This window comes from Pristis pectinata, chromosome 8, assembly GCF_009764475.1.
Source record: "Pristis pectinata isolate sPriPec2 chromosome 8, sPriPec2.1.pri, whole genome shotgun sequence".
In the NCBI taxonomy this organism is placed as follows: Eukaryota; Metazoa; Chordata; class Chondrichthyes; order Rhinopristiformes; family Pristidae; genus Pristis; species Pristis pectinata.
In genome coordinates this window covers 27,535,724-27,590,989 of record NC_067412.1, presented here as the reverse complement: position 1 = coordinate 27,590,989, position 55,266 = coordinate 27,535,724, and the positions used below count along the sequence as shown (strand labels likewise).

General features: G+C 39.9%; 1 protein-coding gene across 1 annotated transcript; it reads right to left on the bottom strand.

Annotated features, from left to right (window-relative positions):
* Nucleotides 1–1,549: 1,549 nt before the first annotated feature.
* fbxl18 (F-box and leucine-rich repeat protein 18) lies at nt 1,550–39,878 on the bottom strand. Its single transcript, XM_052021644.1, has 4 exons — nt 39,379–39,878; nt 28,218–29,797; nt 21,123–21,341; nt 1,550–2,359 (listed from the first exon to the last, which is right to left on the bottom strand). Exons 1-4 carry the CDS (start codon nt 39,670–39,672, stop codon nt 2,203–2,205), a joined length of 2,250 nt encoding a protein of 749 aa, XP_051877604.1. The 5' UTR covers nt 39,673–39,878; the 3' UTR covers nt 1,550–2,202.
* Between the last annotated feature and the right edge of the window lie 15,388 nt (nt 39,879–55,266).

Sequence of the window (55,266 nt, the reverse complement as noted above, 5' to 3'; positions counted from 1 at the left end):
AAGGAAGCACTTCTATATACCGAGCAGGGAAGAAATTTTGAATTCTCTTAAGAAACTCGAGTATTCCTTTGGTAGCTACTGTTCGTTTTCCTCTCCCTCTTTTACATGGTTAAGGATTATACAAATCATTTATGTAGTTGCACGAGATCTAATACAATGGGATAGTCAGCTTAATGACATTTTCACATGCTTACAATCATGACTGAATATTGACAGAAGAGAGAAAAAAAAATAAGTGTTCATCTCTTTCCAGATATTGTTCAATTTGGGATCTGCACTGAACAGCTAATTGAAGGAATTAGTTTAAAACAATCAAGATAGAGAATGGGCAAAAGCAGAAATTGATGTAGTTGAAATGCTAGCACTGATGCAGGCAAGCCATGGGCCAAATGGCTTCCTTTTATAATGTAATTTATTCTATACATCAGAAAAATGATAGGACCATAAAATAAACAGTATGTAAAACATAAACTGTTTTGACTTACTATTCCATTCGAGGTGGTGTTGCTGTTGAAACCACAGATATTTAATGGCTCAGGAGCTCAACCAACAGGAGTTTAACGGTACTGCAACAGGTTAAAATTACCAGTTCCAAAATAACAATTGGTTTAATATTGTAGATGTAATAATGCCTGTGAAATTTCTTCCTACAAACATCCAAAAGATATTAAATCATGTCAAGATACAGCTCTAATCACCACCAAGTGATATTATCTGGATGGTTAAATCTCAGCACTCTGGGGTACAAATTAGGATTTCTGCCCTTTCCCCATCTACCCCTGCCCCATCCTCCCACCATCCCATCCATGAGCAAGGAAGCCAGTTGCAAATGTAGATACATGGTCCTGTCTCAGAATGGCTGCCTCAGCATGAACTGGTCCATATGGCATGGGATTTTCATCTCTGCCATCACAGGAGCCCTGAAAATTTCTTCATTAGTCAAGTAATTTCATTCCTGCACATCATACAACACATACCATGAAATACAGTCCCACTTTATCTCAAAGGGGTAGAATTTCAACTTTGGACAAGTCCCTGGAGCAGAGCCTAATAAGCAATTTATGGAGTGAACCTTACAGTGCTAGAAATAACATGGTCAATAAAATGCTAATCACCAGTGCTGACTGAAAGAAAAACGTTGCAATAAACTACATCAGTTCTGCACATGCATTCAAATAGAAAATGCACTTAGCACAGGAAAGTATGAACTATAGATTAATCCAATATGTTTAAGAATAAGCCATGTAATCACTTAAGGAGAATGGAATAAAATACTCAGGAGTTTGTTGAAAAGCAGGTGGGAAGAAGCTCATGTGGATGTGCCGGTTGGGTCAAATGGCTTGTTTCTGTGCTCTAAACTGACAGCAATGTGCACAAGTATATAACAAGCTATACTGTGGGACCTGAAAAGGGAATTGAAAGGATCATCACTTACAATATCGACAATGAAACAAAAAGTATTTCTTTTTTTAAAAAAAGATTGCCAAACAGAATGATAGGTTATTTAGCCAGAAGAAAACAGATAGAGAGACTTCAAAACACATCAGAACACACTTGAAGTGTATTTAATTTGGTTATTAAATCACAAAGAACACACAGCAACATTAAAGAGTGTGCAAAGAACTAAAATGATGCTCATATAAAGTATCTGAGCTGAAGAATTACTGAAGTTCATGCACTGTCTAGAAAAGCAATGGTTAATGGGAATACAGGGCAAAACTTGGTTTCATCCAGATTTTTTTTTATATACACACAGATCAGCCAAGACAGATCAGCCAAGAAAAGTAGAACTAAAGGATAAAATCTACTGAAACATTAGTTACCCTTAAAACAGAATGGAATGCTATTCTGGGAGAATTACAGCACAAGGGCATTGACAGCTGATGGATTATTACTTGTCCTTGGCTATGAGTTCTTAATCTTAATATTGTGAAGACTACAGCAGGCACAACAGAAAATTTACCACACAAAATCCATCACTATTGGTGCTGACCCAAATTTTGTAAAGTTTTGCAGAAAAACATGATAATGAAAAAAATAGAAAACATTTATGCAGCTTTACAAACTTTTGACACTTTTTTCACAAGACAGTAAACATTGTGTTTTTATTTTAAATGACACATCATCAACAAGCAGGGGAGATTCAAGAAGATAATCACACATGGGAATTACACAACACCAATGTATTCAATTCCTCTTCCTTCACCACCAGAGATGCAGAGGGTCTTCTGCAACACGACTTTTAAACAATGTTATTTCATCCAAATGCATCATTGGAACATCCCGGATGACATCAGCAAGTCCTTCATGTAGTAGTGGGAATATGGCCACGTTCAATGCAGGCCTGTCCATCTGAAAACTGGAGGGACACACAAGGTAACATGTTAGGGACAAAGTAAACTTTACCTCCTCTAAATATTTAATGGCATTGTTAAAGGAGATGAACCTTTAACAGCTCAGAACGAAATATCGGGAGGGTCTTCTGCACTCTGAAGGATAATGTCCTCTCCAGGGGGATCTGGAGAGGACATTATTACCCTTGGTACTGCCAGCCTATCCAGTCTCTCTTCAAATAAAATATCCCACCCCAGCCAATATCCTGGTGAATATCCTTTGTACCCTCTCCAAAATGGCATAATATTCCAGCTGCAGCCTAACCAATTATTTTTGAAGTTGCACCCAGGCCTCCCTGCTCATACACCCTGTACCCCAACTAATGAAGGTAAGCATCCCGTATGTCTTCTTTACCACCCTTCATACTTGTGCTGCCACCTTCAGGGATCTTTAGACTTGTGCACCAAGGTCCTTTTGTTCTTCAATACTCCCTAGGGCCCTACTGTGTATATACATATATATATAGTACCCCTACACAAACACATACAGTACATGTCTGATCCTTTTGCATCACCTCACACTGTTCAGGATTAAGTTCAATCTCCCACTGTCCTGCTCAATTTATTACCAATAAATATCATTTTGTAGCCTATGACCACCCTCACTAGCAACTGAAATTTTCATGTCATCTATGGACTTACTAATCATAGCTTCTGCACTCATATCTCAGTTGTTAATATACATCATGAACAGCCAGGGTCCCAGCACAGATCCTATGGTACACTGCTGGTCACAGGCTCACAATCACAATAGCAACCCTCCACCATCACTCGGTCTCCTTTAACCAAGCCAACTTTGGATCCTACTTTATTAAATGGTGCTATATGAAGCCAAATAGTTGTTTGTGCTAAAGTACAACATAGAATCAGTAACGTGTTCAGAGAAGGCTAGAAGACTTGTTCATCAACCTCAGAAGGTTCAAGTTAAAAGGATATTGGTCTTTCATGAATGTAAAGAGTAGGATGAAGTGAATTAATTATTGTGCTATTCTTTGATGCTGATTCCTAATTTCCCCTGACATGGAGGTGAGCAGGTTTGTTGAACTCATGTATTATTTGTCCAACTGAGGAGTTTGTTGGACCATTTTAGTGGACAATTTGGAGTCAATCATATTGCAGTGAGTCATATAGGCAAGGAGAGCATATTCTCTTCCCCCAAAAACTAATGATGCAGATGGATTTTTTTTGCGATACTTATGAAAAGGTAGCATTACCATCTTAAGATTAGATTTGGATTCAAAAACATTTGTGTTAGGCACATCATTTGGTCAAGGGCAAAGGCTTAAAATTAAGGTTACTTCAAGCAAAATTTAACAAGATATTACTCTTGATAGTTAAAATTGGGAGAGATTACTAACACTAGTACTAGAACAAAAATCGAAAACGGTCGTTTTATGGAAAGAAGGAATTTCTACACAATACAGAACCATTCAATCTAGATTCTAACTACAGGAGATATTACAGGTAGACTTGATGAACTACGTACCTTTGCTGGCAAAAACATTCCTGATTTTCTTTGTAGGTTACAGTTGAGAAAAATTTTCAGTCAAGATCAGAGTTTATTTCATGAAAAAGAACTGGACTTTATAACTCGGATCTGTTACATGTGGGTTTTGTTTTTAAGCCAGGCCACCAGAGTTCTACATTTTGTTTGGCAACAGATCTATATTTTTATACAGTAAGTATGAAAAATAGAGATGGAGATAGTAGAAACCATAAAACACCATTGACAGAGATGGAAGAAACCATAAAGCATCAAATAGTAATAGAACCCAATCACATGAGATATCAAAATTATTGTATACCTGTGGAGGTGCTCCATTCAAAAAAAAATTATAGAATATGTACAAAGTATGGCCATTCAATTCATCACAAGTGGGGCAGAGCATTAATTATTTGCATGCTATTTTGGAACAGAAATTCACATTTTTAAGACCAATTAAAGTAATTTTCCAATCTACTGTTAGTCTTCTGCTCTGTATTAAGGCTTGTGTTTCCTTCAGTGCTGTAAGGCAAAGTTATTTAATGTTTTTGGCATTTACTTGCAACACTGAAATTATCCATTGTTCCCACTTTGAAATCTATAGCAATACGAAGACATTCCTTTTTGCTTCAACTAATGCAGAGCTTGGAATCAATCAAGTATCGTTCACCTTCCGCTCAGACATTTGTCCATCTCCAACACCACAAGTAGGCCCACTTTGGTTTTTCATTTGATATATAAGGGTGTAACAAGACCAGGAATACTGTCCTTGTGCTGAGACGGTGTACAAGTAGTTCATAAGTGGCCATTTCCTTTTTGACTTCATCCAAAGAGCATCTTCAACAAGTCCTGACTGTTTCCTTGACTGCATATGACATGACAAGCCAACTATACTCATGTGCATTTTATAGATGGCAGTGGAGGGACACGTGATAGGAAGCACAAGCTGCAGCCATCCTCCCCAGCCCAACTGCAGCTCAGAGAATCTGGAGACCAATTGCAGGATCACTTTACCAGCTCAGATCAACAAATTAGATGGCTGGTCTGTCAGCATTTGAGTTCACCTTCTGAACTAATTAACATTTATTTAATCAAAGCAAGAAATGATGCAAATACGTTAGGCAGCATCTGTGGGGAGAGAAACAGAATTAACATTTCAGGTCAATGAACTTTCATCAGAATATGAACAAGCTAGAGATGTGACAAGCTTTCAGCAAAAAGAGGCATGGAAAGGTGGGGTGGCAAACGAAAACATACTGAAATCCTACCAGAGACAAGAGCAGAACTTCTTGAAGAAGGAGATTCATTAGATGGGAAAGTGGCAGTGAACCAAACACTCACAAATTAATGGGGTTGCCAGAACATAGAACATAACAGCACAGCACAGGCCCTTTGGCCCACAATGTTGTGCTGACATTTTACCCTGCTTTAAGATCTATCTAACCCTTCCCTCCCACATAGCCCTCCATTTCCTTATCATTCATCTATCTAAGAGTCTCTTAAATGTCCCTAATGTATCTGCCCCCACAACCTCTGCCGGCAGTGCGTTCCATGCACCCACCACTCTGTGTAAAAAAAACTTACCCCTGACATCCCCCTTATATCTTCCTCCAATCACCTTAAAATTATGTCCCCTCGTGTTAGCCATTGATGCCCTGGGAAAAAGTCTCTGACTACCCACTCAATCTGTGTCTCACATCATCTTGTACACCTCTATCAAGTCACCCCTCATTCTCCTTCTCTCCAAAGAGAAAAGCCCTAGCTCACTCAACCCATCCTCATAAGACAAATTCAAAAATATAAATCTTGGAATTAGCAGATCAAACAGCATCTGTGGAGAGGGAAATAAACTCAATTATACAGGTCCATGATCTACTGGACCTGCTAAGTATATGCAGCATTTTGTCTTGATTTCAGATTTGTAGCATCTTCAGTACTATGCAAGATATTTTCTTGATGTAATTAATGTAAGCAGAGATTTGCAGTTTTTGTTTTACTTTCCTCTAAGGGTCAACTATATCACGAGGTAACTTTGTATAGAAATGCAAAATCCTGGATACTTTCCTGAGGGCACACATGCATTTCCAGCAGGCAGGCTAGAGATCAACAAACTCACTTCTGTACTGAAAGTCAAAAAACCTGCAGATGCTGGAAATCGGGAATAAAATAGAAAATGCCATAAACTCACAGTAGGTTAGGTAGCACCAATGGAAAGAGAAACAGCTGATGCTTCAGGTTGAAGACCTTTCATCAGAAGTGTACAGTATGCTTCAGTGCAAGTCTGTGAAGTTCGTTAATATTTTTTAAAACCTACAAAGGTTATAGGATCTAGCCTTGATAACATGTAATGTTGATTTATTTTGCAGAGATCAGAACAACACAACATCAAGCAAGCATCTTACATTCACTTCCTCGACCTGCCGCAGCCACCAAAAAAATGTCAACCAAAATGTTCCATGCTGCCAATCTGTTTTTAAGCTTTCTTTCACATCATGCAAATTTTTCCAATAACAGAAGTAACCTGTACTTGTATTTTATTACATATTTTAAATGCATCATCTATTCAATAGACAGCAAGTAGTTACTGCAACAACAAAAATTCAAAATCTTCAAGTCAATAGTATCCTCCAGCTACCATACAATGATTTGTTTAACACTTTCATGGCTGTTATCTGAACTCTTGCTTTACTAAGCCTCAAGGATATTATATTTAAGATCAGAGTCACGGTTTAATTTTGGGACTCTAAACACTACCACCAGAAAGCAAAAAGAAACACTGATTAACTGTGAGACATCAAAGTGTTAAGGAAAACCAAAAAGGACATCAATCTGAAGAAACTGATTGATAAAAATTTGAGTATTTATATAATAGGGTTAAAAGAAAGTGCTACATGCTTTAAAGCTTTTGTGATAAAGTGCTTTGACGTTCAAAGCTTTACTGAAAGCAGTACTCTCCACGAAAGTGCCAAACTCCACCAACCCCCAAGTTTGACCTTGCTCCTCCACATCGAAAAGTGTGGAATGTATAGTTCCCACCTGTGCAAATTGTGAGGTTTATTACCATAGTGGAGAATAACATTTATATTAAGTTAAATGGTGAGATATTAAGGCAACTGTAATTAAGTTTTTTTTCTAGTTATTTCATATGTGAATGTTAAAGTCTTTGATAACAACTGCATGTTGCCATTCAAAAGATTTTAGAATTTATTCAAAAGCCTCAAGGTTTTCTCAGAACCATATCAACTGAAGTTTTTAAGTTCAGATATTTCCTGTATAACGGAGTAAAATCAACTCGGCCACCTCATTTATTCCTCACAAACATGTGATGTGATATCAGACTGTTACTTGTATGCCGAGAAGCAGGAAGTTTGAAGTCTGTTAAAAGCAGGGTGCAAAATTAATTAAGCTCTTAAGAGCCAGCACAGGTGCAATGGACCACTGGCCTGCTGTGTTGTATTATTCCATGAACATAGAAATATAGAAAAACTACAGCACAATTCAGGCCCTTCGGCCCACAAAGCTGTGCCGAACATGTCCCTACCCTAGGAATTACTAGGCTTACCCACAGCCCTCTATTTTATTCAGCTCCATGTACCTATCTAACAGTCTCTTGAAAGACCCTATTGTATCCACCTCCACCACTGTTTCCGGCAGCCCATTCCACGCACTCACCACTCTGAGTAAAAAAACTTACCCCTGACATCTCCTCTATATCTACTCCCCAGCACCTTAAACCTATGTCCTCTTGTGGCCACCATTTCAGCCCTGGGGAAAAGCCTCCAACTATCTACCCGATCAATACCTCTCATCATCTTATACACCTCTATCAAGTCCCCCCTCATCCTCTGTCTCTCCAAGGAGAAAAGGCCAAGTTCCCTCAACCTGCTTTCATAAGGCATGCTCCGCATTCCAGGCAGCATCCTTGTAAATCTCCTCTGCACCCTTTCTATGGCTTCCACATCTTTCCGGTAGTGAGGTGACCAGAACTGAGCACAATACTCCAAGTGGGGTCTGACCAGGGACCTATATAGCTGCAACAATACCTCTCGGCTCCTAAATTCAATTCCCCAATTGAAGGACAATACACCATATGCCTTCTTAACCACAGAGTCAACCTGCGCAGCCGTTTTGAGTGTCCTATGGACTCGGACCCCAAGATCCCTCTGATCCTCCACACTGCCAAGAGTCCTACCTATATTCCGCCAACATACTATGTTCTATACTATATTCCGCCAACATATTTGACCTACCAAAATGAACCACTTCACACTTATCTGGGTTGAACTGCATCTGCCACTTCTCAGTCCAACTTTGCATCCTATCTATGTCCCTCTGTAACCTCTGACAGTCCTCCAAACTATCCACAACACCCCCAACCTTCGTGTCATCTGCAAACTTACTAACCCACCCCTCCACTTCCTCATCCAGGTCGTTTATGAAAAAATCACAAAGAGCAAGGGTCCTAGTACAGACCCGAGGTACACCACTGGTCACCGACCTCCACTCAGAATACAACCCTTCAACAACCACTCTTTGCCTTCTGTGGGCCAGCCAGTTCTGGATCCACACTGCAATGTCCCCTTGGATCCCATGTCTCCTCACCTTCTCCATAAGCCTTGCATGGGGTACCTTTCTCATGTGCTCAAAAACATGTTCCCAATTTTTTTGAGCACGCGAGAAAGGAGCAATAGACGCCATTTATTGTCAATCTACTACTTTCTCATAACCATCCTAATTTATGTTTCAGTGGCACCTTTTCCATCCTTTATCTGTAAATAACTTATCTAAAAGTTTGGTTTGGTACAAATCCACCTAAATTTTTATTTTTAACTACTCGGTATATCATGTCCACATTATACAACACAATAGTCCATAATATTGAGCAGTGGGCCTCAAGGTTTCAACCTTCCTTACTGCACAATGCTGGCTCAATTCAGGCAGAGTACAAATAGTGTAAATGGTCTCTTATTATTCAGCAACTAAAAGAACATAAAAGATAGGAAATAGGAGGCCATTCAGCCCTTCATACATGCTCTGCGTTCAAGGAGATGATGATTAATCTTTCACCTCAGCTCCAATTTTCTGTTCCATTTCTTCAAGTCTTTTGGTAAAGGCCAGCTGTTATTTTGAGACCATGCCCCAAGCCAGGGAAAACATCAACTTCACATTTAACTCAACAAGCTCCACAAGACTTTTGTTTGTTTCAATGTGACCATCTCACATTCCTTCTAACCTCAAGTATAGATCTAGTTGGCTAAATTTCTCCTATATGATAATCCTGTCATCCCTGGGATCTATCTGGTGAACATTCACAGCACTTCCTCTTTTGCAAATATCTCTCTGGTTAGGTAGACAAACCAGACCTGTATGTAATATTCCAGATGCAGATTCACTGGGGTTCTATATAACTGAAGTAAGACACCCCTCCTCTTGTACTCAAATCCTGTTTTGCAATGAAGACTAACATATCAGTTGTCTTCCAATGTGCTTGCTGTACCTCCCTGTTTACATTTAGCGATTCATGTTTACATTCCAGAATAATCCAGGAAACTATAAACTGGTGAGCCTCACATCAGCAGTAGGGAAGTTGTTGGACAAGATTCAGAGGGACAAGATTTATGTTCAGATTATGAGGAGTCAGCAGAGTTTTGTGAAGGGGAGATCACATCTCACAAATCCAATTGTTTTTTTTTTGAGGAGGTAACCATGAAGATTGATGAAGGCAGGGCGGCAGATGTTGTCTATATGGACTTTAGTAATGCTTTTGACAAGGTCCCAAAGATGAATGCACAAGGGATCCAATGCATGTTGGTGTACTGGATCCAAAATTGGTTGGGTGATAGGCAGAGAGTAGTGGTGAATGGATGTTTTTCTGACTGCAACTCTGTAACAAGTGGTGTGCTGCAGGGATCAGTGCTGGGACCTTTTGTATATATAAATGACTTGGATGAGAATGTCGTGGGTATGATTAGTAAGTTTGTAGACAACACAAAAACTGGTGGAATTGTAGATAATGAAGGTGGTTGTTTAAAGATGCAATGGGACATCAATCAGCTGGAAAGCTGGGCAAAGCGGTGCAGATGGAATTTAATCCAGACAAGTAATGCACTTTGGGAAGCCAAATTCTGTTAAACACAGAGAGAAAATGGCAAGAACCTTTGGAGTATTGATGCACAGAGAGACCTTGGGGTGCAAGTTCATAGCCTCCCAAAAGTGGTGACACAGGTGGATAAGGTAACGAAAAGGGCATTTGGTATGCTTGCTTTCAAAGGTTGAGGCATTGAGTACAGGACGTCATGTTGCAGTTATACATTGGTTAAACATTGGTTGGACCGCACTTAGAGTACTGTGTACAGTTCTGGTCACCACACTACAGGAAGGATGTGGTAGCAATACAGATGTTGCCTGGAATGGGCTGTAGTTATAAAGAGACATTGGATAGGCTGGATATATTCTCACTGGTACGTAGAAGGCTAAGCGGTGAACTTACAGAGGTTTACAAAATTATGAGGGGCATAGACAGGATAGATAGAATCTTTTTCCCAGGGCAGGAGAGTCTAGAACTAAAGAGAGTACAGGTTTAAGGTGAGAAGAAATTTAAATGAGATCTCAGGGCTAAGTTTTTCCACACAGAGGGTGGTGAATATCTGGAATGAGCAGCCAGAGGAGGTGGTGGAGGTAGATATTATTACAACATTTGAAAGGCATTTGGACAAGTACTGGGAAGGGGAAAACAAAAAGAGTAGAGGGATATAGGCCTATTGCTGCAAATGGGATGAGTGTAGATAGGCATCACAGTCAGTATGGATGAGGTGGACTGTAACAGCCTATTTCTGTGCTGTAAGTTTCTATGATTCTATGTTTGGAACACCCTGTTTCCTCTTAACACCAACACTTTCAATAAAATGCTCTGCTTTTTTTTAAAAAACCAAAGTGGATGACCTCATATTTTTCAACATTACATTTCATCTGCCATGTCCTTGCCTATTCGCTTGACTTCTGTACATCTCCCAGAAGCTTCTCTGCATCCTCTTCACAGCCCATAGTGCCATCTAGCTTTGTATCATCAGCAGACCTTTTATCTTTATCCAAGTCATCAATATAGATGGTGAACATATGGGACCCCAGCAATGATCCCTGCAGCACCCCATTGGTCACAGAAACCAGAAAATTACCTATTTCATCCTACTCTGTTTTCTGACCATTTACCAATCCTCAGTCTGTGACAGTATATTACTCCCAATGCAGTGCAGTTCAATTTTGTTTAATTCAAGCTGTTTAATTTCTTCTATTTCGGTCTGTGAGGGGACCACTTTAACTTTAGCTAATCTTTATGTTTTTACACATCCTTAAAAGTTCTAGTCTGTTTTTAAACTTTTTCACTAGTCTACCCTTCTACTTCTCCCTTCCTAATCAATGTCTTGGTGCTTTGCTGGATTCCGAACTTTTCCCAATCCAGAGATTTATTACTCTTTCTGGCAACATCATACATTCTTTCCTTTGATCTTCAACCATCTTTAACTTTTCTTGATAACCACGGCTGGAACATTGGATTTTTTTTAAACCTTAAATACAATGTATTACTTGTAAGCTATATTTATTAAATACGAGCCTTTGTTTTGTTATTGCCATACCTCTTAATGGAGATTGCTAATCTACCATAGCCAACTCATGCTTTCATAGTTTGCTTTATTTAGATTTAAGACCTTGGTTTCAGGTTGAACTAAATCATTTTCAATCTTTAAACAGAATTATATAATGGCATGCATTACCATGAGTTTGGGAGCATATAGGCAACTATCAATGTCTCCTCTCTCTTGCTATTTCTGAGTTCCACCCAAAATTACTCCACTACTTGATTTTCTGAGCTCAGATTCTTTCTTTCTCTCTCTCTCTCTACTACCTTTACCTCATATTTTAATTTAGAAAAGTATGTGCAGAATCAGGCAGAAGTAAAACAGGACTCAAAAGCTATCCCCCACCCATGGGTGTGCACAGATTTAGAAGGGCAAAATTTTTTTAAAAATCTACTGGAAAGTGTACAAGGCATTCTTTTTCTCACTTCTTCCCAGTTCTTCATTGCATCTGTCAAAAGGAGGGTGAAATGTCAGGTTGGAATTTTTCGCTGGTATTCCCTATCAAGGCTCAAAAATGAAAGTCACTTAAGCAGGGTAACAGAAGACAACTTTTAGACACCCTCTTTTTCTTGTTCTCTCCTCCTCCAAAAATATTACCTCATTCCATAAAAGTGAAACTTAAAGGGGAGAAAAAGCATTGTATAAAAAAAAGACAAATCTTACAAAGACACACAACCTGCAGTGTGAAGTCTGGAAGATATATGGTCCATCCTGTGATTGAAAAGGAAATGCAAACCCCATAGATGGAGAAAAAAATAATGAGAGTAAAGAGAAACCAGATGTGACAAAATGGGTGAAAAACACTTATGCAAATGAACTTTAATTACACTGACAGTGTGAATGTTTGAATTGATAAAGCTTCCAACTGTTCCCTGCCTCTGTTAACAATTCATACCTGCCCCAACAGGTTAAGTTGTTGCTATCTCCAAGTCTTTCATAGTTGCTTAGTCTCCAATATCTATACCTGCTTTGTTCCACTGAAAGAACCCTGTCAAGTCACCTCAAAATGAACCTCTCATGTAATGAAACAATTTGGAAGGTGGTCAAACAAACAACCAACACTCAATGGTCTGGCTCATGCACACGTGGTCACAAGGGGAAGGTTCCAGAGTGCCAACAGTGTGAGTGGACAAGTCATCCAACCAAATTATGTCCACCTCAGAACCAGTGGAAAAAAATGAGAGAAGGTTGGCAGGTGAGAGGTGGGTGAAAGAAAGAGGGTAATGAAACATTAAAATATAATTTAAACTATATACACCATTGCACTGTTAAGACAAGTTTTCCCATAAATTACCTCAAATTGGTTGCTGTAAAATTACTTACTAGTTAAAGTGCAAATACAAAAAGTGGTGGTCCTTTTTTTTGAGGTTATGTATTAAACACTGCGTAGAATTTAATATATTGCTAACCATGGCCAGGATACTGTTGATGGTGCATATGGAAAGTCTTCCTGGCTCATCTCACCAACCTCCTGGTGGGTAATTATAGATTGCCACTGGCAGAGACCTGGCAGCAAGCCATCTGGCCACTCTTTTGGGTGAAGAGTTGAAAAGATGCAAGATCTGAACTGCAAACAAAATTCCATGGAAGATTTTAATCATTATTCAAACTTTTGAGTTTGACTAGAACTTCCCTTTTAGAATTACATTTTCGACTATTGCCTAAAAACAGAAAATTCTTATTTTCTCCACTGTTGAAGACTGCCAATGGACATCCATTTTATATTAACTGTCAAGCATTGAAATGAGTCCATGTAAAACTAGAAATAAAAAAATTGCTGAGATATCATTTCATCCAACTAAGTATAAAACATGTGCTACATTACTGGAGTATAAAGTATCAAAGCGTACACATTAAACTGTGCCACTCACTGGTATTTAATAGGGATACTTAAATGTTACAAATTGCTGGCACTAAACTGGCTTCAGCGATAGACACCTCACATGCCTAATTAATAAGGTAAAGGTGTTAGCATAACAAGCAACTTTAGACTAGAACCACTTAAGTATTCTGAGTTTTAGTGTCTTTTCTCCTTCAAAATGGACATGAAACATGCCTATAATTTATGCAGTTACACATACTGGGCTCAATTACAGTATTCCAATTCACTCACTTGCTGCCTGCTCCTTAAACTATCTGCCTAAACATCAAATAGTACATGCAAGGATGACCTGGAAGAACTTGTTGTTAAGATAATCTTCACTGCAGAGAAAACAACACATACATTTAGTATCTTTAGATGATAATCCTACTGAGCATCAACAGTACACTTCATGGGAAAAAAAGTTGAACTTTTTTTGATTTCTGGATTAGCAGATTTATCTTTAAGTTTATTGGTCCATATACTACACATCCCATTGGCTCACATTAACATTGAATAATTAGCCAGTGAGCAGCTGGTTTCTTTAATGGTTCTACATAAAGAAAAAAAAACTTGCATTTATAGTTTTCCATGGCCTTTGGACTTGACAGCCAATTAAGTACTTTAGAAGTGCATCACTGCTGTAATGTTGAATTTCAGCAGCTGATTTGCCTACAGCAAGGTCACACAAACAGCAATGTTATGATGACCAGATAAACCTTATGATATTGGTTTAAAATATTAATGTTGCTAAGTCTTTAATTTATACAGCTGAGCATAACGTTGACTTGTCCTGAACTTCAACATTTAACCAATGGAATGATTTACAATTTCCTCATTTTCACGCAGAAAATCCATTCTAAAGATTGGGGAATGCATCTTCAGTTTCCATTAATATTACCAGCAACAACCATCATTGGTACTTCTATTCATCAGCAGGACTGACATTTCATGACTTGAATTTTTGTCCAAACCAGGACTGTTGACAACAGAGCAGTTACTCTTCTAGACCATGCACCAGACATCATTAAAATATTTGCATTAAAACATCAAAATACCCTGAGCCAAAATTCATATTCAACATTGTGTTCTCTCACCATGAGCTTAGCAATTCAGCCAAACTAGTTAAACAAAGGAATCACTGTTCAAATAAATGGAATTCTTACCGTGCTTCAGTTCCTGGTATTTGTACCTTTACACTATATTGGTCAAGCAAGCTCAAGTCTCTTAAGCAGCTGCTTTTGCCAGTATTCAAATGATAATTACAGTGGACTATATACTGATGCCTTGTTTTTCTGTTACTTAATTTGATATTAGTTTGTGCATTTGATTGCCAATCTAACAGACTGCATACTGGTCAGTAAATGTATTATTATGCATTACCTTGAAGAATTGGTGCTATATAATTTTCCAAAATAAGCTCAAACATCATCCATTCCTATTCATCAGTATTGATCGACTGGATGGTATGGTCCATGTCAAGATATATTTTACAATTGCAGAGCTGAAGATGAGAGTTAATCTGTTTTTTCTAAACTCTGTATAAATTATATCAATATTTACTAGTAGTTTGTATTATAGCACATAATTTGAGATAACAGTCAGGTTATTACCAAGCACCAACAGTGAAGATGAAAAGCAATTCACTCCCATCACTGGCTTGCTTATCCTTCAATAAGGAGCTTTAAGGATAGTCAGTTGTAGCTTAATGGCAGTACACTCACCTCTGGCACAGAAAGATGAGGGGACCATCTATTCCTCGGGTGGACATAAAACTTTCCATGGTACTACCTTGATCAAGGGAATTTTTCCCTTGGTATCTAGGCCAACAATTATTCCTCAACAAGCACCAAAACACAAATTACTTGATCACATCACCTGTTTCAGAGAGCTTTCAGCAGAGAAAGCACTCTGGAGCAGCTGGAAGTTGTTAAAGGTATTTGCATTTTATGAATTCTATTGTAGGATGCCTCTTCCTGTGGCTCAATAGACAAATGAACACTGAGCTGCGCAAACCAAAATAATCCCATTTACAAATTCCCAGTTTGTGTTTCAGCCTGCATCCATTTGGTGATGATGGAAATTTAAAACCACCCAAGGTTCCTGCTTCTCAAAAACTGTCAAAGTGAGTCCTTCTGGACTCAACTGCAGCAGCTTCCACTATTTAACAACCTACTCAAATTCTAATATGAGATTCTTTTACTTGCTGCATAAGCTTTCATTTGTTACTTAGGGATTCAGAGGAAAGTACGTTAAAACCCAAGCTAAATGAAACAGAATATTTAAATAAATTCGTCAATTGCCTAAAGAATTACACATCTCCTATACTTTTTAATCTATAACTTTGTGTTTAAAAAAATTCACAGTCTCCTGAAAAATTGTTACCCACACATTTAAAAAGTCTCTGCTTTCAATATTGTGCTCATTTTAAGAGCACAAGATCTCCATTATTTGCTGCTATAAAAGGTCTTGTGCAAAATTTGGTGTCACATTTTAAAAGATATATTACAAGACATGTTTCCAGCTCCTTACAATCGGAAGCAATAAACAATATTAAATCCCATAAGAGGTGTATTAAACATTATCATGCATGATTTGCCTGGGCCAAAAATATTCTAAGTTAGAAGAATCAAGTATTACACTGTTGTCCACAAACTGATGAAGGCGTCTCCCCACTTGCCAAGTAAATAAATGCTTGTTCTGCATTGGTAAATCCATCTAGCTTGGTTGTTCACGAGCCAGTTGCCAGTGATGCTCATGCTGCAGAACAAAGGCTGCCTTATTTCCTTGCTTATTTTCATCTTGCTGCTGAGATTGTAGTTGACAGATACTGCTAGCTGGGCCTAGAAATCTGGTCTTCAATGAGGCGTAATGCATGGCTAATGACTGAGGAGCACATCTGTGCTTTTCTCATGTGTCAGGGCACAGTGTATTTGTATTATAATTCTTCAGTCAGGCTAAACACTCTTGGGTTCACAATCCTGCTGTTTATATACATATATTTTCCAAGGAAAGCTTGTCTACTGAACTTTAAAAAGTTTAGCATCCTAACATAAGTAGATGTACTTCCATACATATTGTAATATAAAATATAGACTAAAGTTACAAAAAAAGGTTGTAGTCCTTAATCATATCAATCCACAGCAAATAAGCAGTATAAAATTCAAGTGTTTTATCTTGAAAGCAAAATTCTAAGTGTCCAAGGACTATATTTCAGGACTTGGGGCAAGTTTTAAACCTCTGCAGTGAAAAGAAAACAAAATGAACAAGAATGTGAGCAATGCATCTACAACGTTAATTATAGCCAATCCAAAGGCAGAAACTTCTTCCCTCATCTTTCTTCTTATGCTGGAGGCTGCAACTTAAACACAGTATGGATTCCAGCTGAATTAGCAGCCTCTTCTCATCAAAGTGGGCAGTCTTCAAGCCAAAACAGAATGACAAAGTGTTCAGATTTTGTCATACACCCCCACATACCAACTCCAACAGTATCACAGCAGAGCGATTAGATATACTTCGACCTATTACCCACCCCATCACAGGAGCCCCAACTGATCTGTCATCACCACTACTACTTTCCACTCCCCCAGATAATCATCTAGCTCAATACAGGTCAATGATCTCCAACAATATGGAAAAGTATCACACTTAGCCACTGAACAATCAAGGGAACTTTCACGTTAAATACAACTGCAGAGCTTGGAAACTTAGTCAGTGGTGGGGTCGAGAGGGGTGTTGCTGATTAGGTGTTATCAATGTAAATGCAGACACTGATGCCGCTTGTTTGAATTTTGCTGCCATGGTAAAATTCGAAGAGGCTAAGGACATATCTTTGGTAAATATAAGGTTAACTGCACAGGAAGAGAAGCCATTTCAGCTGATTCTTTGGATACAATTCAATTGATTAGAATGGAACAAAGCAAGTATGATCCCACTTGGCAAGTTACTGATAGAGGCACTGGAGAATGATTATCTGGGCAACAGTTCCAAGAGGTTCAAATCAGGTTAGGAGCAAGGCATGATAAAAGACATTTATATAGGACTTCATTGGTGACTTGATAAGAGTCCATTTTGTTACTATCATTAGAAGAGGAAACCCCATTGAAAAGGATTTACATACCCAGTGAATAAATAGCACTGGAAGAAGAAAAACTTAAGGAAAAAGAGGTAATGTTGGTAGTACTGCATTATGTTTTAGTAAACTAAAGCATAGTAAAAGCCAATACCATTAAAATGTCAATAACTCAGCAGATTAGTGAATCCTCTAAACTGCTAAATGCAGTTTGGCAAATTGCTTACTGGCCAGTTTCTGCTAAGCCTCTAGGTGGCACGCTTGCTCATCAGTCAGTCAACTGCCATTGATTTGGTTTCTTTCCCTGGTCACCTAATAGACCGGTCTTTCCAAGCCTACCCATCACCAAGTACATTCCAAAGCCACAGCAGAGACATACTAGTGACTTCACTGAGCACACCTTCCAACTTGTTTATAGAGTATTCCATTTCCCTCTACTTAACCAAGCATGATCATCTTCCGTATTGAATTGTTTTGCTGCATCACATGTTCAAAATAGGTCACACTGATCAATCTATGAATGGATATTAAAAACCAAACAAAAATGCAGATACTAGAAATCTGAAAAAAAAAAGAAAATGCTGGAAACATGCCTGGCAGGCAGCATCCATAGAAAGAGAAATAAAGTTAAAATTTTAGGTTGAAGACCCTTCATTAGAATTGGGAGAGAGAAGAAATATGTTAGTTTTAAGTTGCTGGGAAGGTGAGGAATAGACAATATTCTTCTGAATCTGTTATGGACTGAAACTTGGTTGGTAAATCAGAGTTGTCCCTGACCAAGAACATTAGAGAAGAAAGCAATTCAATGGATAGAGCAAAAGCAATATCAAGGGTGGAAGTGGAAGACAGAGAGGAGTGCCAATACAACTGGGTACAGATTACTGAATTAAATTGTGATTGTTGAGTGGGAAGAAATAATTTTTTTTTAAAACTTGGCAATTATTGAGCAATAACAGCAGTGCTCATCTCAGGCCAGAGGAAGAATTACACATCTGATTCATAATTTCTGAATTGGATTTTTCTCTTTTGCCAGTGAAGTTACATATTAATTTTTAATTCTTATCAATTTTCTACATTAACCCTTTATATTTGTATCAAAGCAGAAGCTCTCACATAAATAGATGTCATGCTTAATGTACCAAGCCAACCATCTTATTAAAATTATCTGCCAGATCTACACAGCATGACTGATAACCCATCTCATGGATGCACCGATAAATGTGGCAAGCCTGCCTGACTAGCTCCTCTGCATACTCCCACCAAATGATCTGTGAAATTACAGGAAATAAACCATGTATCATGAAGTTACTGCAAATTAAAATCACAAGGGGTTGGTGGTAAGATGTTCAAGAATTCAAAGATTCATCCAGACATTCACCATAAACTAATAAGATCAATGGAACTCAAAATAAAGTCTAATGGTCTTTATTTTTTTTTAAAGTATTACCCCATCCAAAATTCTGTTACCCCCAGAAGCCAGTAATGAGCATATTTTGCCCTGGCAGGATGACTCCCACAAATAGAACTATTGCAAAGCACCACATCTTATTGCTGGCTGTCAAATAACAATCCAGTTACTGTACTTGGTGTGAACTACATTTCAATGCAGCAGAAAGTGTGAACTAAGAATGTTACTGGACTTAAAGCTAGCACCAAGATACTTTTTTGTTTCATACCCCTTATTAATTCCACTGTTCCTCATGTGATTCACCTCACTGCAGTGAAGGTAATAGCATGCCGAGGTGGAGGAAGAGGGTGAATGCAAAACCTACAGCAACCTGCAACATGGGAATTTAAGAAATTAAAAAATATCTGCTTCAGGCTATCTTTCCAGACAAACTGCCATAACTGAATGGGCAACTGATTCTGCAAAGGCAACCTACATTAAAATCCAAATACATCCATCAAAACAGACCTTTATTCCAACAAAACTTCAAGGAACTCCAAAGCTTGCCTTATGAACCTTATGTTTCTTGAGGAAAATGTACTTAATTCAAGCCCTTTAGGAACTATAAAGGAGTGCAATTCACCATGCTGCTACACAGTGTATATTCCTTGTACCTCTCGTCATTGCTGTTAATTTTCTCCCAACACTTCTGATTGTGGTCTTTTCCTCTGCTTTCTGCATTTTACTATTCCTTGATCTGAAGCCATTAATTTCTTCTTTCCCTCCCATTTCTCCTTCCAGAGTGCAGTTACCTCAAATGCACATACATCACACATAGGAATGTAGATCACAGATAACATTTTCAGGAAATCCAGAGGGATTAAGTACCTCTATCCATTATGAAAAGGATAATGTACACATGAATCATTTATGAGTCCACATCGACCGTATAAATCAAACAATCCACTAATAACTTTGCAGCACTGCTGCTGCTCTTTTATTCACACAAAATTTGCTCGGGTGATGCAGTACAAGAGTGAGATAGTAAAAGGGAAAAAATTCTGAGCTATTTGCAACCTTTCTGCTGAAACATCACTTACAGAATATGTTCAACATGTCACAATGCTGCAGTTAAACACTTACAATACTTTAGACCCATTGATATTCAGTTAGAATTGTGGTTGTAGAACAGGCCTCATGACAGCCATGTATGGAAGATGGAAATGCAACTACAGTCAAATACCTCTGACAATGCTGCCCCCTACTGTCAAAGTAAAGAAATCTCAATATATTTACTGATTGTGTTCAAGCTCCAAGGAGGGAAATCACTTTTGTTCAAATTAAATATGCAAGAGAACAGAAAATGATAGCATTTTGGCTTGGTATTATTATCCAGAATGGAGTGACAAAAGTCAAACACAGCCTAATACACTTACTCATGCTTAAAGAAAAACTTTCCAACTACACATCATGCACATCACCCATTGTATTGCAATGACTATGTACACAGTTGATATGGACTGCACAAGATCCATGCACCAGGAGCCAATTGTATTAACAAAAAAAAAATCACTTTAGACCTTGAAGTAAAATTTTAATTTGCAAGCCAAGCTCCACCTTCCCTCTTTTTAAGGCAGATGAATATGCTGGAATATGATTCTATATTCCACTGGAAGCTTCTGCGACCTTCACATGTGGGAATTCAGCAGTAATAATAGGCTACATGACCAGGATGAATACAAGGATAGGGCAGATGGAAATCAAGCCATTAATGCAAATCCAAACATACTGACTTTTAGCAAAAATTATTACAGTAATAAGCAATCAAATTTCTAGTTATTTCCTTCTTCCATAGCACAGTAACACTGAGATGACCTGCAGACTCTTCTAGAGCTAATCAAGCAGATCTGTATGCAAGGACTGCATCAGGCAGGTAGGCGATGCCATCAGCTACAGACTGAAGCACTAGGAAATGTAGGTACCTGTATTCTAGTGTTAAAGTACCAAGTCTCAGAAAAGCTGAAAACCATGTGGCAAATATTATAAAATGTGCTAATTATGAATTTTAACATAATGGTTCATTCCTTTAGAAAGCATCTTAAAATCCACAAAAAATGTATTGATGAGATACAAGGATAAGCTGCTGGCTAATCAATGCAACTTGTTTGTCATTCATTGGACATATTAACCCTCTGGCATCAAGGTATCCAGTAACTTACTCCATTGCTCCCTTTTTGCATCTCATTGGTAACTCACTGTTTGTGAACACAAGCCATTTGTTTCACTTACGCTCGAATCAGTGCCTGTTGGAGCTTTTTGCAAGCCACTAGAGTTTCTCCTGTGAACATGTGGCACATGATGACATCTGGGCACTTGGTCATGAACGAGATCACTGCATCATGTTGGAAAGTTCCATGACGAGAAACTATGCATAATCGTTTCAGTGATGAGCAGTGGCTCAATGCCTGGAAGAACTGTGCACAGGCTGACAAGTATGGCTGTTCTAGTCTGCAGGAGAAATGAAAAACATAATGAAATCTAAATCTTACAAATGTATTCTACAGCCTCATGAAGTGCAAGCTATCCACAAGGATCTACCCCACATAAAAGTTCAAATGTGAAATATTTGGGTAATAATAATAAAAAATAACAAAGACATGCATCTTGAGCTGTCTATAGTACAGAAATGAAGTACCAAGCTGACTAAAAGAAACTATATTGAGATTCAGAAAAATCTTAAATCTCCATAATTCTTGTCAGCTTCCCCACACCACCCCATATCCCCAAAGTTTCAACAACATCTTTGATGGAAATTCATTATGTAACAGTACTTTAGTGTTGCCTCTCCCATTTTAGTCATCTTGAATTCATCAGTAAGTAGCCAGCCCATCAAGAATAGTCTACAACTGTGCTGCATCCCCTCTGTGAAATAATCTGGTAAAACTCACTGAATACAGCAAGAAGAATAACCTCTTGAGCAAGGAAGGGCCTTGCAGGTATACCCTTGGAATTGTACCTCAGCTTCTGTCAAAATCTTCAGATGATGTTTAGAGGATTCTGGAAGGAGGAGGAAACTATGCATGCCTCAGATCTTACACACTCCGATAAAACATTTAGTTTTGTGACTTTGTTTTAACATACAGCATTCTCACTTAACATCATAAAATGCTGGCTTTTATTGCAAGAAGATTTGAGTACAAGAATAAAGGCATCTTTGTGGTAAGATGGTAAGACTGCACATGGAACATCGTGTACAGGTCTGGTCTCATTACCCAAGGAAGAATACACCTATGACAAAAGATATAATAGATTGCCCTACAAGAAAGGATTAAACAGGCTGGATCCAACCTCCAAAGTTTAGACAAATAATAGGTGATGTCATTGCACCACTCAAATAAAGGGCTTGACAAGGCAGATGCATTGTTTCCACTGGCTGGGGTGTTGAGAACCAGGGGTCATAATTTTAAAAATGTGGTCAGCCACTCAGGGCTGATAGGGGAAGAAATTTCTTTACCATGGTTGTTATAAATCTTGAGACTTCTCTACACAAGATGGCTGTCGATGCTTAGTCATTATGACAGAGATCAATAAATTTTGGGATATCAAGACAATCAAGGGATATGGGGCTAGTACAGGAAAGTTGCACTGAGGTAAATGATCAGTCAGGAACTCACTGAATGGCAGACCAGGGAAAAGGGGCAGAATGTCCTACTACCATTTCTACTTTTTGTGTTACATTGTTATACTTAAGAAGAACTTGTTTGTTTGTTTGTCTCATCAGTATAGTCAATCCACTGCAAAATATACATACTGTAGATATAGTTTTGAGGCATTTTACTGTTAAAGGGGCATCCAAAGACCAATAACCAGAGCATAAATGAAGAGCAGTGTCAACATGCACATTCATATGATGTTCCTCACATATAGATAAATATAGTGGTGAGGGATGTGACCCTAATAGAAAAGTTGGAGGGCTCCAGCTTCTGTGGAACTCTTCATTAAATCATTTCTTACAAGGAAAGACCAGAGGAAGGAACAATTTTGAAACGTCTGCAGTTAGCCTCTTCCTAACATCACTAAAAAAAAGTTCAAAGACCTGGATACAACAAAGACAATGGATCCCAGTAACATCCCATGTCTTGGGGCCTTGCTCTCTGCAACTTGAGACAAGCTTTGCCAAACAACTGCAACACTGACATCTACCCTACAAAATGGAAATTGTTCAGTGGTGTCATGCCCACAATGGCAGTACAAATTCAATCCAACCAATTGTTAACCTACCAGCTACTCTCAACAATGTGCAATGAGGTAGTTGTCATGAACAGAATGTACACTCATTGCTCAGTTTGGGATCTCTCAGGATTACTGGACTCCAAACATCATTATAGCCTTGGTACATACACAGGCAAAAATAACTGAATTACAGAGGAGAGCCAAGAGAGACTCCCCTTGGTGTTAGGGCAGCTTTGAGCCAGAGCAAAACTGAAGTCAATGCGAATCAAGAGGAAAGCTCTAAGTTGATTGAAATCATACCCAACGTTATGGAAGGTTTCAGCTATCATTCCATTGGTAACTAGCATCCTCATAAGGCTGTCCATTTAAGATCCACTCTCAAAATTGGAGCACATAAATCTGGATTCATATTCTAGTGAAGTACTAGGAACTGTTGCAATCAAGGTAAGGGTTTTAAATCAAAATCCTTTCTCCACTCTTCGATAGACAAAAGATTCCATAGCATAATTTTGAAAAGGATCAGTGGATGAGTCCTCAGTATCCTGGCCAACATCATTAACTAGTCTTTGTCACATTGCTCTTCGTGGTAGCAGGCTGTGCACAAATTGGCTGCAATTTCCACCCCCCCACCAAGTGTGATTCACGGTTCTTCATTGGTTGCAAAGTACTTTGAGATGTCCTAGGTGTCCTTAAATGGATCTGAAAGACATTATACAAATGCAAGTCTTTCCTATTAGAGAGTAATCTTCTCAGCTCAGGATGTCACTGCAATTTCCCCAGGGCCACATCTTTCTCCAAATGTTTTTAGCTACTTCAATGATTATTCCTCCCTCATAACACCAGGAGTGGATATTTGCTGTTGATCGCACAGGATCAAATGCAGTCCCAAATCTTCAGATAATTAACCAGTCCATGCTCCATGAAGCAAGACCTGGGCAAATTTATACTTGGCACATAACATTTGTTTGTGCCCCATAAGTTGCTTTTCAGTAACCCATCTTCAACAAGTTAAATCATTCCCTCTTTACATTCAATGGCTTTACTATCATCAAATCCACTATCCACGTCCCAGGAGATAAGGGGGTGGTGGGAGGTTGTATGGGGGAAGAGTGGTTGTCCTACTGACCAGAGTTTAATTACACCTATATTATAATTACAATGGCTGAAACAGCAAGTGAGAGGCTGGATATACAGTGGCAAGTGACTCTACACCCTAACTCACCATAGCCTTCCTGTCATCTGAAAGTAAACCTGCCTGAATGACCATAGCTCCAACAACTCAAGAAACTTGACATCGTGCACATTCACCATATCCACTACTATTACACTGCAGCTCAAAGCTTCTTTGGAAGTACTTCTCAAACCTAGGGCCTTGACTACCCTGAAAATTCCAGGAGATGAAAATGACATAACCTTCAGACTGGTTATTGGAACCGTTGACAGTTTCTTACTATTTTAACTGGGTTAAAATACCAGAACTTCCTATCCAACAGTACTATGAAAACGCTTCACCACACACACTGCAGCAGTTCAAGAAAATGGGTTACCATTATACCCAGGGAAGTTAGCGATGGACAATAAAAACTGGCTTTGACAACAAGGCTCACATGCCCAAAGAAGAATAATGAAATTAGATTTCCTCTGATGTTCCCATAGCAACATCAACTCTTCTAGATTCTCCCTGACAGTATATCCATTTCCGCTGCCCAAATGTTCAAATCCTAATCTTTTACTGAGCTCACCCATATGCCTTCCCACAGTTGTAAACTTCATCTCTTCTCCTGTCTGTGCCATCCACTGGCAACATGGTTGGCACAGACAGCATGGGCCAAAGGGTCTGTTCCTGTGTTGTTCTCCAACTTCTCAGCTCCTCCAGTGCAATTTACCTCACTGCATGCTTACCTTACAAGTAGTTCAGATACCAACATCCTCACAATAACATTTACACTCAATCGCATTGTGTGATCCTAGTTTCCTGAGAGAAATTATTTCCATTACCATTGACTTCAATGCACGTGTTAAGCCACAGTACTAGCATTTTCCCTCCAAGTCCCTTCTGAGATCCTACTTCTTCCCTTACAATTCAAATGTTTCATTGACACTCCCAGCTGCTTCTCAGAGCACACCTCAACCCTGGCATAACTGTTGCCATTTTGCTATGCATCCTGAGTTTTAAAATAAGTGAATGATACAGGATTTAAACATTGGAAGGATAAGAAAATGTATCAAATTGAGAAAGGCACAGAAAAACTGAAAGAGAGGCTTATATAATTGCAAGAAAAAAAACAAAGACCACAGTGAGACCGATAAACAAACTGAAAAATATAAAAGTACAGTGAACAAACTAGAGAACTAAAACAGGATTTTGTTCTCACTCTTCTCCTTGGAACACCACAGATCAGCTTGTGCTGCACAATGCAAAATCTATTGTTTTAAAATCTTTTATCCAACACAGAAATCAATGCTGAATAGAAAGTATCTGTTACAACAGCATCATACACACACATAAAAATCATAACTGGCCTAACCCTCAAAGAAACCAGTCTCTTCCTCTCTCTCCCTACCATAACTGTCTACTCCTCCTGCATCATTCTGTTGGCATATTTCTACATACAATAGTGTAATCCAACTGTCCCCATTTCCTCCGACGTAGCAAACAGCACCATGAATGTCAATTTACAAGTATTTTTAATTAAAAGATCGGACCAGCTGAAACTTGATCCAGCCCACCATCTGGAATCGCCACCTGCCTGCCCACACTTACCTGGTCCAGATGTGGAGCACTGAACAAACTCACCTTCTGCACCCAAGAGGTGAGCAGCAAGGCATAGCAAGATCTCAGGAGCTTACAGCTAGGGCTCAACCACTCTCCCTCCCTCCACTCCAAAACTGCCCAGAATGCAAGACCAGCCTTTGACAGAAGTAAAATATAGGTGGAATTTTGTCTGAAATCAAATGTCTACGACATAGAGAATTTTAAAAATATTAAGATTGCTGTGAATAATTAAAAGTAACATTAAACACACATTAAGACACAATGAAATAATAAAAAAACTAAGTTGAAATGAAAACAAAAGTAAAAACTTACCATTTTCCTCCTAATCTGTAGGCTAGGAACCTCTTTTCCAATGAATGGGGACTCTGACAAGAGGCCAGGTCTGACAGGTGCAGGATTGGAAAGGCAGATTCCCCAGCTTCGTTAATCCTGTGCCTGTCAGAACCCAGAATCTACAACGTCAGATTTTTATGGAGTAGTTGAGTGTCATCAATTTCAATTGGGACTACTGTCAATAGCTAGAATGATTGAACCCAATAATTTCCTATCATCCACTCCCCCCCCCCCCCCCAAGATGACAGTACTTCAAGAATTTTCTCACTGATGGATCATGTACAACCAATGGATGGACATGCAAAGATGACATTTAAATTTTCTATTTGTAAACTTAATTGAGTCACTGGGAGAAGAGAATTGCAAGGACCAGGAGTATGGAAAAAAGGAAATCAGCAGGGCGAAGAAAGAATGAAGGTGGTGGTTTAGGGGTAAAATAACATAGTGGTTAAATTAATGGACTAACAGCTGGAATTCTGGACCATTGTTCGAATCTCGCCATGACAGGTGAGGAATTCAAGTATTTAAATAAATCTAATTTGAAAAAGCTACTCTCAGTAACAATGAAACTACAGGATTGTAAAAAAAACTACCATCTGGTTCACTAATGTCCTTCAGGGAGAAAGATTGTGGGGGGCGGACGGGGAAGTGGAGGGAGAAAGTGAGGAAGCAATGACATAGCTAAGAAGGGAAAAGGAAAAATCTTGAGAATGCTGGAGAGGGAAAATGATCAGAATTTGGCAAAAAGGAATAAAGGAGGACAAGATTGAAATACAGCCAAAATGGAGAGAGATTGCAGAAAATGGGGTCTTTGGCAGTGCTTTCTTCATGCCAGTTCAGGGAAGAAACAAAAAGAGAAAAATAGCAACATTAAGATGACAAATAAGACAGACACTTACAATATATAAATTAATGAAACACGCAGCAGCAGCAATAATGCTACAGCCGCCTGGCCAGTTCAAGTAACATTAGGTAGTTAATAACCACTGGCAGTTAAAACCTGCAGATTGTGATGCAGAATTCCCTGTAGCCACAACTCTAGTCTAATCACATAAACATTATTTAAATGCACAGTTTTACTTATGTTAATTGGACACCAGAATGAATAAGCATTTATTGGGACAAAAATATTACTCCTAGGGGTCCAAGTACGTGTCACAAAATTGACCTTCACAAATGAACAAAGCAGTGCCAAGCAAAACTGCTCAAGAACAGAACAGTTAAAACACAGTAAAAAAAACTCTCCTTGTTGATGCAATTATATCATTTTCCATTCTTTGACATGAAGTAAACAAAACATGCCACAAAATAAGATATGGTAGATTAATGCGAGTTTTGAATGCGAGTGAAATGAACAAGGCCAAAAAAATGGTGTGCCAAACAATGAATATAATACACGAGCAATAATAGTTCTACACATAATTTTCCTTCACCCTACATTTTCAACTGAACATGGGGATTGCTGACAGCTGAGGAAGTTTTTGACATAATCAGAAGATGAACTGCCTTTTTGAGATGATTCATAAGAATGCCCGGTTTGCTTGGCTACTTGAGGCCTGTTAAGCATTGCTGTAAGAAATTAGTTCACTGTTATCTTTTCATGAAAATCCAAAAATGTTCAATTTTAATGAAATCATCTCTTTTCCCTGTCAATTTTTATTAAAGAAAATGAATCAATTTCAAATTCACCAGCCGCCATAAAAGGGTTTGAACCAAATTTCGCCAGATTAATCCAAGCCTCTATATATTACAAGCCCAGTATCATAACCACAATGCAATTATAATTGTTTATTTACCTCAGTGTCATTTGTGGGACTTTCCATGCAAGCTGATGCCACACTTGTCAATTCAGCAAATAACTTAAAATCACAGGCTCTGATGTCCCTTGCGGCAACCCAGGCATTTAGTAACAAGTGCTATAAAAATGGAACCTCTCTTTTTCACATGGAGGATTACAAATTATTTTATAACAAAATGTAAAATGAACCCTTCATTTCTGTAGTATATCTCAACACGAGGTTCCAGTAAATACATGTGCTCACCTCAAGTCCTTCAATTGTTTGCAGTGTTTCAGCATTTCACACAAGGCTGGCATGTAGGCAACATTCCCCAACAGACCAAGGTTTGCCAGAGACAGCGTCTGCAGCTGCTGACACTTCAATCCTATGGCAATCAAACCTGACCCAGTAAGAATGCCAGGAAGCTGAGCCAAAGTTAGAATGCGCAAGCACTTCAATTGTCCAATGAGCATCAATTCTTCATCTCTGATTCGCTGTGCTCGTTCACAGGGTGGTTGCATATTCCTAATGGCGGGTTCATTTCGAGGCACATTAGAGGAGAAACTGGACCCAATCAGCTCGAGTTCTTCTAAAAAGGGAATATTTTCTAGCAGAGTACCAAAAACAGTTGCAGGTACATTCACTGACTGCTGCTCCTGAATATTCTTTGGATAGGTCGGAACTCCAATTCGAACCTTCTTCCCTAGACCCCGCCGCACTGATTGTGCACCCAGAGCAGACACTGTGTGATTTGGCAGCTTGTCAACATTTTTGGCACTTTGTACAATGCAGCACACAGGGAGTGATAATGAACGCAACTGTTTCAATCTCGCTAACAGCAGGCACAAGTGTTTACCTGACCCCTCAGGGCTGTGGTGGTGAGCTGCAGAAAGATTCAGGTGCTTCAGGTTAGGACAACAGTTTACCAGTGCTTCCACTACATCGAAATCAATATCATCTTTGGCCTTGCGAAAGACAGAGCAGTCTGACAGTAAGCAGTGGACACAGCCACTGAGATTCAAACTGACCAACGACTGAACATTTTTGCCACCATTAATTATTTGATGGCTCAGTTGGCAGCCAGAGAGTATGCAGTGACTGAAGTTTAAATAGACTGGGTTACTCAAGGTAATGGTATGCAGAAGCGAGGAGTGCAGAAGTGATGACCCATTTAACCAAGAACGAGGAAGTTGCAATGCCTCCAGGCTAAAGTTTTTGGTCATGCAATCTAGGAAATTCCGCGTGGAGCATCCAGTGTCAACAAAAATCCCAGGGACAGACAGGATAAAGGCACGCAGGTTCTCAGGAGTCCGAATACTCAGGACTGACAGGTAAAACCTCCCAACTTCCTGGTTAACGTAGCCTGGTGATAACCTTGCATAGAATACCTTGAGGTTTTGATAGTGGGGAATGTTGCTTTGTCCAACCATCAGCTGGCCCGAGAGCATTTCACCCTCCCGAGTCCGGTCAGGGATTTCAAAGTAAAGCAATAGCCGCTCCAAATTGGTACAACAAGGGACAATGCCGTAGGAAGGAGTGAACAAAGTCTGCTTGAGTTCAGTTACTTTGCCAAGAGTTGCCTTACATTCACTGCTAAGCTGGCCAACATCAAATCCTTGGTTGACATCTAAAGCAAGAGAGCGAAGATTCCGTAGTACAGACAGCATCCTAGAGAGTCGCAGCGATGTCATATGGCATCCTGTCAGATCAAGTTTCAGGATGTTTTTACACTTTGCCACCAGATCAATGGTTGAGCCAGACAACCAATAGCAGCCACTCAGTTTCAACAACTGAATATTACCGGCTATTTCTTTCAGTAGTGAGGTCACCTTTGCATCACTTTCCTAGAAAAAAAACAGAGTTTAGTTTAATACTATGAAAAAAGGAAATATTTTGAGGAGAAATTCATTTATCACAAAACTCATTGTATGGGCCATATGGGCCAAGGTACCACTTTGTCAATTTGCCTACTGCCTACCAGGGTTGCATCCAAACCTGTGCCTTCCTTTCATCGAAGCTACCTCATAATTGTGACACCTCAGCTACTGTATCAAAAAAATTTGCCAATAGGTGAAGACCTGGCAACTTAGTTAAAAGATCATTTATTGTGTTAGAGTTCTGTAATTAAGACTAGAAAATCCAAGTTCAGTGCATGGACTGTAGTTCAGGCCACAGGTGAGGGTGCTGCATCTTTGAGTTAGGGAGTAGAGACCAGAACAATGGAAGAGAATATTATTTGAAGGTCCTTTCATACAAACAAATGAATTAAGAGCAAGTGTAGGACACTTAGCCCCTAGAGCCTGCACTGGCATTTAATAAGATTATAGCTAATCTGATCGTAAACTCAATTCCACATTCCTGTCTACCCGTGATAACCTTTTATTCCCTTGCTAATAAGCAATCTATCTGCCTGTTTTTTAAAAATATTTTCTGCTTCCAATGCCCTTTGAGGGACAAAAAGTTAAAAAAGCTCTTGATGCCAACATCTCAGAGGATCTGTCCTGGGCCCAACACACTGATGTAATCACGAAGAAGGCATGCCTGTGGCTCTACTTTGTTGGAGTTTGAGGAGATTTCGTATGTCACTAAAGACTCTTGCAAATTTCTGTAGATGTGCGGTGAAGAACATTCTGACTGGTTGCATCACAGCCTCGTATGGAGGCTCCAATGCACAGGATCACAAGAGGCTGCAGAGGGTTGTAGACTCAGCCAGTTCCACCATGGGCCCAACCCTCCCCACCATCAAGGACATCTTCAAGAGGAGGCACCTCAAGAAGGCAGCACCCATCACTAAGGACTCTCACCATCCGGGACATGCCCTCTTCTTGTTACTACCATCAAGGAGAAGGTACAGGAGCCCGAAGACCCACACTCAACAACTTAGGAACAGCTTTTTCCCCTCCGCCATCAGATTTCTGAATGGTCCATGAACACTACCTCATTATTCCTTTTTTACACTACTTATTTTGTAATTTATAGTAATTTTTATGTCTTCGCACTATACTGCTGTTGCAAAACAGATTTCAAATCAAACAAGTCAGTAATAATAAACCTGATTCTGACCCTCCAAAAAAAAAACTTAATCTCTGCCTTAAATGACAACCTCTTATTTTTAAATAGAGACCACTAGTGACAGATTCTACCATAGGAATAAATATCCTCTTCATATCCGCCTTTTCAAGACTACTCAGGATCTTAAAGATTTCAATTAATCCCCTCAATCCCTGCTCCCCAACCCCACCCCTCACTCTTCTAAATTCAAGCAGATTCAAGCCTGGCTTGTCCAATCTTTCCTCATAAGACAACCCATCCATTCTAGTAAACCTTCTCTGAACTGCATCCAATTCATTAATCTCCTTCCTTAAGAAAGGAAACTAATACTTCACACAGTATTTCAGGTGAGGTCACAATTGAAGCATTACCTTTCTACTTGTTTTCAATTCCACCAGTAATAAACAAGCTTACAGGCTTTCCTAATTGCTTTCTGAATCTGCACATTAGCTTTTTATGAACCATGGACTAGGACACCCAAATCCCTCTGCATCCTCTCATCATTTAAATAACATGCAACTTCTTTACTTTTCCTGACAAGAGACACTGTTACTTTTTCCCTTCATTATACTCCTTTTGCCAGATATTTGTCCACTCACTTAACCCATCCATAACCCTTTGCAGTCCCTTAAGTCTTCTTTACACCTTACTTTCCTACCAATCTGTCATAAAGTTAGCAATTTTAGGGTGCCTTCATCCAAGTCATTCACATAAATCATTAGTTCAGTCCTCACCACTGATACAAGAGGCATACCAATCATTACATCTTGCCAACCAGATAAGGCCCCATTACGCTTACTCTGTTTCTCATGAGCAGCCAATCTACCCAGGTCAACATGTTACCTCTTACATCATGAGCTTTTATTTTCCACAGCAAGATGTGGCACCATATCAAATGCCTTCTGGAAATCCAAGTATAGAGTATCCATCAGTTCTTCTTTATCCTTAGCTCACATTATTTCTTCAAAGAATTTCAATAAATTGGTGAACACCATCTCCCTTTCACAAAACCACATTGATTCTACCCAATACCTTGAATTTTTCTAAGTGCCCTGCTGTAGCATCTTCAATAATAGCTTCTAAAATTTTCGCAATGACAGACAAGAGGCTAACTGGCTTGTAGTTTTCTGCTTTGTCTCCCTTTAATTCAAAGAATCAAAATATAAAATGACAGATACAACCAGAATCAGTCAATCATGATGCTCTCCACAGCAATAATGTCATTTGTGCAAGGTACTGGTTCTTAACCATGAAAACCTATTTAAGATGGTTGCATCTGTTTACATATGCTTACTAGCTATAATTTACCCCACTGGATAACGGATTTACTGACCATACACATGGTTTCCATTCCTGGCAACTCTGAAATTTGCACCCTTGTCACATTTGACCCAGAGGTGTGCCTTCTACCATGTTTCTATGTTATCACTAAGATACACTACTTAACTTTCCATAACATCACCCACTTCTGATCCTATCTTCACTCATATGATGCTAAGAGCCTCATTCAGACATTTGTTACCTCATTCTAAGTGTTTACTGGCGGGCTTTCCACCCTCCACGCTACATAAATACACACATCCCAAACTCTACCTGTCATACTTTAACTTGATCCAAGTCTCCTTCACCCATCATCTCAACTTGCTGACCTACTTTTATCTCAGGTCAACATTAAAAGTCCCTCACTTTTAAAAGATTCATCTCAATTATAAACTCCTTCATGGTTTTGTCTGTAGCTTTACTATAACCTACAGACCATAAAGTTCTCTCCACTGCACATTCACGTCCCTGATTTTAGTCCTTTTGCCTTTGGTGGTCAACTTTTTAGCCACCAAAGCACTAAATTCTAGAATTCCCCTTAAATATTTCCACCACTTTCTCCTATCCTCCTTGACCAAGCTTTTGCTCACCTGTCCTCATTATCCACTTCTCTTGCTCAATGTCAAAAATAATTTATTCATAAATACTCTGTAAAGCACACAGCTATCACTAAGTGCTATACAAACAAGAATTAACATTACTACAGCTTCTCCTCACCTCCCCCCCCCCACCCAGGATAAATAAGGTTCCATGAAGTTATTTCAATGCAAAGGCAATATCTTTGTGCCTTTAAAAATGCAGCTCTTCACAGTTATTATTTTAATTTTTAAAGAGCAACTGAAAAAAAATTAGGAGAGAAAAGCAATTTCTTCCCCTCATTAAACCCTTTTAGAAGGTTCACCACTTGCCTTCATGTCTATCTTGGAGCTGGAAGCTTGTTCTGCTGGGCTTGTGCTTCCTTGTTCTTAAACATAATTTTAATTGTCTTCAATACCTTAATGCTACCCCATGTAGCACAACACACAAAAATTTTCTGGCTGGCTGAGGCAATATTAACTGGGTTATGGGAAAACTAAAACAGCAGTGGTATCCACATTTCATTATTATCCAGCAATGTACCCTGGTGGACATATGCGCACGTAGCTCTTTTTGCTTTGTAGGAGAACTGAATGATATACCTGATCTATAATGTTGGAGGAGGATAATTCAGAGATCCCAATCCCAGCAGACTGATTTACTGTCAAGGCCAAGACATGGACACAGGTGCATGAGAACATATGCTTAGTAACAGAGGACATCCTGTGCATGGGGGTTCATGCCTGTAAGATGGCAACTGAATTTGCTGAAACTTTGTCCATAAATAAAATCTAGCAGGACAACCAAAAACTTAACTTTCAGTGCCACATTCTAGGATTCATTGCAAAGTCTTACAGCTATTTATTCTGACAAAACTCAAACATGCCAATAATAGCACTTCCTTCGCCATTTTCCAGGCTTGTAAAGGTCACAAACAATATGTAATCATTATCTTTGCCTGCATGATTTCACTGCCATAGATAAGCACAATAATGCAAAATACAACAATACACACTGGGGTAATAGAGGGCCTTTTAAGGTCATATTTTTGATGATTAACTTTGAATCAATGGAACTATTGCAAGAGATCTATTCAGTTAAGCAGAATAGACAAAATCTGGGTCTCAACTCATGCATTAAATCACAAAGCAACAGAAGAGAATCAGTATTACTGCACAAATTTTAGTTCTCAATTTTAATCTTCATGTCCATATTAACAAGATCAGTTTTTTGGACTTCAATCATTTGACCTTGGTAGAGAAGATAGCCAACATGTTTTGTAAGAATAAATGAACAATATTGGCAGCGATGAGTGGATGGATTATGGTCCCAAAGAGAAAATGGGTAAAACCACAAGCTGAATGATCTGCTTTTACTGCCTTAAAGTGTCTTGGAGGGATAGACAAAAAGAAAAAGGAGATGAAGTAGCTCTGTTAACAATGGACGAGATCAATACAATAGTGAGAAGGGATCTTAGCACAGATAAATCAAGATGCATTATAAAAGTTTAGATGGAGATAAGAAATGGCAAGGAAAAGTATTCACTAGTGGGAGTATACCATCGGCTTCCTCATGGTAGCTACACTGTAGGGCAGCAAGAAAAAAATAATGGGGGAGCTGCAAGAAAGCTATAGCAATTATTGTGGATAACTTTAGCTTTGATAAAAACTTAGACAAATCAAACTGGCAAAGGTAGCCTTAAGAATGAGGTCATAAGAATAAATTCAGGACAGTTCCTTTGAAGAATATGCTCTGGAATAAGACATTTTATATCTGGTTATAAGTAATGAGACAGGATTAATGACCTCAGAGTAAAGGATCCCCTGGGTAAGAGTGATCACAACATGATAGAATTTCATATTCACTTTGAAAGTGAAAAACTTAGGACTGAAACTTGTCTTGACCTTTAATAAAATCCCAGGTACAAAGGCAGAGTCAGCTAAAGTGGACTGAGAAGATAAATTAACAGATAAAAGAGCAGATAAGCAGTGGCATAATCAAGGAGATATTTCAGTTTTCAACAAATATATATTCCATTGAGAAATAAAGACTAAAAGAGGGACAATCCATCTAGGGCTATCTAAGGATAGTGTCAAATTGAAAGAAACAGCAAATAATATTGCAAAGATTACTGACAGTTCAGAAAATTGGGAAAATATTAAAGCTCAGAAAAGGATGACTAAAACAAAAAAATCATTGATAAGACTAAGGTAGCAAGAAATATAAAATCCAACAAGAAGAGCTACTACAAATATATAAAAAGAAAAGCAGCTATGGTAAATATCGGTCCTTTAGAAGATGGGATGGGAATAATAATGGGAAATAAGGGAAAGGGCAAGACCTTGAACGTACACCTTGAATCTGTTTTCATAGAAGATTAAAAGCAATACAATAAAAATGGAAAATCCAGGGATGAAAGGGAGGGAAGCAAATAAAACAAATCACAATAATTAGAAAAAAGTATTAAAGCAAATGGAACTAAAGGCTGAGAAGTGCCCCAGACCAGATAATCTGCATCCCAGGGTACAAACAAAAAACAGCTGTAGAGGAAGGTGGATGCAATAATTCTGACCCTCTAAAATCCTCTAGATTCTGGATGTGAAGGAATTTTAAACCACAAATTTAATACAAGAAAGGAAGGAGACAGAAAGCGGGAAACTAAAGGTCAGTCAGCCTGACATCTGTCATTGAGAAAATACCAAATCCATTATTTAAAGCAGGTCATTACAAAGTCATAGTAAAATCAAGCAGGGTCAACAGGATTTTATGAAAAGAAAATCATCCTTGATAAATTTATTGGAGTTTTTTTGAAAATAATGAGTAGGGTGGATAAGGGGGAACCAGTAGATGTCACTTCAATTTCCACAACACAATTGATAGGGTGCCACTTAAAAGACAACTGTACAAGGTAAGAGCTTGTGGCATTGGAGTTGATTCGAGGATTGGCAAGTTAACAAAAAAGTTGAGACAAAATGAATTATTTTCAAGGTAGCAAGCTGTAATCAGGTGTTGGGCATTTACTATTTACAATCTATATTAATGAGTAGTTGATGCTTATTATATAGAGCTGTACAGCATAGAAATAGGCTCTCCCGCCACTATGTCTATGCCAACCATCATACGTATCAATACTAATCCCACTTGCCTGCATTAACTCCATATCCCTCTATACCCTACTCATTCAAGTACAGGCCCTCCTCGGGTTACAAACGCCCGACTTAGGGACACCCATACATACAGACAAGCTCCCATAAATATTATTAAATTCAAACGAGAACCAGTCTTGCAAAAAACACCTGTTTACGATTCACCTCCCCACAGTAATCAGATACAATTGTCTCTTAAAGCTGCCAGTTACAAGAGTTGCTTTGGAAATTGACAAGCAATCACTTCTATTAAACAATGTAACATCCAGTGATATTTCAAGCCCATCGAAACCAGCCATTGAGCATGGGACATCCCAATTCTGTACCTTTGTAACTAGGCAGGGGAAGACAATAAATGTTAATGTTAATTAGCCCTCATCAACACCATTCATTACAACACTGTGGAGGCATGGTTATCGTATTAAGTGACCTTGCGTATTTTCAGACTTATGGACATCTGTAAAAACGGAGCCTGTTTGTAACTCGGGGACAGCCTGCAAGTGTCAAGATGCCTCTTAAATGTTGTTAGTGTTCCTACCTCCACCACCTCCTCTGGCAGATCATTTCAGATACCAATTACTCTTTGTATGAAACATTTAGCCCTCAGATCCCCTTTAAACCTCCTCCCTCTCACCTTAAACCTATGCCCTCTAGTTTTAGACACTCATGTCATGAGAAACAGACACTAGCCATCAACCTTATCTACGACCCCCATAATTTTATACACCTCTATCACGTCACCTCTCAGCCCCTTTCACTCCAGGGAAAACAAACCTACCCTATCCAATCTCTCCTAATGACTTAAGTCCTCCAATCCAGGCAACATCCTTGTGAATCTTTTCTGCACTCTCTCCATCTTGATCATGTCCTTCCTATAGATTAGTGACCTAAATTCATCATGGATCCCGTGTGTTCTAACCTTCCACACCATACAGGACCTTGTCAAAGGCCTTACTAAAGTGTATGCAAACAACATCTACCACCCTACCCTCATCAATTCTCTTGGTCACCTCTTCAGAAAAATTCAATCAAATTTATGAGACATGATTTCCCATGCACAGAGCCATGCTGATTATCCTTAATCAGTCCTTATTTTTCCCAAATACAAATGAATCCTGTTCCTAGCTCTTCAATAACTTTCCCACCAGTGATGTAAGGCTCACCGGCCTGTGGTTCCCTGGCTGCTGTATAGCTGTTCCACCGCACAGGCAGGGAGGGACACTGTTCACTCTATCGCTGGTAACCCACACCCCTAAACGCCACCCCTACCCCTCCTAACCAACGGGGCAGCTGCCTACCCTATCCCTGGTGATTGATAACTCTACACTCCTGACTGCAACCCCAACCCTTTCCTAAGGGAGGGTAGGGGATCAAGGACCCATTTTTCCCCCACTCACAACCACATTGTTAACACTACCATCATGCTAGCCAATGTCACTTGTGCTGCCTTACCCAGAATCACAAAAACTCGATGCACATGAGCATCTAACTGACCAGACTTGTACGGCATAATTTTGTACTAACCATTGTGCTTACAAATGAATTGCAAGGTTATCAAAAGATTTTTGTTTAAAACAGCACATTCAGTAAGAGTACCTCTGTTGGTTACTATGATTTAGTTATCACAAGCAAAATTGGCAACTAACTTGCAACTTATCTGTTGATTTTAATGTCAACTGCAATGAAATATCATATAATACAGCAAAGATAAATTTTAGACTTTTATAATTAACAATTCAAAATTTAAAGAGAATGTTTGTACCTAGCATAATGGGCAATATTTTTTGATGTCACCCAGAACAAAGAAGCAGGTATAGAAACAGTTTGACCATGGAAGACAAGGCAGGAAAATTGGAGGTTTTTAAATCAGAATGAAAGACCTGAACATTACATGGTCTCAACAACACAACTGACCAATCCTTGAAATAAAAAATGGAAACCAGTGCTCAACTTCCAATTCCTAAGTAATTGTTTTCTTGAAAGCAAGTTATGGACATGAAGCACAATAATTGGTATTTTTTCAGTTCATCCCCATCTGGTGTTAGAATTAGATAACCCAACAGCAGAAAAGCAAACAAGGTGGGTTAGAGGATTGTTTCTGACAAAAAGTTGCAACTAGAATTAACAACATTATTTCTTCTCCACAGTCTGCCTATGAGCATTTCCAGCAACTTCTCTCTGCATTTCAGAGAATCTTATCACAAGTCATTTTCCCTAGGCACAATCTGTTAATTTCCACATGGACACTGACAGCATCAAGTTCTACCTCAGTTACTTCACTTAATCCTTACACTGCCTCAAATCTGTCCAAATATTAGTCTGCTAGCCAATTTCTGCTCCTGATATATTTTCCAAATATTGTCACATTCAAAGCCATCATTTTTGGCCCCCAACTTCATTCCACCATGAAACACATTTGACCTGAAATGCTAATTCTATTTCTCCTTCCACAGATGCTATCTGACCTATGGAGTGCTCCCAGTATCTTCTGTTTTTATTTACAGATTCCCAATATCTACAGTTCTTTGGTTTTCATCTCCATCCATCATACTGACATTTTCATGAAACAGCATCAGACTGTTTGTAGCCATGGTGTTGTGTTTGACACAAGACTTCAGCTAGCTCATATCAACACACCTCAGCACCAAATCAATCTATTGCACCTCTGTGTGGGTCTATTCATCTGTTGCCAAAACAATCATCCATGCCTTTGTATCATCCACACTTGATTATTCCAACACTCCTGGCTGTCTTCCTTCATTCTATTCTTGGGGACACTTGGGGACATCTAAAGTTCTACTGTCCCTCTCCTAATTAAGCTATCGTATCACATTTTGCCCCATTTTCCTTGCTGACCTACACTGTTCCCCTGTTAAGTAATGCCATACCGTTTAAATTCCCATTGTTGTTTCTAAAGCTCAGTCACACCTATCTCTATATCCTCCAGCCAATAATCCTCCAAAGTACCAGTGCTCCTCTATTCATCTTCAAATGTCATCACTCCACCAGTGCCACATATGCTATCAGCTGTCAAGACCCTCAACTCAGAAATTCCCTCACTAGACCCTTTGGCCTCTTTTTTCCACTTTCTATAAGTACCTTAAAATCTACCTCTTTGATAGAACTTTTGCCTATTGCCTTAATATAACCTTATGTAGCCGAATATCAACTTTTGCGCGATCATCCCCGGAAAAAAAAAGCCCTTGGACTATTTTCCTGATTTAAAGCCGTCGTTGTTAGAATGTGATAGCTGGAATTACACTGCTGGTGCCACGGGGTTCCAATACGCCACGGTGAACCATGATCCCCTCCTAGGAAAGGCAAGCATTTACCTGGTACTCTTTGTGCAGAGAGATAGAGTTGACCAGGCTCTTATCCACACACAGGGCCGCTAACTTTCTGCTCACTTTCCTGACATTCAGCAGTAGATCACAGCTGGGCACGAACCCCAGTATATTCAGTAGGATCTCGTCCGAGAACTCGGTCAGGTTGAGGGATTCTCCCTGCTTCTGCTCCGGCTCTTGTCCCCGCTCCGGTTTCTGCCTTTGCTCTGGGTCTGGATCCGGATCCAGGTGCAAGTCCAGGTCTAGCTCCAGATCCTGCTCCGGGTCCTCCCCGCTCTCCATCACCCCTCAACACTCACTCCGCACCTGCAGGACGGGAATGGCAGACCTCACCCAGCCAAACAAAGGTTAAAAACGACAAATACGTTTGCTAATATTTTAAAACGGCTTAAAAAAATAAAACCCAAAGCAGCACCAAGTCTACCGACTACCCCGGCACTGAGAAACTAACAGCACCGCTCCGGAACTTCATTCCCACCCACGCAGCCTTACTTCCGGTGAACGTAGCCCGACGAAGCGTAGGGACAGCGACGTGATAGGAGGCCGTTCAGCCCATCGTATGTCTGCCCCATCTCATTGAACTCGGAGCTGAGGGACACATGGGGTTGCCGCAGTGTTAGCAAACGAAAAGCTATGATAAACTGCCCTTCCCCCATATGGAGACGTACAGTAAATCACGAAAAACATGCTAAATAATAAGGAAATGCACCTAATGTTATAATAAAATTATTACAACATTAATATCAATTGATATCTTTTTTGTTTATTAATATGAAGCATTGTAATCTCTAGTGTGATTCAATACAATCTATTTTGTAACATTTTCTTTGTTTTCCTTTGTTTCATGCACTTTGTGCTTCTTATTTGAAATTAATAAAAATATTGGAAAAAGAAGAAAGAAATGCACCTACGAAATACCTAAAGAAATACCTCAAGGATGCATACTTAGCCCACTGCTCTACTCTGTCTGTGACTGTGTGGCTAAGCACAGCTCAAAAGCCATCTATAAATTCACCAATGACACCACTGTTGTTTACAGAATTTCAGATCACAACAAGGAGGTGTACAGGAGTGAGATAGATCGGCTAGTTGAGTGGTGTCGCAGCAACATCCTTGCACTCAACATCAGCAAGATAAAAGAACTGATTGTGGACTTCAGGAAGGGGAAGTTGGGAGAACACACACCAGTACTCATTGAGGGGTCAGCAGTGGAAAGTGTGAGCTGCTTCAATTTCCTGGCCGTCAACATCTCAGAGATTTCATACTGTGCGCAACACATTGATGCAATCAGGAAGAAGGCGCTCCAGCAGCTCTACTTCATTAGGAGTTTGAGGAGATTTGGTATGTCATCAAAGACTCTTGCAAATGTCTACAGATATAACGTGGAGAGCATTCTGACTGGTTGCATCACAGCCTGGTATGGAGACTCCAATGCACAGGATCACAAGAGGCCGCAGAGGCTTGTAGACTCAGCCAGCTCCATCATGGGCACAGCTGTCCCCACTATTGAGGATATCTTCAAGAGGCCCTGCTTCAAGAAGGTGACAACCCTCACCATCCAGGACATGCCCTCTTCCTGTTACTACCATCAGGGAGGAGGTACAGGAGCCTGAAGACCCACACTCAACGATTTAAGAACAGCTTCTTCCCCTCCACCATCAGAATTCTGAATGATCAATGAACCCACAAACACTACTTCGTTATTCCTTTTTTTTGCACTATTTATTTATTTTGTAATTTAGAGTAATTTTATGTCTTTGCACTGTACTGCTGCCGCAAAACAACGAATTTCAAGATATACAAGTCAGTGATAATAAATCTGATTCTGATTCTGATTCTGATACCCAGATATTCAGCCCAGGTTAGAAACATATTACACTCTTAGTTTGGAATTTAGTTGCATTGAATTAAAAATATAGCTACAATATAGCATCATCTCCAGCTGAAGATGGACACTGTCTACTGTGCAATCCAGTCTGTGGGGTGCCCAACAATCACGGAATGCCTCCTGCCATCTGGCAGGTACCAGGTGTTACCCTTACCAGTGCCAGATAGAACTATTCAATTAGTCCCGCTGCCTTGTTCATTTTCATAAAATCCTAAAGCACAGAAAATGGACACCCAGCCTTTCATGCCAAAGCTGGTTCTATTCAATTAGACCCCTTCTGTGAGTATTTCCCTTTGAAATTTCTATCGAATCCATTTCCACTATACCTTTAGTCAATGGATTCCAAGATCATAACAATTATCATTGTTAAAAGGGTCAAGCACAAGCCCCACTCCAAACACCTAATCTGGCATTGTGGTGCAGTACTGAATGAGTGCTCAGTATTGTTAGAACTGACACCTCTTAACTGCAATGTTAAACTGCAGTCCCGTCTGCCCATTCAGATGGACATAAACAAAACATAGTACTACTTTAAAAAAACAGGAGAGATTCTCTCCACTATTATGTCCAACATTTATCCCTCAAACCACATCACTGGTCACCATAATGTTTTTCACAGGATCGTGCTGTGTGCAAATTGACTAAAATGTTTCCATATTATAGCATAGTATTCCACTGAGACTAAACTGCATTTTGTGTGTTGAGGTGTTGTGAAAAATGCTATATAAATGGTAGGCCAATCCGTTTATTTCATCAGGATCTTTGACTGTTTGCAGTACCAATTGTAGCAAAAATGAAATCTGTGACCAATAAAGGCAGTGCAAATGCTGATTGACCTACTAGGGAAGATCCAAGATATCACAGTCAGGTGATGGAGCGTTAACTGAGCTCAGACAGGGTGATGGTAGGGGAACTTCCATGCATATCTGTATTGCGTGTCAAGAGGTCAGGGTTTCTTCTCATGATTATATATTTGAAGTGTTTCCAGTTTTTATCTTTAAGGCAAAATGTTCTTATCTGTGTTTGTAAGATTTCCTGATTTCTGAACAGGCATTGATTTTTCCAGTGAGAATTAAGTATAATAATGTTACTATCGTCAGCAAAACCAAATGTTAAAAGACTGTGTCATAGCACCACCTACAGGTATATCAGCTATCAGAGAAAATGCAAACACTTCCACAAAGAAATGAAAACTGGGGATGCTTGAAATCTGAAATATAAGTAGAAAATGCTGGAAATACTGAGCAGATAACGTTTCAGCTTGCTGATCTTTCATCAAAACTATCATACTAGAATTGTCTATAGGATTATAGATTGACATTGAAGTTTTGAAATGGAATTGTGAAAGAATGTTTTTAGTTATGATTAAATGTTTTATCTATCCCTCATGGATCAATACAGCTTCTTGAACTGCTAAGTATTCAATAGTTGTTGAGCAAAATGTATGTACCTTATCCATGCTCCTCAGCAACTGGCCCGACCGATCCATCGTCCCCTTCACCGTCAGGCCTGACTATCCGAAGGTGCTGGGGATCTGGTTCGGAGGGGCCGGGGCAGGCAACAAAAATTGGCGGGAGCAGATTGGGAAGGTGAAGCAGAGACTGGGACTGTGGGAACGGCGCTCCCTCTCAATAACTGGGAAGAACTTGGTCATCAGGTGTGAGCGGCTCTCAGGGCTGCTGTACTTGGCGCAGGTGTGGCCTGTTCCTCGCTCCTCTGGCTTGGGAATCACCCGCGCCATCTTCTGGTTCATCTGGGGATCCAAGATGGAGCGGGTCCGATGGGCCACCATGCACAAGTCCCTGGACAACAGGGGTAAAGGTGTCCCCAATGTCGCCCTCCTCCTGATGACCACCTTCGTCTGTGGCTGCATCAGGCTGTGCGTGGAACCCAAGTAGGTGGGCACCAAGTGTCACTATGTACCGAGGTTCTCCCTGTCCCTGCTGTTGTGAAGGATAGGCCTGGCCCCATGGCCACACGGCGTCCCAGTCAGCTGGATGCTGCTGCGCTACCTTTCCTTCGTGGAAAAGTTCTTCCAGACCAATACCTTTGACCACAAGTCCGTCAGGCAGTAGTCAGCACAGAACATCCTGCAGGCACTGCAGGAGAAGAACTCAATGGATACTGTGGGGTTGTTCCCTGAGCAGACTGTCCAGACCATCTGGCAGAATGTCTCATTGCCAGAACTCACCAACAAGCACCAAGACATCGCTTGGCTGGCGGTGAGAGGGACCCTCCCAGTCAGATCCTTCCTGTATGGTTGGAACCTCACTCCCAGCACACGTTGCCCCCAGGAGGACTGCGCTGGGGATGAGACGGTCGTCCACCTCTTTGTGGGCTGTAGGTTTGCGAGGAGGGTGTGGCAAAAGATGCAAGGGGCCTTGTCACGGTTCATCCCCAGCAGCAGCGTAACAGAGGATTCTCTGATCTACGGGCTGTTCCCGGGGACACACACAGAGACGGACATCAACTGCTGCTGGAAGGTCATCAACTCGGTGAAAGACGCTCTTTGGTCTGCCTGAAACTTGTTGGTCTTCCAGCACTGTGAGATGTCCGTAGGGGAATGCTGCCAGCTGGCACATTCCAGGCTGCAGAAGTACGTGCTGAGGGATGCACTGAAGCTGGGCGCTGCCAACACAAAGGCCCAGTGGGAAAGGACTACAGTTTAGGGTTCTCGGGGACAGGCGAGAAAGCCCCTAAATATTGTAAATACAGGAACCGGGTAGTTTCCAGGGAGCCACACGTGTGGCATCGGTGCTTTTCTATATAAAAAGGTAACACTAATGAATGATCTGTACAAGAATGTAAAGGCTTGCACTGTTTTGTAATTGCATATAGTTTGTCTTTTATTATGAATAAAGTTTATTTTGTATAAAATATATACCTAAATATCCACTTACAAGGTGATGCTTCCAGCATATGGCTGGTACTTAAGCAGTTCTGTGCTCTGTATTTCAAGTCAATCAACCTCTTTCAAATCCAAATGTTCATTATAAAATATCACTTGCTACACATTCCTCCACTATCTCTTCCCCATTGTCCACCAAATGACAATTCACACATTTTTGCAATACTTGATTTCAACAAAAGTTAACATTCAACTCTATATAACCAGAATGGAATTGACCTTCCAACTTTACTTTGACTTTGATTAATAACTGGGTTTCCTTCCCAACAACTACTGCAAAATATTCCTCACAAACATCTAGGGACTAATACCTAAATTGGGAGATATTCCACTCAGACTAGTCATATAGCAGTCTGACTCACAGGAGCATATCCTATAAACAATGTGACAGACTCCTTCATCAAAAGCCTAGATAATTCCTGTTCCACAGTAGGACAGATCAATCAAAAGAGGCAGCATAGGGGTATACAGGCAGGAGGATGTCATAAATGGATGTCCATCTCTGCTTCCTCCTGAGATCCCCACCATCATAGAAACCAGATTCCAGCTAGTTCAATTAACTCCATGTGGTATCAAGAAGAAGCTGAGTCCAGTATCCTTTGATGTGATCTAGTCAAACAACAAAGGTTATTGGACTAGATAACATCCCAAGTGTAACACTGAAGACTTGTGTTCCAAAATTAGCTGCATTCTAGCAAAACTGTTACAGCACAGTTACACTCAACAATGTGGAAAATTGCCCAGGTATGCCTATTCACAAAAAGCAGGACAATAACAAGCTGGTCTAATTACCACTTATCAGTCCACTTTCCGTCATCAGCAAAGTGACAGAATGTGTCGCTGACAGTGCTATTAAGCTGCATTTACTCATGAATGATCTACCCACTGGTAGCACATTGGCACAACAAATAGAGCTGCTGCCTCGGAGCACCAGAGACCTGGGTTCAATACTTACCTCAGTTGTTGTCTGTGTGGAGTTTGCATGTTATCCTTGTGACTGCTTGGGTTTCCCCCAAATGTTCCAGTTTCCTCCCACAAGATGTGCAGATTGTTAGGTGTGGATTGAGCCCTGAAGAAGGGTCCTGACCCGAAACGTTGACCACCTGCCTTTCTCCATGGATGCTGCCTGGCCTGCTGAGTTCCTCCAGCGTCATCGTATTTTTTATTTGGTAGGTTAATTGGTCACTGTAAATTGTGCCTACTGTGTAAGTGAGTACCAAAATCTGGGAAATTGAAAAGAATGTTGGAAAAATTAAAAAATGGGAATTAATGTAGAATTACTGTAAATGGATGGTTGAAGGTTGGCGTGGACTCAGTAGGCTGAAGGGCCTGTTTCCATGCTGTATATCTCTATGAGTCCATGATTCTTTGATGCTCAGCTTGAGTTTTACCAGGACCATTTGGCTCCAGTCCTCATCACTGCTTAATCCAAACACAAATGAAAGAGCTGAATTTTGACTTATTCCTCACACAAGAAGATGATTGTGGTTGCAAAAGGTCAAACATCGCAGCCCCAGGACATCATAGTAGGAGTTGAAGCCCAATCAATTTCCACTATATCATCAATGACCTCCATCGGTGCAACCAGGGAGGTTGTAAGTGAGATTAGAGACAAATTCTGGCTATTGTACGATTATTGACTTCATTTGGGAGAGTATTATGAAAATCAGTTTCTAGTGCTAATGAAAATCATGACAGAGTATCAAGGTTCAAATTTCCCACTGGGCACTAAGAGGTCAGAAAGCTTTTGCGATATTGTTCTATTCCTGGTTAAGCCTTTCAACTGCATGGCTTTATTTTAGAGTTTTCCAGAGGAATTACTAGGCTTTGGTCAGGGTTGTCTATTTCGGACTGAGTTGAGAAATTTCTTTACTGAAGAATTCTGAATCTTTGGAATTCTACCCAATGTCTTGAGGATGGGATGCTGGTCCTTCAACAACCACACCCATCTTTCTTTGTGTGAGGCATGACTCCAGCCACTGAAGCATTTTCTAAAAAAAACAGTTCTTACTTACTCACAGAACAATCAGCTTTTACTAAACCTATTTTCCTTGAAATCATGCTTCTTAAAGGGCCAATGTTGAAAGTGCATTCTTTGTTCTCACTGAGATCTGTGACCTCCTGCAAACACAAGCTCACACATGCATCTGAATTATTTATTCTGTGGAGGTCAAGGTAATGTCACTCTCAGCTTCCTCGCTTCTGTATCATTCTAGATTGCTGCTATTTATTCCTGCCATGTTTTTCAGTTTGCTCTTCATCATTGCATTTTGGAGGCTCCTCAAACTCTATATTGAAGTTAAGAAGACTTTGTCTACTTTTTCTTTTTCCCACAGCATAGAGATTTGCTAGTTGCAGGCTTCTCCATGGTGCAGACTTCCATAGACTGCAATCGGTTAGTGTGGTTGCTGTTGAGTGTCAGTGGCCCTTTGCAGAAAGAAAACTCTTTATGTGGGTAAAGTTTATCCAGATTTCCCCTAGCCCCCATAATCTCTGCAGAATCCCAAACATATTGGCTAAGCTTTACTGGTAATTTTCAATCAGAAATCTACCATCCCTGTCTGGTCCTTGGATGAAAGGCAATAGTACAACAGGTTTCTGCTGGAATTCTCCAGTAATTACATTAGTAAATCTGGTCTCAGAACCTGCACCAGATTAGACTTAGCACCAGATATACAATCCCTTTCATTTCAATAGAGTTTTTACAGCTGTGAGTGAGAGAGCCACAGTACGTATTTTAAAAAATGTGTTTGCAATAATGTTTTTAATTATCTTAAAGCGCTTACTTGTCTTAAGTCTTTTCTTATATTTTTATTCTTTACACTTCTTGTTTTATTTATAATAGTTTTTAAATATTTCTGAACATAATGGACAAAGCTAGGGCATTGCCTTAGATGTCAATCTTTCCAGAGGAGTTTTGTATTGGGTTTGTTCTGACCCACCTATATTGTACAAGGCCCTGGTGCTATGCATCTTTTTGAATTAAGTTTCATCTGCCATATATCCATCCATTCTTTCAGCATGTCTGTAACCCTTTGAAGCCCCTAACTATCTTCCTTGATGTTCACTGCTCTTCCAAGTTCATGTCCTCTGCAAATTTGGAAACTTTTCTGACCCTTGGAGAACACCATTGAACACTTCCCTGCAGTTTGAAAAGAGACCTTTCACTACATCTCTCTGTTTCCAGTTACTCAACAAATTTTCTATCCATGCTGTTACCACCTTTTCTACAGATATTCTACAGATACTATATCTCCAGATGTTTGGAAGACTGTGAACAATATGTCTACACTTTCCTCTCTTATTTCCCCATGCAACCTATGATGCATCCATCTAGACCAGGTGATTTGTCCACCTTAAGCACATTTTTTCCTCATTTTAGTTCAAAATGACACTACTCTTATTTTGAGACCAGTTCTATATTCCTTGGCCAGGGGAAATATCCTCCCTGCATTCCCCCTGTTAAGTCCTCTTTAAATATTTTGTTCATCTCAACAAGGTCTAACAAACTCTTTCTTCTAAACTCTAGAGAACAGAGGCCTAGCTTACTTATATATCTCCTCATATGACAAACCCACAAACCCAAAAACCTGTCATCATTTAAAAATATTCAGCACTTCTGTTTCTTCTGTCAAAATGTACTACTTCTTGCCCTAGCATTAGCTATCTTTCCAATCCTTAAATGCAACTTTTTCTCCTTTTCAGTGCTGTAATTTGGTGCCCTTCCCCTTGCTAAATTGGGTTAAACATCCCCACCAATAGCACAAGTGAATCTCTCCACAAGAATATTATCCTAGTCCTGTTGAGAAACAACATCCCTGGTCTGTACCAATACCAGTTCACCAAAACTGGTCCCAATACCTCAAAAATCAAAAGCCATCTCACCATCTCATATGTTCATCTGTACCATCCTGTTTCTATACTCAAAAGTGGTACCAAGAGTAATTCAGAGATTGTTAGCTTTTAAGTACTGCTTCTTAAATTCTTTCCCATATCTAAAAATATCCCTGCGGAATATCATCTCTTTTTCTGCCTAAATAATTGGTATATCAAAGAACCACAACCTTTGGCTGTTAGCCCTCCCCCTTTGGAATATTTTGCAGCCACTCAGTGATATTCTTGACCTGATACTGTTGAGACAGCACATGATTCTAGAATAATGTTTGCTGCACAGAAATATCTTTCTGCTCTCCTAGTTATAGAATCCCTACAACTACCTTGTGTAGCTGAGCCACCCTTGTCCAGAGCCACCACAGCTCATTATGGCTCTGTAATTATTTGAAGGTTCAATTGGTTTATTTAACATCATACTATGGAAATTAGAAATTTCAATTATGGACAAGAAAGACAAATATATTTTTGCAGGAAACTTATTATATATTGTTGGGAGAAAGACGGTGCAACCCTAGGCACCAGAGGTCATTGTTCTACATCAGTGATATCTTTCAGCAATGGAATTCCTGTTAAAGATAGTTAAATAACATTGTACTTTGTCAAATGTCTGTGGACCCAGACATACATCTTATATGCAAGCAGTTTTATATAATCATAGAATCAAATCATAGAATCATAGAACAGTACAGCACAATACAGGCCCTTCAGCCCACAATGTTGTGCCGACCTTTAAACTTCGCCTAAGACTATCTAACCTCTACCTCCCCCATATCCCTCTATTTTAAATTCCTGACATTTTTGAATCACAAAGCTACAACACTGGCAGTTACTTGACAATGTTGAAAATTGCCCAGGTATGTCCTGTCCACAAGAAGCAGGACAAATCCAACCTGGCCAATTACTGCCCCATTATTCTACCTTCAATCATCAGCAAAGTGATGGAAAGGTTAATCAATGGTGCTATCAAGAAGCAATAGTTTGCTCGTAGAAGCTCAGTTTGACTTTACCAAAGTCACTCAGCTCCTGACCTCCTTACAGCCTTGGTCCAAACATGGGCAAAATAGTTGAATTCCAGAGGTGAAGTGAGAGCAACTGCCTTGATATCAAGGCAGCATGTGATCAAGTATGGCATCAAAGAGTCCTGGCTAAACTGGAGTCAATAAGAATCAGAGGGGAAACCCTCCACTGGTTGGAATCATACCTATCATAAAGGAAGATGGTTGTGGTGATTGGAGGTCAATCATCTCAGCCACAGGACATCTCTGAAAAGTTCCTCAGAATAGTGTCCTAGGTCCAACCATCTTCAGCTGCTTCATCAATGACCATCGTTCAATCGTTAAGTTAGAAGTTGGGATGTTCGCTGATGATGGCACAATGTTCAACACCATTCATGACTCCTCAGATAGTGAAGCAATCCACAACCAAATACAGTATGACCTGGACAACATCTAGTCCTGGGCTGATAAGGTGGCAAGTAACATTCACGCCACACAAATGCCAGGCAATGACGATATCCAACAAGAGAAAATCCAGCTATCATTCCCTGATGTTCAATGGCATTAACATCACTGAATCCCCCTCTATCAATATCCTGCAGGCTTGCCATTGGCCATCAGTGAAAGTGGCTACAAGAACAGGTCAGAGGCTAGGAATCCTGTGGTGTGTAACTCACCTGCCAACTCCCCAAACTCTGTCCAGTACCTACAAAGCTCAAGTCAGGAGTATGATGGAATACTCTCCACTTGACTGGATGTGTGCAGTTTCAACCACACTCAAGAAGCTGGACACCATACTGGACAATGCAGCCCACTTGATAGGCACCTTATTCATAACCATTCACTCACTCCACCATTGATGCACAGCAGCAGCAGTTTGTACCATCTACAGGTTGCACTGCAACAACTCATCAAGACTCCTTAGATAGCACCTTTCAAACCCACAACCTCTTCCAGTTAGAAGGAGAAGGACAGTAAAAGCATGGGAACATCACCTCCAAGAAGAAGCCTTCCAAGCCACACACCATCCTAACTTGGAAATATATCCCATTCCTTCACTGCTTCTGGGTCAAAATCCTGGAACCCCCTTCCCTAACACCATTGTGTGTATGCCCACACCTCAAGGACTGCTGCAGTTCAAGAAGGCAGCTCACCATCACCTTCTCAAGGGCAAATAGGGATGGGCAATTAAATGCTGGCTCAGCCTTTGAAGTCCACATTCCTTGAATGAATAAAAAAATATAAAGCTATGGCTCCTGCCATTAGATGGTAGTATATTATCCTTTGCCAGAAATTACTCAAAATGCTTTTAAAGGTGATGCTTGCTTTAAAACTGTCCAAATCCATAAACCCATCCCTGAGCTGTCAAATCTCAGAAACATTGGAAAAAACACTCTACAAGTCTATTTAAGCTATTTTTCTCCACACTTATTAAATAACAGTTATTAGATATTGTAGATATATTTCTATGCACAAAATAATATGTCAAAATACCACAATAAAATCAGTGGTCCTGTTGTTATTAGGCCAATCATTCGAATCAATTGTGGTTTTACAAAACTTGATAGCAATAATAACAATAAAAGTATAACTGACTATCTTTCTACTATGTTCTTTATTCCAATCAACTTTGATTGTAAGAAATATACATTGTACTGCTTTCTAACCTTGCAAAAATGACAAGGTGCTTATTATATTCACACTATTTTGAGCTTTCAGCACTTAGTTGTCAATAAGAGATAAAAAAAACAAGGTTTAAATATGGTTATGTAATTGATTATTAAAAATCTATCAACTTCTCTGAGTCTTAATAAAGAACTTAGCCAATATAATCCCCTGAATGTGCCTGGTAGTGTGTTCCAGAATTCACTGGTTGAATTTTCCAAAATATGCCCAGTTTATTCTTCCTCATTATGCTGACATGTGTTTCCATGGGCAGTACAACTCTCTAGCATTATACAAAAATGGTGATTCTTCCAGAAGGAATGAGACTGTCTCTGGATAACAATCTTCAAGAACTTGTTCATAAAATCATAAAGTGAAAACTGAATAATTTTGTCATTTTTCTCCCTTTTTCAACAGCCTTATTTCAATATTGGCAAAATCCAGGACGACCATTCATCCCCACACCCCTCAGCACAGAACTATTCAAAATCCAGGACAACATCTGTGTGAATTTAAAATGCAGGCACCAAAAGTTGCTAGAAAAATACAGATGATAAAAATTACTTGTGGGGTGTTGGGGTGGGGGGGTGGAGGGTAGGAGTAGGTTGTATCACCATCTACAGTCACAGCTGAGATCACTAATCTCAATGCTAACCTGGGCTCGATTCCATTGAACACAGTAGCATTAAAGATAAATAGTAGTTTCCTTAAAGGAAACAGCCATGGGAATCCCTAATGATTGGACCCTGATACTGGTACTGAGAGCCCAGTGTCTTGGGTTGGGTGGAAACAAATGATCCCTCTGCATTATTCAAAATCTATGAGCAAATTGCCTGGCCTTGTTATGTGCAAATTATCTGGGGACTAAAGGTGGAAAAAGTTTAAGGGGAGGGGAAGCTGATAGACGGGGATGGGGTGGAGAGTGTGGAGGACAGGTGTGTATGAAAGAGAGAAAGGTTTGGGAGAGGGCAATCTGTAGAAAGAAAAGGTTTAGAAAATAAGAGGTTGAGTAAAGGAGCTAAGTAACAGAGTGTGGGCAAAAACATGTATGCCTGTGTCTGCCTGTATACATGTGGAAAGTACATCTGCGTTTGGTTACAGTGTGAGTAGGCATCTGTATCTGTGTCCACTTATGTTTGTGCGTTATAGTCAAGCAGTAGAGCCTGATCTCCAGTTGTATTGGACCTCCTATCCATTGGATAGCTGAGCCAATCCTTCACTCTATCAGGATTAGGTGGTAGTCTGTGTGCATCAACTACCACACTTTATTGGGACCAAGTTATTCTTCACCGTTGAGGGACTGGCTAAAAAGAAAAAGACATGGGAGATAGAGACCTGTTCCATTGTGATGGTCTCTGTCTATGGTAATTTGAAACTGAAAGCTCGTATCCGTAATGGTGAACATAAAATTACCTAATTGTCGTAAAAACTCACCTGGGTCACTGATGTCATTAAGGGAATGAAATCTAACCTCCCTACAGAATCTGCCCTATATGTGCTTCCAGGCATGTGGTAATGTACTTGACTCTAAATTGGTAATGGTTAGCAAGTTATTTGGTTAAAACAAACATAGTCAAAATAAAAGTACACATATCATCTGGCATCAGATTCGGACATCATATGATCTGCCTAGCTAACACTGCAGAGTTCTTCTCACAAACATCCGGGATTTTATCTAAAAATTGGGAGAGTTGTCCCACAGACTAATCAAGAAGTAACTTGCCATAGTCACACTCACTGAATTATATCTTTCAACTAACATCCAGCCTCTTCTGTCACCACCGTTGTTGGATGAATCACAGGTGGTGATGAGTCAGCTTACCGGAGCAAGATAAGACACCTGGTTGAGTGGTACCGCAACAACCTCTCACTCAACGTCAGCAAAACTACAGAACTGATTGTTGACTTCAGGAAGGGGAATGAGGGTGAACATGCACCAGTCTACATTGGGGGATTGGCGCTGGAGAGAGTCAGCAGCTTTAAATTCTGGGCGTTAACATATCGAATGACCTGTCCTGTGCCCAGCACATAGATGCAATCATAAGGAAAGCGTGCCAGCATCTTTACTTTCTTAGGACGTAAGGAGGTTCGGCTTGTCACCGAACACTCTAACAAACTTCTAGAGATGTACAGTTGAAAGGATCCTGTCTGGTACAGCAATTCAAATGCACAGGAACGTAAGAAACTGCAGAGAGTAATGGACTCTGCCCAATACATCATGAGCACATCCTTCCCCACCAGTGGTAGTATCTACAGGAGGTGCTGCCTCAAGAAGGCAACATCTATCATCAAATATCCAGGCCATGCCATCTTTTCACAGCTACCATCGGGCAGGAAGTACAGAAGCCTGAAGTCCCACACCACCAGGTTCAAGAATAGCTACTTCCCTTCAACCATTCAGTTTTTGAACCAACCGGCAAAACCCTAATCGCTGCAGTTGAGCAACACTATGATCACTTTGCACTAAAATGGACTTTTTTTGTTCTACTTGTGTTCTTTCTTGTAAAAATTGTGTATAATTTATGTTTAATTTATGTTTTTCTTGTGAATGCTGCTTATATGATGCTATGTGCTTGTGATGCTGCTGCAAGTAAGTTTTTCATCGCACCTGTACATACATGTACATGGATGTACTGTGCATACATGTACTTGTGCATATGGCAATAAACTCAACTTGACTTGACATTCCTGGGTTTGACCTATCCTGCCAGCATGGCAGACCCACGAAAGGTAGCAGCACAGTGGTATATGTTTGCAAGCCACCAACACTAAATCCAGACTCCATGGAATCTAATAGCCTCACACCAAACTTGGGCAAGATTCACCTCTTCAGCTGATGTATCAATACTCTGTCATTTGGAACTGTGACTTTTTGCATTCTCTACTACCATTTTTACTTCAAAAATATACTTTCTTCATAATATCATATACAGGAGATGCAATCACTACACATCTTTTTCTAAGTTCATTGTACCATCAAATCAATACATTTTCATCCATACCACTCATGCTTCCACCTTAAACAACATACCTGTTAAATGTTACACAGGGCCCAGCCTCTCAGTGTCCAGTGGCAGCAGGACCCTGGACTTTCGTCCTTCCCCACAAAATCTTTGAGTGGCTTCAGCACATCCCTCAGGATGTACTCATGCACCTTGGAATATGCCAGTCGATAGCATTCATTTATGCACACCCCTTTACATTGGAAGACCAATAAGTTTCAAGCAGGCCAAAGTGAGTCCTTCACCAAGTTGATCTCCAAGCAGCAGTTGATGTTTGCTTATGTATGTGTCCCTAGGAGTAGATTGTAGATCACAGAGTCTTCTGTTATGCAACTGCTTGGGGTGAATCTTGACAAGGACCACTACATTCTTTTTCCAGATCTTCTTGGCAAACATATAGTTCAAAATGAGGTGGACTATGTCCTACCCGCACTGCAGCCAGACCGAGGGCAGTGTGCGACGGGAGTGAAACTCTGGCCATGCAGAAAGGACATGACAGGGAAGGCCTCGCTCACTGCCAGCAAAGTGATGTCTTGGTGCTTGTGTGTGAGTTTTGGAGAAAAGAAATTCTGCCAAATGACTTTGACAGTCTGCTCAGGAAACCATCCCACAGGATCAGTGTCCTTCTCCCGTAGGGCCTGCAGGATGTTCTATGCTGTCCACTGCTTGATGGACGTGATCAAAGGTGTTTCCCTGCAGAAACTTTTCTGCAAATGACAGGTGGTACAGTAAGGTCCAACTAAAAGGAACATTGCATGGCAATGTTGCCAGGCCCATCCTTTTCAATACTGGGAATGGGTAGAACCTCATCACATAGTGAAAATTAGTGTTTATGTTCATGACTTCCGTAACTTGAGGCAGTCACACACAAAGATTGCCATCAGGATGAGGGCTTTGTAGGATACATTTCTCCACCCTTTCTCTGGAGACTTTTACATCACATCCTAGATCTCTAGGTAAAACAGAAGACGGCTTGGGTGACAGATGGGAGTGGGCTATAGGCCACACCTATGCCATGTACAGAAACACTGAGAACACCTTGTATCAGGTTCCTGCCCACAACTGAAAGGGAGCACTGCTCCCACATTCCCAATTTCTCTTCCACCTTGGCTATCTGCTCCAGCCAATTCTTGCATATACTGCAACTTCCCTAAACTAAATTCCCACCACTTTCAGATTTCCAGACTTGATGGTAAAGGGAACAAAGGATTGGTTGGGCCAGTTGCCAAAGAACATGGCCTCTCTCTTGCTCAGTTGACTCTGACCCCATGTCTAGTTCAAACTGTTTACAACCTTGATAATTACTGGGTTGACTTTTTGTCAGCATTCAGTCTCTTCATGTGCTGCTTTTTGTTAGCCTCATGCTGCACCTCAAACTTGCTGTGGTTAATCCTGAGCATCTCAGACTCATCATATCATGTATTCACACATTATCCACAATGCACTTTTTACTTCAAATGGTTATGATTTTTCATCATCCTCATTGGTAGTGGCAGATATCTGTACTTGATGGGTTCTTGATGG

Coding starts and splice junctions, on each gene's coding strand:
- fbxl18 (XM_052021644.1), bottom strand. CDS start 39,672: ATGGAGAGCGGGGAGGACCCGGAGCAGGATCTGGAGCTAGACCTGGAC. Junction 21,342..28,217: donor AAACAATTGAAGGACTTGAG/GTGAGCACATGT, acceptor TTTCTCCTGCAG/ACTAGAACAGCCATACTTGT. Junction 2,360..21,122: donor CAACAGGCACTGATTCGAGC/GTAAGTGAAACA, acceptor GTGTCCCTCCAG/TTTTCAGATGGACAGGCCTG.